The sequence below is a fragment of the Merops nubicus genome, unplaced genomic scaffold, assembly GCF_000691845.1.
Source record: "Merops nubicus isolate BGI_N331 unplaced genomic scaffold, ASM69184v1 scaffold3341, whole genome shotgun sequence".
NCBI lineage: Eukaryota > Metazoa > Chordata > Aves > Coraciiformes > Meropidae > Merops > Merops nubicus.
Genome location: NW_008587423.1, coordinates 1 through 62,241, shown reverse-complemented (window position 1 = coordinate 62,241; position 62,241 = coordinate 1). Strand labels below are relative to the sequence as shown.

Here is a 62,241-nt window from a genome sequence, read left to right as displayed (position 1 = left end):
GGCAGCCGAGGGCCCGGCGGGGCCGGCGCACAGCGTCTGCATGGTGTCGGACTTCTTCTACCCCAACATGGGGGGCGTGGAGAGCCACGTGTACCAGCTGTCGCAGTGCCTCATCGAGCGCGGCCACAAGGTCCTGGTGGTCACCCACGCCTACGGCCAGCGGAAGGGCGTCCGCTACCTCACCAACGGGCTGAAGGTCTACTACCTGCCCCTGAAGGTAATGTATAACCAGTCCACGGCGACGACGATCTTTCACAGCCTGCCCTTGCGCTCTTCCACAGCCTGCCCTTGCTCAGGTACATATTTGTGCGGGAGAGGGTCACCATCGTCCACGCCCACAGCTCCTTCTCGGCCATGGCCCACGACGCCCTCTTCCACGCCAAGACCATGGGGCTGCGGACGGTCTTCACGGACCACTCCCTCTTCGGGTTTGCAGACGTCAGCTCGGTGCTCACCAACAAACTTCTGACGGTGTCACTGTGCGATACCAACCACATCATCTGTGTCTCCTACACAAGCAAGGAAAACACGGTGCTGCGGGCCGCTCTGGACCCTCGGATAGTCTCCGTCATCCCCAACGCCGTCGATCCCACCGACTTCACTCCAGACCCGTCAAGGAGGGATGACAGTACGATAACAATTGTTGTTGTCAGCAGACTTGTTTACAGAAAAGGTAATGGGGCATAAAATGTAAGTTTATTTTGGTTATTTTTTCTCTAGGGTTTGATAAGAAAGGTTTTGATTAGGTGGCGCTTGTGCTGTATCTGTGGTGTGGATTGGATTTTAAACGGGACTTGCATAAGGTGGTAGTTCTTGGCTTTTGTGTTGGTGTGGTCAAGAAGAGGAAATGTACGTTTCAGTTTGCGCATGTTGGGCTCAGAGGTGTTACGAGGTATGTTTCTTTTGTCATATTTAAGGTATTGAAAGTTTAAATTTGTAAAATGCAAGGGTTGGCTTATACTTAGGATATGATTTAGGCCCTAATCTATACATTCCATTAGAAATGTTTTAACTCTTTGATTTATTTAACCAAGCAACAGCAATTTCAGTGATTTATTTTTATTTTAATGTTTGTCTCCTACTAGATCACAAGTTGTCTTTTTTTTCAAAATTTTGTGTTCAGCAGCATAACTATCTTCAAAACACTTATATACTTTTTCTCTTGAATAGCGTTATAGCTGTAGGCTACATCATGAGAAGTTCTAAAATCAAATACAATAATGTCTTGCCCTAAATTTTCTGTTCTTAGGTATAGATTTGCTTAGTGGTATAATTCCTGAGCTCTGTCAGAAGTACCCGGAGTTACATTTCTTGGTTGGAGGAGAAGGACCAAAACGAATCGTACTGGAAGAAGTCCGGGAAAGATACCAGCTGCATGACAGGTTTGTTCTGTGCGCCTCTATGACCCTTTGATGTATTTTAGGGGTTGGGACTACAAAAGCAACACTCCTTTTGTCTGTCCTCCTCCCAAAAAAAAACAACAACAAAAAACAACCCAAAAAAACCAACCCAGAAATTGACTCGAGAAGATGAGAACTTTTGAAGGCAAGGCAAATAGACCAGACACTAACTGAAGACCTACAGAGTTGGGACTATGATCCTGCAAGTTAATTCATAGAAGTAGACCCTGTATGAACCTTCACTTGAGCCAGAGAAGAGCTTACTTAGTCGTAAGTGTAGTCCTCTCTGAAACTCTAATGCTCGGATCCCATATTACCCTATGGGATAATGTGTTAGACATGTAGTTGGTGTCACTGCTACTTATGAAGGTGACTGCCAGTAATTTATTATTTCATTATGGAACTCTTCAGGGTAGTACTTACTCAGTATGTGCTCTTGTGGTACTACAAACGTGTTTCCTGGTGCTACCTTGTTACCAAAATTTTTCTGTGATGGTGTATTCCATTGTGTATTTCTTTGGAGTTGTTGTTCAAAGACAGTTTCATGTGGCAAGGACAAGGTTCTTAATTTTCCATTTCTTTTCCTCTGTTTTTCCTGTTCTGTACTTTAGTCAGTGATTCCTCTGATAAAATTGCTTGTTAGTACCATTCTTAGATTGTCTTTTTCTGTTTTCTGCTGTCTCTTCAAAATAATAGGCCCTGATCACTGTATCCTACTTTTCTTCCACCCTCAGATTGAGGCTGATCAGGCTTCATGCTGAAAATTCAGATAATACATCTAAACAAAGAAAGGATGACAGCTCTTAACTGCATGAAGCCATGTCCTCTTACAGATCTAGAAAGCTTAGTAGCAATGTTTTCAGGGCAGTTGCTATTAAAAAGAGCAACTTTTCACCCTAACCTTATTTCCAGAACTTTATTTTAGTGTGAAAATAAGAAGCAGAGTCAGTTTTTTCATTGCTGGAAAATTTTAGAGAAAACAGAACAAAGGTGTCTGCGTTCCTTCTCTTACATATATTCTGAAAAATGTACCAATGGTTCACACTTATATAGCAACTGTACAATATTACAGTCCCAAATCTAGTCTTTCTCTCTCTTTATTTTATTTTATTTTTTTTTTTAATATGCAGGGTACGTCTCCTAGGAGCTTTGGAACACCAGGATGTTAGAAATGTTCTAGTCCAGGGGCACATTTTTCTCAACACTTCTCTCACTGAGGCCTTTTGTATGGCAATTGTGGAAGCAGCAAGCTGTGGTTTACAGGTGAAAAAAAAGAATTCTCAACTATCTAGAATGCTTGTATCCATTTTAAACAAATTTGTGACTAAATAATATATGCTCATAAGACTTGATTTCCTCTAGGGCTCTGTCTTCACAAAGGTGAGCAAATATTATCCCCGTTTACAGATCCCTGTGAAGCTGAGAGAGAAACTGCTTAAGCTCCCAAAAGAAACTTGTGTAGAGTTGTGACTAACATGTAGATCTGCTAGCATTCAATGCCTTTATAAAATACTGTTTTGTATGTACTCCTTGACAGAGTTTTGGGGTAGTTATGTTTGTGAAGGTTTACTTTGACACTTTGAGGAGAAGCTGCAGAAAAATGTCTCATAGCATGGGTGACTGGTCAGTCAGGCATATTGAATTAGCAGACTAAACCATTGTACTAGAACTGTTTTCTTCCTGCAACAAGAACTTTTTTTCTTATGTTAACTGAGTATGTATTTGCCTTAACATGTAGAGATTCAAGGTAAGAGTTGGAGAGAGAGATAAAACAGTAAAAGCCTGTTCTGGCTAATTTACAAGTCAGATGGGTAACTCCAAAAAATTTAGATCAACAGCTGTATAGAACTTCAATTCTCACATTAAAAGATAGACTTTCATTTTTCAAGACAGACTGATAAGAGTATCTAATACATAAGAAGTATAGAAAATTCAAGGGACATTTTTTTTTTTTTTTTTACTCCACTATCCTCTGAGTAGATAGTAGTTACTGCCTAGTTGTGGTAGTTACTACTCTGTCATCTGTTTTCTCCTCTAGAGTTGAAGTTCTGCAGCTTTCATACTGCTGCCTCCTGTTTAGAGGTGATTGCATAATGTGAGTCTTAGCAGTTTCTGATTTCCCTTTGAAAATAATTCAGATTAAAATTACTGAACTTCTAAAGAAATTCTTGTAAATGTTCAGTAGCCTAGAAAGCATAAACTGAAGGTGGATGTGGTAAAAATGTCCTCTTCAAGTAGAGGTAACTGTTCATGAGAGACTATGGAGGGAAAGCCCAAAATCTGGTTACACAGATCCGGTTATGTACTGTGACAAATTCCTTTAGGAAAGAGGTTTCATAAACCAGTCATTAGACCAAGTCTTCTGTTTTATCCTGTTACCAAAGTCTTTGTCCTGTGGCAACCACTCATTCTATTTTTTTTCTGTTTTTCTTAAGTGCTGCATCAAACCAGTGCAATAGTAGTGTCATCACTCAATTTTATTGTTATGCATCAAATGTGCTATTTCTTTTGCCTCTTTCACAGGTGGTGAGTACAAGAGTTGGTGGGATTCCTGAGGTGCTCCCAGAAAATCTCATTATTTTATGTGAACCCTCAGTGAAATCTTTGTGTGATGGATTAGAAAAAGCTATTGCCCAGCTCAGATCGGGAGTACTGCCATCTCCAGAAACTGTTCATAGTAAAGTAAAGACATTTTATACGTGGAGGAATGTAGCAGAGAGAACTGAGAAAGTATGTATAACCACATCTTAAATCCTCTTAAAGTACATTTCTGAAACAGCTGCTTTGAGACATTACTATGTGCATTCTCCAGATAATCATACGGTGTCATTTTTTGGTGTTTTCTCTCAAACACACATGGTTTAGAAAAGTTCAGAATACTATTTTTTTTCCAAAAGAGTTACATACCTAGATAGGTGTTTTTTTCTGTTTGCATTTTTTTTTCTGTGCCATAAGTACTGATAAATATTCTGAAGAATAGCCTAGTTCTTGAGTTGTATTTCTACTCCTGTTTTTTCCAGTCTTCCCATTAAAGAACTTTCGTGACGTAACTGAAAAACAGGCTATATAAGATGTACAAAGATGAAAAGACAGAGCTCATGACAAAATTTTGTCTGCCACATGCTGACAAGTGGTTTAAAATGATGAGAGGCATTTTAATGCCAGTAGGCTGAACATAGCTGAATTTACATAAGCTATGGATGTAATGAAAATAAACTATCAAAATGGTATTTCAGAATTAGAACTGCACTTCAGCAAAAAAACTCTGCTGTTAGTGAAGATTGTTAACTGCAGTTATGTTCTAAAAGCCAGTGGAGATCTGTTGCTTCTGACTCCAGCCCCTGTGTCTTAGGCAAGAGAGCAGCTGAATCAGGTGCCTCTTGGTTACACTGCAGTAAGAAAGTAGCTCTTGTAGGTCTCCTTGAAGTATCAAATACAACCACTTTATCATTTTCAAGTACCATTAGTACAGATAATTTTGTGATTTTGTAACTGGAAGCAACATTTCTATTGCAAATTTCCTAAAGAAATCAGTCTAGATTTCACTTTCCGTAGTAGGAAACTTTGTTATTAAGTTAATAACACAGAAACCTCTGTGAAGGGAAACGTTAGTGTAATTGGAAGATGTATGCATGGTACAAAAGGCAGTTGTTACTAAGCTCATAGCTAAGTTAGCTGTAGGATGAAGTCTGTAATGTTCTCAAGGAAGAAACTCTGTCCTTTAAGCCTTTACTGAGTGGTGTGTAGTGGGTATTTATGTTTCTGTTCTATGAAACATGGTACTATGTTTTAATTTTTTTTTTTTTTTAGTGGTTGTGGTTAGTATGTGTATTAAGTCACTAGTAGTGTGTATTTGCTTTTCTCATGGAATTTTAAGAATTTCACTAAGGATTACTAATGTTCCTTTAAATAGAAGTCAAGAGCCTATTATAGTTTACTTGATTGTTCAAATACAGAAACTTGGAAGACTGCCAGGTCATCAGAGTTCACTCATCTTTGTGTTGAAAACCTAATAATTGCATGTTCAGACTCTTTTCCTATGACTGGTGTGAATATGAGATTAGAACCCATTTGATTAATTAAAAAGCCCAACCTTCTCTCTATAGTATTACTCGAGAGACAAATTATGCAGCCTTCTGATTTAATTAAATACCCTTGAGGTCTGTCAAAAAAATAGAACACTTCTGTTCCCTTTTCTCCTTAAACAGATGAATGAAATTTCCAGAACAGTACTCATAAATCAGCACTTCAAATCTGCAAAGCTTTTTTTGTGGTAATATTTGTCCCATCTAGTAGTTAGGAATAGATGATTTATTTTGCATGCTGACAACAAAGTACTGGCTGATTTTTGAGGTAGAAGCAACATAATGTTAAGATCTTACTTTTCTGTCTCTTCTCTGTTCAGGTGTATGACAGGGTTGCAGATGAAGTGGTTTTGCCAATGAATGAGCGACTTAACAGACTGATGTCTCACTGTGGCCCAGTGACTGGGTATATTTTTGCTCTTTTTGCAGTTCTAAACTTCCTTTTTTTGGCGTTTCTGAGGTGGATGACTCCAGATTCCATTATTGATATTGCAGTAGACGCCACAGGACCTAAGGGTGCATGGACTAAACATTATTTTTGGGGAAAAAAAGGAAGAGCTAAAGAAGAACTTCCAAGCTCCTAAAATGCTCAAATGGCAAGGAAATAACATGTCAGTCACTAAAAGTTGTAATGGCTGCTGGTAGAGACGTTACTCTTAAAATCCTTCAGTTTCTTTCTGAAGTTCTTGGAGAGAAACTTGGTTAAATGTGCTACCTCAATTTAGAGTGATGTTTTAATTTCGTTTTGGATTCATGCAAATTTATGGACATCTCTTTTGCACTTAAAGCTGGGAGGAGTACATGGGGTTTTATACGTGTCAAAAGCCTTTGAAACAAAAATACAAGATTTTTCTTGACATCTTCAATATTACAGGAAGTGACTGTAAACTTTAGTGGCATTTGGGAAAGGAAAACACAAAAATTACTAGCTTGCAGTAGTCCCTGCTAATTCCAGATACTTACTGTGATTTTTATTTTGAGACTTATTTAAAAATATTTAATTAAAAACCCAACAAAGCACACCTCTTCTAAGATGAAAATGGCATTTGAAATTAGTCATGAAGTCCATTACCATGGAAATTTCAGACTTGGTTCTAGCAGTTGTGTCCCAGTAACCATGTTTTTGCCTGCATAGCACCAACTGTTTTGAAGTGCTTCCCTAGTCAAAATTAGATCATGCTGTTGCCAAGTCAAAACTCCATAATGAATTTTTGATCTTTTCTGAGGTGCTAAATTTGTCCTGTTTGCCTACTCTTGTGTGAAAGTGATGTAAATCTTATGGCTTTTTTTTTTTTAAGTACGTAGGTGAAGAAATTACATTTAGAGGTAATACAGCCTTTAGAAACAGCTCAGGCCTGAGAACTTCTCCAGCAGACTATGCCAAAGTGTGAGGTAACACATGTGTGTATCCACACATAAGAGAGAAACCTGTGAAGGGCTTAACAGGCACCACTGTGCTTGCTCGCTCTCGCTCCCCTCCCACCCTGCCTTATTTTTCTTTCTGGTTTTTTAATTTTCTTTCCCCTCACTTATGACCAAAGTGACATTCCAGTCCGTCTCTGGGAGGGACAGTGCTTAATGTGCGTGTTCTCACCTAGACTACATCAGAGACACTCTCAGGCAGGTTCTGCAAGTGAAATCTTGAGAAAGTATCCCTTCAATGAGAATAACTAATAGGTATGTTTTTTTGTGGAGAGAAGGGAAAAAAAAAAAAACAAAAAAAACAAACCAACCCAAAAAACCAAAACACAAACCCAATAACACATCCCCCAAAAAAGAAGTGTCTCCTTGCATCTGTTAGCAGTATTAAGTAATGTATACCTGGGACAACAGGCAACACAGTGTGTGAGAGGAGACATCTCATTTATGTCAGCCACTTCTAAAACTACTCCCTGCCTAATGCACTGGGTTAATTTCTTTTTTTCAAGCATCACTGAAGCCTAAAAATCTTTTGATTTTATGGCTAAGAGTATTTTGTAGTGTTAGACGTGGTATAAATATTAAAACTGTGCAATATGAGAATACTGTTTCCAAAACCTTGAAGGGCAGTGTTTAAAACACAGCCTCTGTCAATATAATCTTGTTTGTGTAGAGATGTAGTTACCCTGAGGTCTGACATTCTGTAATTTCATTAAACGTATTTACATGAAACACAGAAAGGTAATGTGAAATAAATGCCATAAATAAACTCTATTTTCTTTTACTGGAATTTTTAGCCTTTGATATGTAACATACAATATACATAGCATTGCAATTTATATTTTTCAAACTCTGCATTAAATGTCAAGGTCAGATAAAATAGTGCCACACAGGTTATCTATAAATAGGTAGAATTAAGGTAATACTTCTCAAAGTTAAGGTTGGGATTTTTCCCCAAACATTGGAGTTTATAATAACTTTTTAAAAATACTGATTATCATTCCAGGGAAATGTTATTTTTATATATATGTACACACACACATATATATATTTTTAATAATATTTTGTTGATTCTGGTTTATTTCTTTTTTGTTTCCTGTAACATCTACAAACATGCATTTGGAACAGGATTGTGAGGATCTATTCAAAATATTTTTCTTTTGTGGAACATTGCATACTCATGAATAACATAATAGAACCTTGTTACAGTCTTGTTCGTAAGACAAATTTACAGTGTATCTAAAAGTTTATTTACCTTTTGATAAAAAAGGGATATTTTTCATTAATATGTGGGAACATATAGTTAGAAAATAGAGAAATATACTCCATATTACTGCTTCCCATCACTGGTGGTTGGGCTTCTTATGAGAAAAACAATTATTGAAAAACTTTCTGCACAAGCTGCCACAAATTTAATCTATAACTGGCATAACTATGAATGTGCCATTTCTCAAGTAATACAGTTTTTATTATGCCTAACTCTTCCTGGGACTGATTCACTTACTGGATGATGTCACTGATCATTTACAGTTTTAAAAAGCATCAGTGGGGGAAATGGAAAAGTTTAAATACATTAATGACAGTAAGAAACATGAAGGGTGATAGTAAGTGTGCTCAGAAATTAGTGAAACAACTCTAAAAAAACTAAAATGTTTTACTTGTGCTTGTGGGTAACATTTGATCATTGTGAAACACTAGGGAAATGTTACCAGAGAGAGAGTGATAATGATAGTATCTGAGTAATGTCTTGAGTAGAGAAGAGCCTCCCATGTGAAGGAGGAGGGAACACCCAAAAGCTTCTGTATGGAGGGTGCCTCCCTTTCATAGAAGGGACCATTGATCTTCAATGAAACTCCATCCCACGGGCACAAGGAGGAATTGTGTTTCCAATACATGTTATGCAGACACTGTGAATTAAGCTATAGACAGTGTGTTGATAACTGAAAATTTTATATTAAACCAGAACAGGTATTCAGTAAAGTATGAATGTGAGATTCGTCTTTCAGATTGTGATTTCGTGGATGTGCATAGATCTGTAAGAAGGTAAATGCACTGTAATGTACTTATTTTTGTGGTAAAGCTTTTCTGCATCTTTTTAAAATAAACTTTTTTTCCTTTTGTTATCTATTTCTCTTTGCTCACCCTTATTTCATGTGTGTCTTTCTGATGCTCCAGTAGAAAACAGACTGTATAAATAGATACAAGAAGAATCAATCTCAAAAGGAAATGGTTTTACAAACTTTTAAAAATGAAAACGTATTTAAATATTTTAGGTGTTCAATTTGCTGTCATTAAGCTACTCACCATATTTGCTATACACCTTTTGTGACACTCAGAGGTATGTTGACTTCCCCTGTTTTTCTTAATTACTTGACCATTGGCATAGTCAGCTAAAAAGTGTTTTGGGGGTGTGTGTTGGGTTTTTTTTAAGGGAAGAAAACTAAAGGCAAGATGTGGTTATACATTGGAATTTGCTGTCTTCCTGCCCAGCCAGTAGCAGAAGTTTAGGTAACCCGACCTTAGGTGGTGTGGTGAGAGGCGGGCAGGTGAGATGAACCCCACATCTGCTTGTTTGAGAGCAACCAGTGAGTCACTATAACTCCCTTTCTAAAAGCAGGAGTGTTGTAAGCGTGCTCACGTAAGGATGCAAATGAGGCAAGGCTTGCATGGGAAGTAGTGTCATTTGTTAGATGAAACCAGTAGAAGATAAATAGCTAGGCTCTCCCTACATCTTTGTTCTGGTTCTTCCCTTTGAGGTAAGGGGTTTCTGTCTCTGTGTTTCCCCAGTTGTCTTACTTTGATTGACTCTGTGTGATACTCAAACTCTCAACTATATACATTAGAAATACACTGCTGTAATTCAAAGAGTGTCTAGTGTAAGAATAGGCCAACACCACTTTAGAGAATAGGATTCCTCTAATGTTTGTTTCCTTGCCAATTCTTCGGGTCACATCTGACACAGGTCGATGGTCAACAGGTGGAGGGAAGTCATCCTCCTCCTCTGCTCTGCCCTGGTGAGGCCCCACCTGGAATACTGTGTGCAGTTCTGGGCTCCTCAGTTCAAGAAGGACAAAGAACTTTTGGAGAGAGTCCAGTGCAGGGCTATTAAGATGATCCAGCGCCTGGAACACCTGACATGCGAGGAAAGGCTCAGGGAGCTGGGGATGTTTAGCTTGGAGAAGAGGAGGCTGAGGGGGGATCTTATTAATGCTTATAAATATCTAAAGGGTTGGTGTCAGGAAGATGGGGCCAGGCTCTCCTCAGTGGTGTCTGGTGACAGGACTAGGGGCAATGGCCACAAGCTGCTGAAGAGGAGGTTCAACCTGAAGATAAGACAGAACTTCTTTACAATGAGAGTAACCAAGCACTGGAAGGGGCTGCCCAGGGGGGTGGTGGAGTCGCCACCTCTGGAGACTTTCAAGGCCCGCCTGGACGTGTTCCTGTGTGATGTACTCTAGGTGATCCTGCTCTGGCAGGGGGTTGGACTAGATGATGTTTTGAGGTCCCTTCCAACCCCTAACATTCTGTGAATCTGTGACACTTCTCACTGTTGGCTGAAGTTAAGATGACCTGAAATGAGAATGACTTGTCTTCTAAGGTGGGCTGCATTTTCTTTTGTACTTACTCCTTGTTCATGAGCTTAGGCTATATAAACGTTATCTTTCCAGTTCTTTGCAGGCTCTAACTAAACTACTTCTGTTCATTCACCATCTCATGACAATTTTTTCAAAGGATTAATATATTTTCTGCATATTTTAATTCCACAGTTACTCTAGTTGAAAGCTAGAGTGATTGATGGAGTAGTTTGGGCATCTTACAGAAGTTCTCAATAAGGCATGTTTTTTTCTGCGGGGGACTGACTTGTTCACTCCAGTCTATCAATGAAGTTGTATAATCCATCCCATTCAACTAACAGCGATGCTGCCCAAAACAGTGAAGTAGGAAAGATGAGATTTCTGCTTCTGCATTGTTACTCTTCTGTTGTGCTGTATCTGTTCTCACACCTCCATTGTATTGCTCACCTTCCTTGAGTTTTAGAAATAACAGATGTTTCCGAGTGATCACATCACATCTTGCTACAGCTTACCTGACTGCCACCTTCACCAGTATTATGCTGTCCACCGTGCTGTTCAGCCATCTTCCCACTGAGAGCTTTTTTTGATCCACTGCATTGATTTTCCTAGTGGTCTTGTACACTAAAAGCAGATTAAAAGGTTACATGAGCTTTTCTCAAATGTCTTCATCATGTAACTGAAAATCTTTAGTTCTCTTCTGAAGCCAGAAGGGTGATTTTGCTACTACACAAAGGGAGCTTGTCCTTCTAGAAGTGTCACATTCTTGCGACTGCTTCCAAGTGGTCAAACTTACTCATGATTTTTTAGGCCAGCTGGAGAGCTCCTCACTATTATCAGAATTTCACCTTGCTTTAAAAATGATAGAATTTCAGTGGAAATCACCTAATCTGGAGTTTCTTGTATTTTTTTCTGAGGTTTTGGACATGTACAATTCTACCTATTGTCTGGTAGGCCAATTGTTAAAGAAGATCAATTTACCTCCTTTGCAACCAAAGGTCTGTTTTCTGGTCTTTCTCTTCAAAGGTGCTGTTCCTTCTGAAATAAGCAATTAACACTCTTAGCTATAGTCAAGCCTCATGCTTACTGCTTGTTCCCCACAAATGTCAATTAGGTCACAGACAGATGTAGAATGTGTGATAAACAACTACTCGTTTACGCACTAAGCCCCATAAACTGGGCAAAAGGCAAGATAAACTGCTTGTGTACTGTCAAACTCCTTGCAGACTGTGTGATTAATGCTGAACTGGCAGACAGGAGAGACGGAAACTTCTTGATAAGATGGACGCCTTTCAAGGTTGGCAGAAACCGTTTGATTACAACAGCCTGTTCAAGCAAAACAACGGACGCTGCACATGCTCTCAGAACAAAGGTAAAAAGTTCAACCCTGAGGAAGACTCGGAGCCTTCATCCTGAAGACCTTGGCCCACAACTACCAGGAAGTAATGTGCGAGTGGGTGGCCACTTATGATAATGAGTTTCCAGATATAATGATAATGTTTCCACCTATCCTTGCAAAACCTAATGAATATGCATGATTTTACCCCATATATTCCTCATTGTTCCCTCGGTGCGCAAGCTTGGAGGAGCGATCCCTCTTGCACCCGCTGCCGAGACCCGTGATAAACAGATCTGCTTCAGAACCCGCCCGGAGTTAGGAAGTTTGTTTCCACACATCGCTGCTGAGTTCCAGTTTTGTAGATCCTATGTGAGAAAGATTTCTCATCATTTAGGCTGATCTTTTCTTTGCAGTCTTATTTTTTTTCTATTTGTTCTTTTTCTCTGCATCCTATTTGTATTCAATTTTTTATACCTTTTGCTATTCCTCTGGCTTCAGAAGGAATGTTTCCATTATCTCATATTTTTCTAGGGCTAACTGATCATGCCTTTTTTTGGTATGTCTTTGTTTTCTAATTTCTCCTGCTTGTCACCTAGTTGAGCGAACTTAGCTGTTTTTCTCTGATTCCTTAACTGAATTTTCCTTTTCATGTAACCTATGTCTTCAACTGTCTTGCCATTGTAGCAAACATTAAATTCATTAAAATTATCAAAGTCACTAAAACCAGGCAGCTTTCTTCTTTTAGATTCATAGGTGTTATAGCTTCTACAAACATAGTATATTACTGTGGAAGGAAAAGTAAATGTAATATTCATGTAAGGTGTTAAGATATTGGTAAAAATATAGTATTTTGGTTTAATTCAGAATTTTATAAAAATGTATTTACTTGAAAAATTAAAAAATTGCATGAGGTGTTTTCTTCAGTCTGTCTGCACATATTTTATATAGCATTCTAGTACACGAGGGAGGGCAGAGTGCTGAAGACAGCAAGGTGCTAAGTCAGCCGTTTTCCTACAACACAAAATAAATTGCATCCAAAATATCCAGGGAAATTATTTGCCATAAATTTTCTGTCTGCATATCCACCATCTTCTTGGGAGCTCTAAGAGAAGAAAGTCATCCTGCTCTTTCCTTTGACAGGTAAGAGAATCTGAGGAAGGAGGTGAGTCAAAGGAAGAAATCTCCTTCCTGATGTGCAGATAGGAAAACAGGAATAAATAAAATTTTGAATGAAAAGGGGATGGTGTATTCTACATAGATTCAGTTAGTTACATGCAGAAAAAATACTTTGTTCTCTTTAGAAACCATGTGCCTTCAGAAAGAAAAAAGGGCAGTTAAAGTAAGGTTGCCTCTTCTTCACTTTCAAATATTACACCTTTGAATCGGTGATGGATATTGGAAAGAATATTTCAAAATACTTCATTCTTTCAAACAGTAAGATGCTATTTGCAAGAGATATTAACGGACACCGTTCTTTATCCCTGAGTGATGGAAAATACCAGTATGTTATCAAGTGTTTCTGATTACATACTTTCAATGTATTTTTTTTCTCCTCCTAGACTTTGTCTTCTTAGTCCCGGCATTGGCAATATGTGCTTTTCTTTCAGATTCTTTCATGATAATGCTTTTCTTTTATATGCTCGCCTTTGTTCGGTAGCTGAGTACCAGCAAGGCCTGTTACCAGGATGGGAAAGACAGAAAAGTGTTCTTTGTGCAGTATCTCTGAACAATTTCTGCAACTGTACCTATGCAGCCTTTGGAAATGGAACTGCTACATGAAAGAATAAATCTAATGTGGATGTATAGGCTTTCAGGTGGCATGGAGAGCATATAGCTAAAAATTTATTCTAATTCATGTGGGTTTGGAAAGGATTTTCTCTTTTTTTCCTGTATGGCATGTTCAAACTGTCTTATCCTTGGTATTGTTATTTAGTATCAAATATCTCATACCAAACAAAACCAGAATGTATTTTTGGTAACTGAAGAACAGCAGGTTCCGGAGGGTTTAAAATAGATGACATACAATACCAAGAATAGCCCGGTGCAACTTAGCTGACCTGAGAAACTATTCAAAGAGCAAACCAAAATGGAGGGCAGTTCTATACTCCATGCTTTCACTAACATTTATTTTGCCATTTTTGCTTTGTTTTGCTTCAAACTTTTAATTAAGATTTCTTTGGCTTTGCTGACCCATTTCTATATTGTTAAAGGCAACAGAAAAGAAGCTGCCAGAATAGCAGAAGAGATCTATGGAATAGTCCCAGGTAAAGTAAAAATATGGACACTCTAACATTTAAATGTATATTTGCTACATTTGTGTAACTTGAGGATTTAAGTCATTGAGTTGCCATGAAATGAGGAATCTGTTGCTAAATGCATGGGTGAGTGTTTTAATCTGAAGTGCCTTCCATTTCTGGGGTCTTTGCAGTGTCAGTATGTGTTGGCATGATTTAGGTGTGCAAAATATGAGACTCCCAGAACTACCCAGCTAGAATGAGGACAACATTTGCTCAAGGCACTATGGTAAATACAAAGACTGTTCTCGGCAGCAAAGCATTCTTTAGCAGGGGTTACAGATGGTTTTACTAAATAGCTAGCTTTGCTGCCAGAGAATATTTAAGGAAAAAATGTGACATGTCGATTTTCTGAAAGGACGTACTGGGAGGATATAACTAATGACTTCATGAATCCAAGCCAAGACCCTCTGTTTTGTTAAATCAGATGATAAAAAATGAATACAACTAAAATTATTCTGAAAAATGTATGGCACAGGAATACATTGTATTTAGTGCCACCATGAACAGGCACATGAATGTGAGCAGAACATGGTTGGTGCAAGGTGACCACTCAAGGCAGAAAGATTAAGATCTGGCCAAGACAAATACTGCAGCAAAGCATTTTCTACAAAGCCTTTATATACAGACATGTCTATGTTGTTACTTTATTTGTTACTCTGCAAAATATAATTCAAATAATTTATTACTATCATTTTTTTTTTTTTTCCAAGTGCCTTCATGCAATTGTGGTCAGACATGTAGCAAACAGCTTTTCCTCCATACAGGTTCTTATCGAAGTGCCTTGAAGTTTAGAAGACAGCAACATATTTTTATCTGCAAGTTGCCATTTGCAAAAAGCCATTAAGGATAAACTTACACAACGTAAAAGTCATGTGATGCTGTTGCTGGGGCACTATATTGGATTACAGGAGGAGCTTCACAGCCTTTTCTCTTTGCAGTGAAGTAGCACAGCAGCAGCAGCAGGGCTGCTTAATTTATCTGTAGACCTTCAAAAAGGCACAGTGTTTTCAGACATGTCACTCACAGCTGTGAATGGAAGATGTGCCCCATACGGGAACTATATTTGCCACATGTTTCAGGGAGGTAGGTTGCTGTGGCTAGCATGGAAGTCTGCAGCAGCATGTGTTTTGATGGTGAGGCGTGTGTGTGCATACACATGCATTTACAATGCACGTGACATGCGCTTGCACATGCTACACTATTTGCATAAAAGGTTAAATAAGGCACTGGAGCTCTGTTGGCTGAGTTACTTCTGAATCTTCCTGCTGCGTAAGGGTCCTAGGTTTTGTTACTTGCAATGTCTTCTGACTTTCTGAACAGAGCTTCCCTATTTCAGTCACCAGCATGAAAGGGATGTGGGGGGTTCTGAATGTTTTCAGGAAAATGTTTCTCAGTCCCTACCTGCATCCTGTTTCCATCATCTGGTGCATCCTACTTAGTCCTTAGGAGCCTGGTTGTACCTTGTGCCAGCTGGTCTTTCCATGCCAGCTTCCTGCCTTAGGAGCTCAGGAACAGCTCCTTAAATAAATGGAAACAAAAGTAGCAACTATAGTTAAAAGTGTAACCCCCTGAACTGAAGTGCATCTGGCAACAAAAGGAGACTCCTTTGGCTGAGGCTGAAACCTCTGCTGTGTCCTTGGCCTCAGGTCCCCAGGGATGTGTCTGTGCCTCTCATTGATTTCTCCCTGCCTTGGGTAACACCTGAAATGGAGATAAATCACCCTTCCCATTCTCTCTGGTGTGCGGCACAGCTGAAAAAATGAAACGGGACAAGAGTTTCAAATACAGTGCTCATAGGGTTGCTGTACAACAGAGCATGAATGCTCTGTAAATGCAGCTGGCCTTTGGAGAAATATTCACTACACACTGTGTCGTGGTATGTTTATAAATTTTAATATAGGAGAAGTAAATTTGCTCTCTACTTGAGTTGCAAGGATTTCACCTGGGCTGACTGTGCCTGTATGTAGTTGCTAGGCTCAGGATTTTTTTTGAGTTAAGAAAAAGGGGAAGCTAACCTACATGAAGGCGCCTGAAGAGCTCAACAACTCAAAATGATTAAGGAAGAAAAGTAAAGCCTCAGGCAGGATTTATTTTTCAAATGTCTTTTTTGAAAACCCTCCAGTGAGGAGGAGGCTGAAACCTGTTCCTTGGTAGTCTGAGATGGGAGATATTATTTATGAAATTGTCAGCTCAGGAAATAAAACTGCCAGGGACATGCCAGAATTCATTTGATGGACAAGTCATCCCTGTGTCTCCCTGCTATAAGTCTCTTAACAAAGTGCAAGAGAAGCTGGAATACGATTTGTGACAAAAGCTTCCTAGGAAAGATGGATACTGATACAGTTTTGAATAGGAGAACTGCAGGGCTCTGAAGTCCCTGAATGAGTCCCAGCAGCACTAAACTCGTGGTCTTTGCTGAAACATGTTTTTAGCTGTTTTTAAAAGTTCTGCCAAGAAGCTTTTGTTTAGGTCCCTTAGTGAGCAGCCAGCTTTCTCAGGAGTGCTTGAGCTCTCAGCTGCTTTGCTGAAATCAATTTATCAAACAGTTTCACTGCTGACCCCACATTGATTTCAGTCCTGATCTGCATTTACACGCAGTTGGTTTTCCCTTGTCCTGCCAGGATCTACTTTTGCTGCTTACCTGAGTTGACTTGTATGCATTTGTTGTTTCAGGCAGTTGGGCAGACCGATCCCCTCTTCATGATGCTGCCTTCCAAGGACGCCTCCTGTCTCTGAAAACCTTGATTGCACAGGTAAAAGCCCACAGGTAAAGAAAAGTTTGGGAAGCAGAGTAGTTTCTGTTGAATGGCATCTGTGAGTGGGTGAACTGGTAATAGACTGCAGCAGAGCATAACAAATGCAGTTGTATAAATAATACATTTGTCTTTATGCCTTTGGGCATGTATTAGTTTGCTTAGGAGGCTGAGGACAAGCCCAGGACAGAGACTGTTACAGCTTGCAGCTTGTTGTATGATAAACAATGATCCTTGGGCTCTTTCTTATTGATAAACTGTGCAAATGGGGCTTGGGAATAGGGAGAATATATATGTCAGCTATTTAAAAAATTTGGTAGACGGCTGTAAAAGTACATCTTGCTTTATAAAGCAGCAAACATGGTCTTCCTAAAGAGATAGCTGCTTGCCTTAAACCCTCTACTCCAAATGAAACCAAGAGTTCAGGCAAAAGACAGAGAGGAGGAAAGAATGTACTGGAAAGGACAAGAAGCTGGACATGAAAATGGGCAGCTGCAAAGGGGCAGTTTATGGTTCTTCAGGCTTGGACAACCATCTTCCATACCACCTTTGCTTAAAATCAATGCATTTATCTGTCACGAATGAGGAACTGTCACCTACACCCTGCACCAGTCAAGACAATTGCAGGTAAATTAATTCCCTGAGTGTAAGCTCTGTGACTTGGACATCAATTTTTTTATATTCAAGGAATTTTTTTTTTCCCCGGTGAGGCCACAGCTTGAATGGACAACATCCTCAAGGAGTGGAGCTACTGATGTGAAAACCTGCACTGCAGATATCTGTTGAGGCATGGCTGCAGCTAAAAATGGTTGCTGCTTACAACCAGTATTCCTCTTGGATTTCCCGATCCCTCTTTCCTTCAGCTGCTGATAGGAAATATTTTCTGTGGAAAAGGAACTGATGGAGTTTAGGGGATAATAAGGAAGAGAGCTTATTCATTCAGGGCTTTGCTGGTTTCCTGACCACCTCTATTTCAATTTATTCTGACCTTACACCAGCTTATTAATGGTGCACCCAGTGTTGTGGTTATACACTAGATGCCTTGGTTATACACTGGAGGAGCACCCAATGTTGTGGTTATATACCATTTAGTTAATCCACCCTTTCTCCTTCTCCTGAAGACATTTAATGTTGGGAGTGAAGGATGAGGGTACTTGCTGATGAGAAGAGATCAAGGCAGTAATGTCTATAGAGGATGCATTTGAGCTGATTCACCACAGCTTGATAAATGTAGGGATGAAGCTGTTCATGGAGCAGCATAACCATTGCTTCTAATATAATTATACTACTAGCCTAAAATTAAATATGGAGCTATAATTTAGAGTTTATGTGGGACACTCAGAAGCCTCTGCCATAGGACCATAGCTTTCAAGAAAGCTGGTGAAGCTTCTGCTTCCCAGAGGATGCTTGGACATAAGGAAAGGAGTTTTAAAAGAGCTCAAGAACTCACGAATACCTGTTCCAGCACCGATATAAGAGTTTGATTTTTCAGATATATTGGGAAGAGAAAACAAGATTTAATGTGAGCAGTGTCTGGCAAACAACAGTAGTAAGATCTATAACTTGATTTCCATTTCATGATGGAAGGGATTGTTGTTTTGCCTTTCATTTGCAGTGACTGCATTTAATTTTTTTTAATATATATATATATATGAATAATGATTGAGAATAACTCTCTTCTTATCAGGGCCATCTAGAAGACATTTCTCTTGAAGGAATTTGCTGTTCATTAAGTATGAAACATCTATGCAATTAGAAAACGGAATAATCTCAACATTTTTTCAAGGTTTTATCTATTCCCCTAGCACTGATTCAATGTATGGGAAATTTCTAGTGACACCTTTTACATTAACGATGTTTTCAACTAACTGAAAAACGATTGTTTTTCTGTCATGAAATGTCTGTCTCAGAATGGTTACAGTTGTTGCTTCTAATGCTCATTGCATGGGGACAGATGACTTTTACAGTGTTAAGGTTGCTCACAGACACTGATTACTGCCTATGGCATTTGCTACTGCCTACTAAAAAGTGCATTGCTGCCATCTTGTGAGCTACCGAGTTTATAGCACATCAGGTAGAGAACAATCGTGTTCCAAAACACAAAGCATGAAGCAGAAAATTAGGCTGCTTCCAGACCTGTTCTCACACATGGTTGTAAAATCTTAACTTCTAGGATGTTTAGCTCCATTCTAGGGAAAACACATACGGCAATTGCGTTCTCCTTTGTGAAGAGACCTGGTTTCTGTTTGTGCAGGAATAGATGTAAGAACTGCCATTTAGGGACATACCAGTAATAAAGTGTTCGTAAATCATAGGTCTTTCTTCCAGTGTAAAAAAATTCCTGGGTGATCAATTAAGAGGAACTGATTCATGAGTGGGATTTGTCTCATCTATGGACTTAGCAGGTACTTACTACCTCTGAGTGAAACACACTGGGCACTCCATATAGACGGTGGAAATATTTTTAGGACACAATTCCTCTGACCTACAGAAATATCTGGTTTTGCATGGGATGTATCATATTCTAGGGGACCTTGTTTCTCCCCACTGAAGGAGCCTAGGGCTCCAGCTGAGCACCTGATATCCGTGCCAGAGGTGGACCCATTCAGGGAGGTAGCCCCACCAGCTGTAGCTCCTGGAGCTGGACTTAAAAGGGAAGGTAGTACCACTCCTATAAGTTAAAGAAATGTGTTGCCTTTGCTGTGATTGACCCTGCATTGTAAAAAACTAGAAACAGAAAGCATAGCTTGTCCTTGCTTCCTCCTCAGCCCCATCACTATCTCCTGTCTTTGGGGATAGGCGCCAAAGGACTGAACAGTGTTAACCAACCCTTCCCTGGACATGCACTAAGCAATGTGGCTCTCGCCCACCGTGCTCCGACCGGTCTTTGCAGCCACACACCCCAGCCTGGGGGAGCTGCACAGTTCAGGCAGGGCTTTCCCCTCACACCCCATGCCCTGATTTGCAGGGTTTCAACGTGAACCTGGTGACGACGGACCGTGTGTCAGCTCTTCACGAGGCCTGCCTGGGTGGCCACGTCGCCTGTGCAAAGGTGCTGCTGGAGAACGGTGCTCAGGTGAGTCCTGGAGGTGCTGGCAGGGACATGGGTGCCCAGAACACGGATCCCCCCGGCACCAGCAGGGATGTCAGATTGGCTGCCTGCTTGACCGGGCCAGGCTGCAAATGGACAAAAGCATCTCAGACAGAAACAGGGAAAAACAAAGTAGTGTTTTTTTTTTTTCCGTGGAAGATGATGGATTTGCCTTTCCCTGGTGGTTGCTTGGGTCACCCCGTTATTTTGTTTTGTTTTCCCTGTATATTTGAAGCACAGTCACAACTGATGGAAAAGGTATAAGAGTTTAAGTGAAATAAGATTAGGTGAAAATAACCTTGAAGAAAATTACATCCCCTTTCTCCCCTCCCATATCAAACACTGGGTTGTCTCTGGTTTTCTGTGGGGTGATCTGGGAGTCTCATGTAGGTAAAAATATATGTACTTGAAGCAATGAAACATTTTATCTGCTAATAAAATGACATTTCCCTCAACTGGACCTAAGGTAGAGTACATATTAACAATGGAGATACAGGAATGGATGAAATAAATGATTATATGTCTTTCACCTGGGCTTTCAAGTACAATATATATGGTAAGTAACTGAGCAACACCAAAAAAGTGCAATCTTCTGCAGAAGAAAATGCATTTGTTAGCTTCCTAAACTGTATGCCAAATTGCAATCCCTTAGAAAGATGAAAGGAAAATCCCTTTCTGCTCAGTTTTACTTGTTTTTGGCATATTAATGGTATTGACTTTTCGTAAGTTAAAGAATCATCTCTGAACTACCTGTTGTCTTCCTAAGAAATCATCATGTAATATATAGCTCTGGGTTTTTTTTGTTGTTGTTGTTTTTCCTTATTCCCCCCTCCTCCCACCCCAGCTCTTTGATCAAAAATAAAGTCATCAGGCTATTGTCTAACTTCTGGGAGAAAACGTGACAATTCTGCTGCTTTTCTTTTTTCTTGCTGTGCTCTTTTTTTTTTTTTTTTTTTTTTTTTTTTTTTTTTTTTTTCCCCCCAAACCATTTACTCCACAACAGCGGTCTTACCATTCTTTTCTCTTTTATGAGTTAAACCAAGGCCCAGTGGAGAGGGAAACCAAGGAAGTAATTTTTCTTCTTCACTTATGTCCTGTTGTGAAATTATGCTGATAGGTCCCTAGTGCTCCCAGTAACTCCAGCTACCATTGTTGTATGAGTCTGGGGGGAGGCAGGGAGCCTGTGCTGGGCTGCAGGGCTGAAGCAGGTAATCTGTCTGAGATACAAATACCGCTCAACACATAACTATTTATGTCTTTTTGCTGTTTTAGAAGCTGTGTGGGATGAGGGATAGTTTAGCTCAGCAGTGAGCAGGAGGGGAGGAAGATGAAGGAAGGGGCTGTGATCTGTAGTGGCAATGCTCTTGAAACACAGTCTTAGTTCAGGAAGAGCAAGCTGCATTTTGGGTTCCAAAATCTGAGCAAATAGGTGTCCCTCATGCTGTGGTAGCTGGTATCTCCCCATACCAGGCTGCCTTGCCCACCTCCTGGCCTGATAGCAACTGCACATAGTCTCACACTGAATAATCCAATGGGTTCTTAAAAATCACTGCCTTTTTCCACTTTAAAGGCAAAATACCTTTCTAGTTAAATTGTGTGAGCTAAGGTATTTCTACCTTGGTGCTCTGGCCCCTTTGCAATGCATCTGCTGTGCTTGCACAAGTAACAAAGACCTCTGACTTCACTGATGGCCCAGGACTTCTCCAACCCTTCCTCTCCCATGCTTGCATAATCCATTGCTCTTCTCCAGTGTGCCACAGAATCAAAGACAGGCAGATTTTCAGTGTGAATTGCCCCCAAGGGCTTGCTGTGTAGTTAAACACAGCAGCCTTGGCACTGTGCACAGCAGAAGCAGGGACTGTGCTCTCCCAGTGAAGAGTGACGGGTGGTGGTTTGTGCCAGGCACTTAAATCGGAAGTGGAGAAAGGAAATTCTTTCTCTATTACACATACATACACACATGCATATAAACACAAACTCTTTCAAGCTCCTTTTCTGTTCAGGATTATGACTTAAGTTTCCATTTAAATTTCTTTTGGTAAAAATGTGTTTTCAGGTGAAAGTATTAAACATGAAGTAAATGGCAGAACCATTTTCATCTGAGTGTATTCTGGCTTTGGGTTGGTGAAACTAGGCAGTCATGAAGATTCTCAAATTCTCCACATAAAAAAAAAAAGCAAAATCTTAGTTTTCTGAGCAGCTCTGGGAGGAGCACTCATAGCAGGCAGTGTCACTGCCTTAAGGCACTAGCTACTCAGGAAAGAGGGCAGACCTCAAAGGAGGGTGTTATATATGTTATGCCACAACATATAGCTCTGAAAGTTGTTAAAATCAATTTTGAAATTAAGCAAGACATGCGTCTTTTTCTGGTGCACTTCTGGTATGCACATGAGCTACATTGCAAGGGCGTTCCTCTTAAATCAGATCATCCTGAGTATGTCTTGCTGTTCCAGGTCAATGCAGTCACCATCGATGGCATCACTCCTCTGTTCAATGCTTGCTGTAGTGGCAGTGTGGCCTGTGTCAACATGCTGCTCGAATTTGGAGCCAAGCCACAGCTCAGGAGTCACCTTCCATCACCCATTCATGAAGCAGTCAAGAGAGGTAATGTTCAGGCGGTGAGTGAAGCTAACAATAACTGAGGAATACATCTTTTATTGGTGCTAGAATTTTTTAAAACCCCACCAAGCCCTGCCTGTACTGGTACAGATAAATAATAGGCTTGGCTGAGTCCCAGCCCTTGTGACTCATGGGTTGTATCTGGGTGTATTCTGCTCTGCAGCACTTCAGTGACAGCTCTTCTTTGTTCTGCAGGTCACAGGGAGTGCATGGAGATCCTTCTGGCCCATGAGGTCGACATTGACCAAGAGGACTTGCAGCATGGGACCCCTCTCTATGTGGCTTGCACGTACCAGAGGATAGACTGTGTGAAGAAGCTTTTGGAGCTAGGTACATCTGGAAAAGGGGCTTGGGGAGAGCCGTGATGAGGAGCCTCTGGGCTTTCTCTACACTGCAAACATCATGGGTTATTTCCACAAGAGGTGTTTGGGCAGCTTGAGTCTGTGACACTTGTTTAAGGCTATTAAAAGTTTCATATGTATTCATGAAGAATTTATGATAACCTCAGGGAAAAAAAAAAAAAAAAAAAAGCCCTAATTACCAAGAATTTCCTGAGACTATCTGAATAGGAAAATAAAATACTTTTAGTTTTCTAGAATGATGGCAGGAAGCACAGACAATGCTGGCTAATATTAGTGACCAAAATCAACTCTTGTTTATGATAAACTTCTATGTGAAACATTAACTTAACCTGCTTCTCAGTGGATGATGAAGACAGCAGTAAAGCTACTTGAGAGAATAATTGCTGCAAGTCCAGGCACAGCCTATGAGCTAGCACAAATTTTTGCTGTCAACGTACATTAGCTGGCTTACACCTGCTTGAAGCATGGCCCTGCTGTGCCTGGGGAAAGCATTTCACATGCTGTGCTCCTGGAGCTAATAAAATGGGATACCTAAAGGGTTTGGGTTTCTTTCTCCCAGTAATTAAATCAACATAACCTATGTTTATGTTATTAACAAATTTACAGAGCATATGGTAGGCTTTGAACATCTATCTATTGGTTTGAAGGCCATGCTGCTCACTTCTGCCCACCACAGACAGAATTCAGTGGCGCAGAGGACTTTTACAGTGCAGATGTTTGTCCTTTTGTGTTTTGCACCGCTGCTACTGAGAGGAACGAGGGAGGCCTGTGTGCCATATAGCCCCTTCATTTATTTAGGCTGCTGGTGGAAACCAGCCTGTGTGGTGTGGGTTTGGACAGTTCCTGCTGCCTCCCAGATCTAACAGTGCACTCTTGTACACTCAAGGAGCCAACGTGAACTTGGGGAAGAGATTAGACACCCCCCTCCATGCAGCAGCTAGGAAATCCAGCGTGGAGGTAGTCCTCTTGCTGACAGACTATGGTGCTAACCCAAAATGCAGAAATGCTGAATTCAAATGTGCCCTGGATCTTGCCATACCCAACAGCAAAGTGGAGCAGGCACTGCTGCTTCAGGAAGGTAATGGTTTCCTTTCTTTTCCTCTTTTTTTTTTGAAGTAGAAGAACATTTATTTCTTTTACACAAGTACAGTTTCTTAACTGCTTTCATAAGTAATGCTCTATATAAGGCCTCTTCTCTACTGATTTCAAACCTGCAGCACGTGACACAGAAAGGAGTAAGAGTTCTGTTTTGTTTCTAGATCTGCCACCAAGAGTTTTAGTGGGTAAACTGGCCAGTTATTCTGTGCTTTCTTTTCCTGCCTACTGAAGGAAAATGATATGTATTTACCTATCAGGACTCAAAGGATTAAGAACTGCCAAGAGAGCTTATTCACAGATGATATTTTACTGCCACCATCTTGGGTGGTAGTACCACCATGGCTCAGTGTCCTGCTTCCTGCAGAAAAAATGACATGAGTGCATGTGCCCTGTCACCAGGAGAAAGCAGAGCTATTTGCCATTCAGCTCCACAGCACACAGCTCTACTAATGTGGTTCATGGGGCTGCAATCCCAGCACGAACCAGCAGCCCCTTTTGTACGTTACTTTCAGGCTTCCTACAATTAATTATCTTTCCAGTCTGCTGGAACAAACTTCTGAGCAGAAATGAATCTAGATCCTCTTGTGCCATTTTCACCTGAACCACATACAGCCAGAATTTGGTGCATCCAATAGAAATATCCCTGGGATATGGACATGACGAATTAAGTGTCCCCCCACCTCCTCTAACCCCTGTGTTTCCCAGCTCACTGGTTAGATGGTCTCTGCCCCCCCGGGTCTTTGCTGACGTGGAGGGTAAATGGTGGTCTCTCTTGCTGGCAGCATGCCACTTTCCCAAGCCTGCTTGCTCCCCACCAAGGAGCAAAGCATGATGTGCACAGAAAGCCTCCTTCCAGTTGCAAAATACCTCTTGGATGGTAGATTAATACTGTTAATGTTATACACAGGCTTCGTGCCAGCCCTCTGCACACAGGTGGGTTTTATGGAGGAAATGAAACATTGGCTTAATATCCTTCTTTCCTGCTCCCTCTCTCCATGACTTTTCATGCAGAGCTTTAATTTATCATATCTAAAGCCTTCTGGGAGGACTTTTGCCTGAATGCTTCTCACCTCTTGTGACTTCTGTCCCCATATCTGAAATGTTCAGGGCTCAGCAAGGGCAGACTGCATGAGCAGTTCTCCTGCTCCAGTTGCCCTGTGTGAATAACAGTTTGAGTAGATAGAGAGATATCCAAATATTAGTAATTTTCTCTTCCTGAACTTTCTTTTTGATTTCCACTTTCAGCTTGTTACCTTCTCCTCCCTTACAGTCAGAGGGTCTGTAGGGGTGCTCCAGCTCCTTCTGGCCCTTCACTTTTCAGACATGAAGTTTCCTCACTTATACCTTCAGTCCCACTTTCACATACTTTACTGTATCTAATACCTGCAACTGCCCTTTCCCCCTACTTCTGAATTTTCAAAGGTCTTTCTGTTTGAAATAAGCACCCCAGATTGAAGAGTTTTCTTTCTACTCCTTGACCTTTCTGCTGTGGTTACTTAGATGGCTCCCTTTAATTGCTCATCTTCCTAGCTATTAAGTGATGTGAAATATAAAATGTTTCTATTTTCCTAACTGCTCTGGAAGCTGTTAGCTTCTTTCTTTGCTTTCAGTGGCAGTAGTACAAGTGCCCTTGTCTATATAGCCTGCACTTTCTATTGCTTACTTCTCAGAGGGGGAACTATCAGTCTGTTTAGGCTCCTAAATTTTCCTGTAGTAAAAGCACAGATTATGAAGTTTATCTGGAAGGTATAAGGGCAGGCTTTTAAGCACAGAACTCTACCCGTTGCTTTCGAAACAGTGCTGCAGTTGCTACTGCATAATGGCAAGAAACTGAAGGGGAAGGGCTGAGATGGGGCTCAAAAACAGCACCTCTGAGCAGGCAAAAACGTTCAGCCTGGAGCAGCTCCAGCAAGAGGAAAGCAAAGGGGAGGCAAGGACATGTTCACTAGCAAGTTGCATTTGCATGTGCAAGCATGCAGTTGCAGAAGCAACAGGGCCTCATTTCTAGTGGGTTTGTACCTGGTGTGCCCCTCACTTGACCTGTGGTGGTGTGGGCTGGGGGCAGTTGCCTAGTCACTCTGTGGTGAAGCCACTGGGGCAACACCTCTGTGTGTAGTGACATGGAAGCCACTGCCCAAGCTGGCCCCACAGCCACCCCAAAGAGTCCTCCAACAGCCTTCCTACCAGCACGCTCTCTGGTTTTTACCAAGAGTTTTTCACATGCAGCAACCTTTCTCCCAAGGCAAGGGAGGGGCAAAAAGGCCTTTTTTTTTTTTTTTTTTTTTTTATTTAGCCTCAGTACCTTTTTGCACAAAACTTTCTGTGATTTTCTATCTTCAGACTTAATTAAAATTGAATGACACATTAAGAAATTATTTTGAGGAGCACTGATTGACTGACACAAATATTCAGAGACGTTGTGATCATGTAAAAAGGTTAAGTTGTAGTTACTACTTGTGCAGGTGCCTGCTGAGACACACAAGCAGTTGGAAAAAACATGTTCTTTATACACAAACAACTAACTATATTTGCCATATCCACCCAGGTATGGCTGGTCTACACTGGGTGCTTGTGCAGCTCCCCATATCCCTCTTGCCCTCTTGCCTTTAGCCTCACAACAAGGCTGTGAGTTTCTTATATCCTGAGCAAGGGTTATGCATCCTGGCACTCTCTCTCTGGTGCAGGCACCTTTATGGGATTTTAATTATTTTCTCACAAAAAAATGCAGAAAAGCCTAGCCGTGCATGTAGAAAAAGATTTTTCGTGTTCATAGTTTTCAAATCACTGAACCAACTTTGACAACATAAATTAAATATGAACAATAAAGTATTTAGCTATCCTTGACTTCAGCACATCAAGGGCACTGCTTGAACTGATTTGCAAATCTTGCTGGTGTTTGTTGCTGTCTAACTTATACCAGTGATGGGGTTGGGGGTGCTGGTTCTTGCCTTTTTATTTTCCCAGGTCCTGCCAGCCTCGCCCAGCTGTGCCGGTTGTGTATCAGAAAGCACCTGGGTCGGTCATGCCTATATGCAGTCCACAAGCTACACCTGCCTGAGCCACTTGAGAACTTCCTCCTTTATCGTTAAGCCTGTGACTATCTTTACACTGGAAAAGAAAGAGGAACCCAGAATAATTATATGAAAGAAAAAAATCAAAGACATCATTTACTGTTTCCTGTGGATACCAAACTTTAGCTGCTACATGATGGTGCAAATTGAAAATACCTTTTCACAGACAGTGAATGGTATTACGGATATAGTTCCCTCACACTCTATTGCCACATCCACTCACACCAGCCTGAGAAGTTGTAGTACATGAACAAATGACTTGTGCTTGTAGATACACATGCAGAAATCCCCTGACCCAAAAACCCACACTGATTTCCCCCGCATTTAGTGTTATGTTTATTCATGCATATGTGCAGGTTCTTCTTCTTGTCTATCTGATCTCACTGTCAAAATCCAGGTAGTGGCTGTTATTCTTGCACTAGTGTGGGAATGAAAGCCTTCAGTGCCCAACATCAGCTGTATGTAATATATTGCACATCTTTTGTCAGCTTTGGCTTTGTATCTTGCCATCTCATTCCTATAGTCTTGTGAAGTTGTAGCAACTTCCAGCAGGCTTCAGCTGTCCAGCCATTGTGCATCCCCTTGCCCTGAGCCCAGCTGCCCCCAACATTAAGATATCTTGTCCTCTGAAAAGCAAGTGAAGTTACCATGGCAGACGTGGGGATTTGGGAGTAAGCCCACAAAAATATGTGAAGTCTTAAAAACCCATTCATCTCTTCTAAAAAATATCCCTCCTAGAGCTGTATCATCTGATATCTGTCTGTGCTCATTACATGAATAATTTTTGTTGTCTTAATTCCAGGACAGAGCCACAAATGTTTTCATAGACACAGTAGGTCAGCTTTCAACGTCTGTCCTTTGCAAGGTCTAAAGAAAACCATAGGAATGAGCTGCTGCTCTTTTGGGTTTTGCAGGCTTTGACATTTCTCCAGATAAGTCCTCAGACTCTATGTAGATCAAGAGAGAAACAGGGCCCCTAAGGATGATTGTGCATCACCCAAATGTTCTTGTTAGATATTGATCACAAGGACAAGAAGTTTGCAGGCTTGTCTGCTCTTTCGTCTCCTACTCTAGAGGCTTTTATATTACGTCCCTGGGAGAAGGGATTTTTAGTGTGTTATGACTTTGCCCAACCTCACAGGTCTGAGAGGTCGATGATACATTTTCAGGCTATGAGATGTAGTGGTTTCATTATGAGCTACTTATGCTGGTACCAGTTTTCACTGCCCATACGTCTCAAGTCAGTGAGAATTAGCCTGCTGGAGCCTGAATATGGAACTGGCTCTCAGCAGCCTTTCAGCTCCTGTCCCTGCTCTGTCAGCAGCAGCCTCTACGGTTCAATGCTGATTCCTTAATTTCACCATGACAGTTTCCCTCTCTGGGACATAGGCCTAAAGTTTCCCATACTATCTCACAATTAATTCAGCACAAGTATGATAAATTGTGGTCCCAGCAGTTCATGAGACTGAACCTGCAATGCTACAGTCAAAAATGGATGTAGTTTTCAGCCTGTGTTTGCACAAATTGCATGCTCTCTGACAGCAAGAGCTATTGCCCATAAAGTTGTCAGTGACATGAATGACCTTGTGTAGTACAGTATATTGTGAATCTCAGAGATCTGAGCTCTAAATTCTCAAGAGCCTCTGAAAATCAAACACTATCAAGAAAGAAATGTCTATATTAATGTAATGTCATCAGATCTCTCTCAGTTTTATCTTTACTGCCAGCTCACCTGCTCTGTTTACAAGGTGGCAGTCAGAAAACTACCCGCTATCTAAATGTGGAGACAGAGCCTCAGCTGTGTGGGTTGTCAAACTTGCATTGCAATCACGGAGCTAAAGCAATTTATGGGATCTATTTCAGAATGTGTAATACTGAATTGATTTCCTACTGCGACCATCAATGAAAGCAGTATTTCACTTGCATAGGATTTTAAATTGAAAAAATGTATCTCCATTAAGGAAAAGTAAAGTCTATTCAGCCTCTCAGGTTTACATTAAGAAGGAGCAGAAGCTGACCTATATTTATTGCTGATATTAGCTTCCCATCAAAAAATCACCTCACCTTTGCTTCTTCCTGGAGACATCATTCTTCCTGAAATTCTTTATATCAGAGTCTGGAGGGAACAGAGTCTTAATAAATCACAAGGGAAGCTCAGAAGTCCTCATGTCAAGAAATTTCATTAGAAACTTTCCCTAGACTTTCTTGCTCTTATCTCCAAAGTTTAAGTTACCCATTTAATTCTCATTGACTGTGCTTTGTGTTGTAACAATGCACGGAAATATTACTGAGGAAATAGCTGGAGGACATATTTCATTTTTTCACAAATATACTAGCTCACAAGAATAGTGAAAGACTGGTACTAGGAGACCATTGAACCTTGTTGGTGATTTTTCAGAATGAGTTTGAAAAACAACTGTCAAGTGTTGATGCAGCTGCTCTTTCCCAGGCAGAGGAAGGGCTAACTAACGTCACAAGGTTTCTTTCCTTCAGAACAGGTGGTGTCTTCTCTACCATTCTACAATCATTGACAGAAAACAGTGATGTGGGTAAAGTAGTTTTTTTTCTGGGAACATAGACAATTTTCTCAGCTTCAGCGCCCACATCTCTAGAGGTTATATCACATCCCTGTGACTGTAACCCCTCCCAAACTGCCAGTACTATCTGCTTCAGTCAAAAGTGCTGCATATCTCAACACAATATGCTGACTATTGGAAAAATCTTTCTGAATCATAAACAATTAGTGATCCTGACCTGTGGCACCTTGGACAGTGGGACTAGGAGCTCATCACCTCACGACTCTGAGTTTTCCCAGGGAACTTGAGCCTGGTCAACATTCACATCATAGCACACATCTCACCACTCATGCTAGAAATTAATGTTGTTCTGCCTCTGTGAAAACCTTTGTGATGGGGCTTCATCTCCTCTCCATCCCAGTCTCTGTCCTCCACTTGCTGTCTAGTCTGCAGTGCAGGAGGTGCAAGAGCTGCCTGACACCTTTCTGTCCCAAACCTGCCCTTTGTCTCCTGCAGCACAACTCTCCTATTGGCACTTAACAGCCTTCTAGTGCTTATTGAATTGAAAATAGTGGTGGTGTGTCCTTGCAGTACATTAGGGCAAGTTTGATAATAATGAAAATGAAACACATTCACTGACTCTTAGTTGAAAAATCTGTCTGACCTATACACTAGGCTGACAGTTCATGATGCCTTTGTATTTTTTTTTCAGAAATTAACTTTTTCCACACACCAATTGCTCCTCATTGTGATTTTTTTTTTTTTGTGATGTTCTGTGAGAGATGTATAATATGTTATTGTGAAATACAGATTATTCCACACAAACCTTCTATCTAATTTGATTTCTATTTCTTGAAAATGCCTTGATCCTTAGGTTTTCTATCATTTGTAGAAACTCGCGATGCACATCACAAGCAAACAGAAAGCTGTCAGGTCTGGAACTGAAAGATCTTCAATAAAAGTTATGAGGAATTGTGAAAGAAAACAGAATTTACATATTCAGTTGAGAATATCATCTAGAAGGGAGAAAGACATGAATCAGCATAGCATTTCATGCTAGCATTTTGTTTAACCAGTGAGCCAAAGCAACACAGTCAGCAAATCATTTCAAGTAATATATATAGCTACTATCAATGGATAAAGTTTCATGTATGAGAAAGAATTTGAACTTGTTTTGCAGTGAGTAAAATGTAAATATCTAGAATTTTCATTCACTGCAATCAGAACAGAACTATTGTAAACGCCAAAAGCCAGCACATAGATGAAATAGCAATTTTTGTTTTTACACACCTCGTCTGTGGTATTCTCTTCTACAAGTTTGGGTTATCGGAATCACAAGCACTAACTTGTCTTACTTGCATTCAAGTGCAAAACTGAGATCTAAGTAATACAATTATGATCCAGCTATGTAAAAAATATTAAATGATTTTGGTATTTTTTGTAAGGAGATATTTAATGTTTTTAGCTACAAGATGTATCAAACTCTGTGGTGACTAGGAACAAGGGGAAAACATGAGGCTCCCAAGCCAGTCTTTGTGGGGAAGGTAGAGTTTGGGTTTAAACCCGTGTTTTCTGGAAACAGACTAATGGACTAATACACAGGGCCTTTCTCCTAGGTGCAGAGGTTCAGTGCAAACGATCTGAAGATGGTGAGAGAAAAAATATCCTGTCTTTTAATAGCTTTTCAGGCCTGAAGGCTATGGCTGTTTCATGTGATCTCCTCTATCAGGCAAACCACAGGACCTCACCCAGCACCTGCGCTAGCCAGGACAGTGCTTTGCTATACTACAGTGTGCTTTACAAATCATGGAAGTCAAGCAGCAGGTGGTGGCATGAGGGTTCTCCTTTCCATACATCTGTCCCTTCCCAGACCCAAGAGCTGCTTTCGCTGCCACTGTCAGCAAAGTGGTTCCATGCCAGAGGGTGGTGCCTGGCCAAAGCTTGCTGAGTTAGTGCCTGCGATTCTGGAAGCCCAATCTTTAAGAAAATAAGGTAGAAAATGAAGTTAATAAGGACAGAAATTACTATGTTGACTATGTGCTGGTTCTTTGGCTTTGGGTAGAAGAGCTTTGAATATCTTGCCATATTTTTAGCCATATGTTAACACAGACCTGATAGCAGCCTGTTTTTGTAGTGAAAGGTACATTTTCTACCAGGTCTCCCTGCTGGCTATAGAAGTTAACATGCTGAAACAGTGTAGAAATTAGACATCTAATTAGACAATTAGACAATAATCCCTCCATTAGGAAGGGAGGGAGATCTAGAGATTTCCAGAGAAAACTCTTTCTAACATTTATTTTCTGTCCTAGGAGTGTTTGTGAGAAAAATGTACTTTTTTTCCTCCTAGGCAGAGGAGAATTAAAGACTCCACAAGCCTTATGGCTTAATTATTTAATGATGCCCCATGTTGTGCTCTATCGGCTTCACAAACTTTAGTCCCAACAATTTTTTTTTTTTTTTTTTTTTTTTCCTGGGGTGGTGAGGAGCATGCATTATGCTTTGTATTTGGAAAAGGGGGATGTATGAATTTACTGAATCCTGGAGAAAGTTAATTTAGAACTAGGATGTTAACAACCTATGTTCACTGCACTTTTCTCACACTAGGTGCTAACTACCTACTTTACTCCAGTCAAAATGAACAAATGGTTATAAGTAGTGAAAATGCTCTTATGTTTATTTGAAGAATGGCGTAGCAATCCCCGTGAGGGTGATAGGATTTCTTAACAGTGGAAAAAAAGCATTTTTTTTGTTACATTTTATGCTTTAACAAACAAAAAACCCCCAAATAATTATGGCAATCAGGAGGGAACCATTAAAAAAAGAATATTAATAGTAGTGCAACACTGACTGAGGACAGGGCATGTGATGGGGATACAGAACAGGCAGCAACTAAAAAGTTCAACAGTTTGCTAAGTTTTCAAATATTAAATAAGGGTAGAACTATCCTCAAATACATTTAAGAAAGAAGCCCATTTTTCAGATAGACCTTCATGAATTGCCACCTGCTTAAAGGTCATCCTCAAACTCTGTGTAAACACTGCTGTTCCCTTTTCATGCTGTCTCCATCACAATGTAAGCCAAAATATTCTGAAGGACACTGGCCTGGAGGCACATCCTTTGCTAATTATTTGTTTCTCATTCTCCTTCAGAGAGATGTTTTCTTTTAACAGTTTCAGAAGGTGACTTCCTTCTGCTTGTAGCCTGAGATGTATATAAAGATACTTTGACTTTGTCCCAGGAGCTCTGTGCTTTTTATCACTGTCTATCCATTACAGACCACTCATCCCCAAATATCACAGAATGACTCATAATTAATGAGCGAGATAATTTTGGTACTTGTGCTTTCAGGATCACTACAGATTTACAGGAAGACATATATATAAAACATGGCATCCTGAATAACAAGAGAGAGTGAGGAACAGATTTTTGGGTCGGGGTTTTCCAAGACTTCAGTGAAAAATTTCCTTTAAAATGATGCCCATAAGTAATGCCAGCTTGTTTCCACAAGCTTGTTCCCACAGGTAGTTGGCATAGAGAGGGCAAGAAATTTCACCTTGAGCCTGACACTGCTTTTTTGCTAGAAGTGCTTTCTGGTTCTGCCCCTGAAGCACTCCCCTCCCACACACTGCGGGCAGCCACGGTAGCAAGGCACCACAGCTGTTCTACTGAGTCTCCAGGGGAACAGCAGCTTGTTTGACATTTATTAAAGTCCTTGAGCTGAAATGAATCATTCTGTGCAGAAAATTTCTCTGTCTGCTCGTCTCAGGTTGTAAATGGATGAGGAATACCTAAGCTTTTCAGGCTTGCAGCAGCTTGGGAAGAAATATGTTTTTGCCACAGACCATGAAATCCCTTGTTAGGGATTTTGTATCTTTTTCTTTTTTTCTCTTTTTTTTTTTTTTTTTTTGGTCTGTGTCTCAGCCATAGCAACTAAAATGGCTCATCCTTGGGACATTTTAACAGATAATTCTCTTTGCCAGTATAAATCTTTAGCAAATTGTCATAAGAAGAAACCGTAAGCTCAATGAGTGGATTCCTCCAGATCTTCAGATGCCTGCCCCAATGCTTTCATGATGAGAGGATGAGAAAAAAATAATATTTGGATGAAAACCGCTCACTTTTTCAAGATGGGGAATGAGTTAGAGAACTCTTGATTTGTAGCCTGCAGCTGCAGGCATTTTCCAGGTCTGCTCTGAAAAGGGAAGATGTGTGGAGAACTGTCCCCTCCAAGCAGTCTGGGTAGGTGCACAGGCTGGGAGGATGCAGGAGCATGTGGGTCTGTCATGCACCACCTCCCTTCACCCTTGTCAGAGTGAGAGGTGTGTGCAGAACTTTCCTTCCCCACCACCAGCCAAAGGGCATTTGGTGTCCTGGGAAGGATCTGTCATTTCTGGTCTGCAACACAGGGGATGATCCAGGGACCTAATGCGGAGTGGCCTATGTGCCAAGTTAGGTGCAGCCTTGGGAAAGGTTGGCTGGAGCCTGCTGTACTCCAGGGATGTCCCTACACCTGTAGGAAGGGAAGGGCTAGGTAGTCCTGCCATACAATTTGGTCTTTATGCCTCAGCTTCAGGTAAGCCTTACACTCTGTACATTGGTTTCCAGAGCTGATTTCCTTTCTGCCAAAACATCAGTTATTTAGGCAAATAGCCAAGCTATATGGGTGATAACTAGGATAACTTTGTGTACTTATAATTGTGTTCAGTTCATAATCCTTTATGAAGGGAAGCTCTTATTTCTACAATATCAGCATTGTGAATCAGCATCCGTTAGCTGTTTCAGAGGATTTCCAGCCTCACAAAACACAAAAGCCAAGCTGTGCTTGTGGACTGCAAAGGAAACATCTAGCAAGGCACACTATTGTTGTAGGTGGCTGCTTATTTCAGTCCCAACTTTGCATTTTCAATACAGAAAATATGGATAGCTCCTGATCTGAGCAGCTAATCTGTCCGACACCAGGTGTCTGGATTTCTTAGGACTGGAGATAACATTGGCAACAGTTCAGATCCCATGGGCTTGACTTAGGCTATTCCCCAAGCCTTCTTCTCTACAGCACTGTATGTCATCTTCCAAGAATGGTGCAGAGAGGCAAGTAGGTTGTTCAAGACAGTCTAGTAATTTTACTCACCTTAGTAATTTGCTAATAATCTTTGCCAAAAGAAAATGAGAGCACCTGCTTTGCCAGTGGGCTGCTGGAGGAAACAGAACCAGATGCAAGGTCCAGGGACATTGTCTCTCTCTGCCCTTTTTGCTCAAGCAGTTGACCTGGCAGTGTAGCTTTCTGCAGGCCATGTTCGGAAGCTAAAAAAAGCCCCACTTCAGGACAAGTGTTTAAGGGATCACGGGGTAATTTTTGTGCAAACCTACAAATTACATTTTGCAGTAGAGACAAGGTATTAGTAACTTTTCCCATAGGGAAATCCTGGTAGGCCATGATTATGAGAACAGCTAGAGTGTGTTGTGTGTTCCCATCACAGGAAGACATGGAAAGATATGTCATGTGAGGGAAATTTCTATAGGTAACCTCCAACAAGGCCTGGAAACAAGAGCTCATGAGTATGAGTGGAAGAGCTTATTGTAATACAGTGTGCTACATGAGTACTGAACATCTAACTGCAGTGAAGCTGGGGAAGAGAAACACTAGAGGAGCCCCTTAGACACCTCCATTGCATGAGCCATTCATCACCATCCCATCTGCCTTTCTGATACTCCTCAGCTGTTACTGCTGTTCCCTCCTGGTAGTGATAGGCAATGGGAAGAGAGACCAACTAGAGTGGGAGACAGAAAGTGGCTCAGTTTGGTAAGACCCACCACAGGCCTTTGGGCTTGGGAAGATGACAGATTTGCTGGCAGTCTGCATACTGGGGAATATGCTCTGAATGGGACCTGCCACCATGAGCACTGCTTAGCAGGGCCAATTTGGTTCACCTCTGTGGTGCTGAACTTGCTCGAGATACATTTGATTTTTCTCCGTGCTGGGATTTTTCCATCACTGGGATTGGTGAAAAGATATCATACCTTTTCTGTTAATGGAAATTGGTTTTCTGACAGAATTAATGTTTTTGTAGAAATTATATTGCTTTCTTCAGATATGGATATTTTACACTGGAAAGTTTTGGTACCAAAAAGATTTGCCAGCAAACCAAAGTTTTCCCACGTTTTTTTTCAAAATTAATAATGAGAAGTTAGAAAAGAGGAGGAGAGAGAAATTGAGATCTGCTCTATAACTGGATGATTTCACTTAAATTTGTCATTGGACAATACCTTACAGTTAGCCAAATTCTAGGACACTGTGGTAAAAAAATTACTACAGCTTTCAAGTACTAGGTTGACGTTTTTGCTGTCATTAACACCTACCATCTGCTTATTGGTCTGTACTTGTCATGTGAGATCGTTTTACCACAGTAGTAATCTGGACCTGTTGAAAAACCACAATTACAACACACGAGACAGTACAAAAAAAAATCCCAAGGGAGGCTTGGAATCCAAATGATTTGGGAAAAAAAAAAAAAAAAAACAAAACAAAACAAACCACAACAAACCAGCCTTTCAGTGTTTGGACCTTTTTTCTCATGGACTGTAGTGTACATGTTTTAAAACCAGCTCAGAAGGCAATGTCAGGATTTATTTTGTAACATATGAAGATGCTTATGCAGGTGTTCACTGAAAGACATTGGGTACCACATGGTGAAAAACAGAGTGTTGCTGCTCTTCTCTCTGTGAGGAGGATGCCCCTAATCCCCTCTTTACCATGAAGAAAACACAAGAAACTTGTGTGCCAGCTGTCATGCTAAGTTTGTCCTCCTCCCTGGGAAATTTGGTTCTTCTGTACATCTGCAATGAGTTGAAGCACAGATCCAGGTGCTACTGACACCAAGACGTGTTTGCTACTTCCTTCAGGGTTTGTTGGTTTTGATTTGGGGATTCTCTTTTTTAGTGAAACTGCCAACCTGCATAAGGGAACAACGGTTACCTGCAGAAATCTGGTTGGTCCCCAGCCAGGCTGATGGGATATTTGCAAAGGGAAGTTTCTGTGAGAGTGAGAGGAAAGGAAAATGAGAACACTGCATGCTCAGAACAGCTGTAAGAGAAGGAAAGCCTCTGGAAGAGAGACTTGAATTGAGGACAGGAAATTAGGGACACAGGAACTGGGCAATATTATTAATTTCTCCAAGGGAAAACTTCTTCCCTCTGTGTCTGTTCCAAGATTTCACAGCAGCTTTCCAAAGAAAATCCACGTACCTCTGGAAATGACACCAATGATTTAGTGCTCCTGCAGACAAGCTCTGGCAGATTAAACTGCTGTGATTTAAAATATGGCTATCCCAGATGTTTGCTTTGCTCATCAGCTGAAAATTACTGCCTCAGAGGAGATGTGACATGTGCTACTGTCTCAGGGCTCCAGTTCAGAGGCTTGGTAAGAAAATTGCTTTTATGGCGGTTTGAGTTAACGCAGTGGACTTTGTACTAAGACAGTTGCTGCATCAGTTTGTGGCCAATACTGCCATCCCTTGTAAGTGTGTGGGTAATCCTGCTTTTGCTGTCGCTTCACCCTGCTCTCTGCCTCTCTGGTGCTGGCACAGGATAGGTGTGATCAGACTAGAAACGCCTTTTGTGAGCCTTGTGTCTATTTACTCCATGAGATACAAACCCATGTGGACCAGGACATCAACAGCCCAAGATCCCAAGATAAAGTATGCCTGTGGGCTAACAACCTGCTAGAGGATCTCAGAGGCCCTCTTTCAGAAAGGTTGATGGAGGGCAGGGATGTCCACCCCCATGAGGAAGGTTGCATGAAGTGCTCTTTGCAACTTTACCAGCACCCAGAAAGACCAAACTATAGCTCACCTGTCAAAGCAGAGGTTTGTGTAACACAACATGACCAAAATATGTGCAACCAATAACAGACTATTCAAACAGATACCCTATGAGTCAGCAGGTCTCTTGGTCAAAGGACTAAATGGCAAAAGTCTCCCTGTCTGTGGGTGATAATAGACTAAGGGATTTCTGTCTCCTAGGCTTCTTCTTACTATGGCTGAATTTAAAGCTCTTGGCTAATGGTTGTTCTCTTATAATCTCTATCATTGTGTATTTGGATGCATATTCTGATTGCTTTTAGTGGTGGAATTGATGACATGTTTATTAATATTGCTAAAGACACGATCATATATAAGATGTGGCAACCTAGCCACTAAATTCCAGCAATACTAAAAGGGAAAAATTTTCTTCCATTTCACAATTTACACGTTAATCATAAAAAACAATATTTATGCTACTTTCCCCATTTACACATTTTCCCCACAACATTTTTAATGTGGAAATTTCAATGGCAAAGACATGATTGTGATTTCTAGGTAGACCAAAGTGTCAGCTTGCATCCAGCACATGGGGCCAAACCCAGGAGCCAGGAAGCATGCAGCAGGGAGAGCCCTGGAAGGGGCTGGCCCTGTCCTCATCTGTATTTCATCTGCAGTTGTGCATCAGCATGTGCCCTGGTTGCATTCTAGGATTCCCTTCTGGCAGGGTTTGCGGACAACGTTCAGCTGCTGTTTGTATCTTTTAACATAACTGATTACTCCTAAAGATATGGAAAAATTCCAGATCTCTTGCATGTGTTTAAGATGGGAATAAAAATGAAACCAAGCTGCTTAGGGTCAGCTGATCTAGGATCAGAATCAGCCCAAGATTAGCAATTTTTTATCTCCAAATACACAAGTGCAAATTTGGCTCCAGTAGATGAATTGAAAAAAAAAAATGCAAACAAACTAAAACCTAAAAAAACCCTTAATTTTTATTTACATGCTTTAGTCTTTTGCAAGGAATTTCTGCCTACCTGCACTTGTACACAAATAACAAATATCCAAGGACAGAAAAAGGATTTTGTGTTCATAAATTATACTAATTTGGGAAAGAAAAAAAGTTCACATGGAGATGATCCATGAGAACTTTTTGCGAACAGACCCAGAGAAATGAGGCAAAGGTCCTCCTGAAAAAAAACATTACTATTTGTTCACTGGTAGGTTCATGATGTTTGTTTTAAGCTGAGAAATTACTTAAAAATAAAAGGTCACTGCTGAGACGTGAAACTCGTGGTGTGGCTGTGTTTCAGTGAAAGGGGTTGAGGCGGTGGGGAAGGAAGGAGCTGGCAGAGCGCTGTGATCTCCACGCTGTGCAGGTGACGCGCGTGGGGCCTCCGGTGGGAAGCGCAGCTCCCCAGACATGTGGTTTCAATATCCACAGGGTAGGCAGCGATCGCTGCTGCACAGCAGATGTCCAGCTCGCCGTTTCTCACATACCCTCAGGGCTTGGCAGATACGAGGGGTGATTTTGCACCGCGTGCAGCATCCAGGGAGCTGCGCGGCAAAGTTGACTGCAAACAACTTGTTCGGGAGTGGTGCAGATCTCTGCATGCTCCTATCTCTGAGGGTTTTCTTTGCAAATCCCCTGCAGGCAGAGTTTGCTCAACTAGTTGAACTGGCTCTTTCTGCCTTGTTTTTTTGGCAAACTAAGAATTTCCTTCCTGATAAAAACGGACGGCAGGCACCCCGATTGGGCGCTGTGTTGGAGAGGATGTGACATCAGGCACATCTCTCGCTTCGCTGGATCGCTGGCTGCCTACCAGGGCAGCCAGGGAGCTGTTTCGTTAAATCCCAACCCAGGTACTCGAGTTTCTGCACAAAGTGCTACCGGCACCACGTCCCTGTCTGCTGCAAGGTCTGTTTGACTTGTGCGTGCAGAGTCTGCTTAATAGATCACTCCCACAGCTGGAGGCTCACTGGGGACGATGGAATTTGAACTCTCGAGACCAACTGTGAAGTGAAAAAACAGAAATTGGACAGACGGGGCTGAGATGGATGAGGAGGGAACAAATCAAAATGCCAGCAAATCGCAAGGAGCTGGAAGCCAGGCGTCTGCGACATCTCTGTCCAACCCGATGATGAGGGGTAAGTAATGCCCCTGCCTTGCCATGCACCTTCACCTCTGCCAGCGGTGGCGAAGTGCAGGGACAGGCTACAGTGGTGTGCTGCTCCCAATGTCCTGCTTCCAGGGAAGGTCCACAGTCAGTTCCATGAAACATCCCCATGCCCTTGCACTTCCAAAGGGACTTTAATAAGCTCTTCTTATTTGATACTGAATTTGGGGGTGTTTTTTGGTGTGTCACAGAAAAGAGTGTCTGATTCTTTACCTCAGTTCGTACAAGCAGAAACAACTGCAGCTCTTGAACCACAGCACACTGAAAAAGGAGTTGCGATGTGGCACGTTCGACTTAGATTAGTGCCAACTGGGAGCTCAGCACTGGCTTAGTTCCTCTTTTCTTTTTCTTTCTTTTCATTTCCTCTCCATCCTTTTCTCTTTTCCTGTCTCTTTTCTTCTCCTTCTTTTAATTTTTTCTTTATTTGTTTTATTTTTCTTGCTCTTTTTCCTTTTGCATCCCTCACGTCCACCCCCCACCCCCCGCCTTTTTTCCCCCTTTTCCTTTTCTTTTTTTCTTTCAGATAAGCAGACCCAACTGTTGTTGCCCATGCTGAGGCACCATGCCTAGTGGGTTCTTCTCAATGGCCAGGGCATTGTGGTCAGTTGTGACTAATGCTGTTATTGTCACCAATGGACAGTTATTCAGACAAATGACCTCTCTCTGATCATTGCTCTGTTGTCTGGCCCACAGCCATCAAAAATATGACATGACAAACAAGTAGTTTAACTTCACAGTTAATCTAATAACAGTTTATTTATATTTAACTAACAGTTTAGCTAGACATGTCTGCTTCTCATCATGGGTGTCACATATGTACATCCTGAGCCTTGGGTGGAATGGAAAGGAGAATGTATGACTCGAACCAGTTCCACACTTGAGATGAGCTCCAGCAAAATGGAGGCTGGAAGGAGGAGAGCCCACATGCAGCACTGCTTCACAGAGATCATTTGGTCCTTTGAAAATCAGAGTTCAGTTCATTCCTCTTGTGTCTGCCTGCTCCTTAGCAGAGTCAATAAGCTCTGCTGGTGATTTAGAGCAGCAATGTACTTGGCTTAGGCTACATATATCAAAAACTTTAGAAGAAAGCCTTAGAATATAAAAATGCCATTTGTAATACTGTTATATATAATGCCATAGACATATGTGTATGCAAATATGCATGCAAGAGCTTACTTCTGCTGAAATGATGTTGAAACCCTTTGCAGGCTACACTGTGCGTGACCACCACAGAGGGAAACCAGCCTGGGAGCAGGCACAGAGAGTGCAGCCTCCCTGCAGGTGGTCAGAGGCTGGAAAAAGATACTTCCAGCCATTACCACATAAACAAGTGCTCTTCTAGAAAGGTCCTGTGAAGGCTCTGTTGCCCGCAGAGTGCAGTCAGGGTTTGCAGGTTTCTGTGGTTATTGCTGTGAGACTCCTGCCGTATGCACCTCTCTGGCAGTGTTTATTTGCCTATGTGATGCCAGTGCAGTCAAATATGCAGGAGGTTTAATGTATCTTTTAGGCTGGCTGAGATTTTCAGTGGTGAACAGGGAGCTAGGTGGCCCAATGCCACTGAAATACAGTGAGGTTTGGATGCCTAGATGCTGAAGCTATTGAGGCCTGATTCAGCTTGCCTGTGGACTAAGGTGTGGGTATGTTTCAAATTTGGATCAACGGTCTCATTCCTCTGTGAAAGACCAGTTGTACATACTTTTGGCAGTCAGAAATTCTTGTTCCTGTGGTGGGACATATGGTGAATGCAGCTATGCCACCCATGTACACCAGCCTTGCTGCTTCACGGGCATCTCTGGCGAGCAAAGTATTTTGAGAACTTTCTTGAAAGTCTCTATTTTAAGATTTTGGAGGTCTATGGACAGTTAGCACTGGCATTTGCTTAGGCTTTAATTAAAAGCCTGTACATGGGGTAAATATTGATCATTTATATTACTGACAGTGTGCCTTTTGTGCCGTACAGAAGGGGAGGGTGAGATCCCAACACTCACTGCAGCCTCTTCAGGTGAGAAACACAAATTCCAGCCTGGAGCAACCAGAAAATAGAAACTTTGTGCTTTTGCTTTTTCCTGGGTGCAGGAACTGGAGAAACTTGCCTTCCACCACAGGGAGGTTGCCTCACCAGTGTAGCTTCAGGGTGGAGGTATTTGCTGCAGACAGAGCTAGGGCAGAAGAAATGACAACTTGAGGCAATGCTGTTCATGGCAGCAGATTTGGAAGTATGCCATTGCACCTAGTCATCAGATAGGCCTTCAAATCCCCTCTTCCCAGCGTATCGAAGGCTGGTGTGAAGCTACTGTAGGCTTCCACTTCCATTTAGGATAAAAGCCTCAGTACTCCCAGTACAGAGTTCCCAGCTGGTTATGATGTGTTGGCATGTACCTCGTTTTATTTTCTGATGACTTTTAATTTTGACACTTATGTGGTCAAGCTTTTAAGTTGTTGTTAAGACTTGGGGAAATTACAAGCTAATGGCCATTCCATAGATGACTGTGGTCTAATTTGGCTCTTTTTAGAGTCTTAGGAGAAACCTGTTTCTCAAGCAAGGACTGAATGGATAAATTCTGCACATGGCTGTGATGGCATACCCTTGAACCTCCCTCTTTGTCACCAGAATGCTAATATGATGATACAACAACTCGGTGCTTCGCACAAAATCCCGCCTGTATTTGTGTGGCCAAAAAAAGATCAAGCTGCAGCTCAGAAAACTTGTTCCTCAATCTAGATTTTAGAATGACTGTAAATATGCTCCTCTTGCAACTCATGCAGATTGGGCAATGGCATTAGTCTCTAAATGGGAAAATCAAAAGCTTTTTACAGCTCTTCGAAACGCAACCAATGGTAGCACAGGCAGGATCAGCAAGAACAACATGGTCAGATAAGCATCATTTGACACATGTCACTTAATGCAAAGCTATTTAATCAGTTAATAATGCTGTGCTTTAATAAATGTAGTATAGCTTAGCTATGCTTATAAGAGCAGAACCACAGCTTCTGGAAATGGCTGTCCATCTGCTAAAGCCAAAGGATGTTTGTGAACTTATTGAAAGTGTTTGTTGTGAGACATGGCCCATGGAACACAGAAGGAGCAAAGCTCAAATGATACTAATAACAAAGGATACAATTTTCTTTAAAAACTAATTGGTGTACCTTGCCCAGATTTCCCAAGTTCATTTCTCTGTTTATGTCATGTACTAGGTACCACCCATGAAACTGTATTGAGATTCTAATTTTGGCCTTATAGTTTTCAGGCTTCTCCCAAATATGTTATATAACAGCCTCTCAAAATCTCAGCCATTCATTCAAGTCTGTCCTTGGGGTTTTCTCTGTATTTAGTGGAAAGAAAGTGAGAGATTTCCAGACAGTAGAAAGATGTCTTTCCAAAGAAACTGTGTGAAATGCCCTCTGGAAATGTTTTTCTTCCTTCCCAGGGGGAACCTGGGCCATTGATATAGACCAGACACTGGGTTTTGAGGCAATGAATGCTGAAGGAAGTAAATGTCTCCCAGAGCGCTTATTGTCAGCTGGCTCTGAGCCATATAATCTGTGAAACTGAAGATCTCCTTCTATTAATATTTGTATGACACACACTTGCTGTATCCTCACTTTGTGGTTTCAACAACGCAGAGCATACAGCTATTACTTAAAATGGGCCACTGCACAGGCTGGCACCAAACACTGAAAATTGAAAGACAAAATCAACAGGTAACACAATTTTTCTCCTTGTACTTTGGTACCTTCTCTTGTTTTAGGTACTGTTGACTCTAGCCCAGCTCTGAGCAGGGGTAAATGACTGACCAGCCATACCCTCTTGAAAACATAGTCTTTCTAAGCTAATTGGTAAAGTGTAGTGAGCTTATGGAAACAAAAGCACTGGAAATAATTCAGGGCAAGGAACAAGCTCAGTCAGAGCAAGGTGATGTTCTGCAAATCCCTTCCTTGTTTTCTGAAGAGGAGTGCAGCTGCTCAGTGCCAACATGGGATGAGTTAAAAACACACCTGGAGAGAAGCTGTACTTTTGTCTAACTTCTTCCCAGAAGCTGCTTCAAGGAAAGCTTGGCAGCTCAAGGGATAAAGTAGAAGAGAAGTTTGCTGAGGTCACACAGCTGAAGTAAAGCATGCTGATGAAACAGTGCACAGAGCTGTTAGCCTTTTGCATGTCTTTCTCTTTATACAGACTTTGTTTCAGACTGGTCTCCTTTACACGATGCCTCTATCCATGGGCGTCTGCTTGCCCTGAAGAAACTCATCAAACAGGTACCCTTCTGCTGGGTTGATGTGAGCTCTGCTGAGTTTGTTCTGTGGTTGAATGCAGTCTGTTTTTCTTTGAAACCTCTAGAGTGAGGAAATCACATTGACCAGTGAAATGACACCAATGAAATGAAATCTGCATGTAAGAGATATTTTTTTCTAGGAGTGTTTCCTTGTCTAGCACAAGCTCTGTGCACTAAGATGACTGTGTATAGGAGTATCTGGGGTCATTCTTTAATTCTGGTGCAGGGAATGGGATCCCAGTCACTGGCATCTCAGGGCAGCTGGGGGATTCCTTCTGTAGCTCCTGTGCCTGCAAGCAAGCCCATGTGCCCCTGGTTGGTGGCAGCTCTGGACCCAGGCAAGGGTCCCATTAAGGCATGAATTGATATTCAGCCACCCACACAACTGTTTCTGAAGTGCCTGAGGGCATCTGAGGCCCCTGCTCCCAGTGCAGAAGGGCAAGGCTAAGGAGAAGCAATTTCTGAAGCTTATTGCTCCATTTCATCAAAATTCTTGGATTTAGCCTTTGGAGGAGTTGATGGAAAGTTGAAGGGATATTGGAGACTCTTCTAGCTTAACCTTCTGGAGCGCCAAAATTGCTAGAAACAAAAGATCCTGTAGAATTAAATCAATGGTTTCTAATGCAGGGGCTGGCTTTCCTTCAGAGCGTGCCTCGCTCCAAAGAGCAGTAAAGACATCGGAAGCATTTCAGGATTCAGTCCAAACAGCCACAGGCTCAGTGGGCAGGACGTGAGAAGGCTTGACCAGTGGTGTAAAAAGGTGGCAGTCACAACCCTGTCACGAACTCTAATAGTATTTTTTCTTCTTTTTTTCTTTTTATATTATTTCAGATTTTGCTCTTTATAGTGTAGTAGAAATAAAATCATGCTGTGTTCCTAAAGTGATGTCTATATTGTCCCATTGGACAGTCTCCTCTCTTCAGCTTTCTGTGCCAATTAGCAGTGCGTAGAAGGCACGACCTCTGATATGCTGTGTTAGTATCTACACAGACAAAGCACCACAGCCTCTTTCTCTGCTTATCTGTTGAGATGAGTAACTCCAGGCAGTTGAGGAAACTCTGATTACATAAAGCTTTAGAGCTAGAAAAGGTTTTTTTGTTGTTGTTGTTGTTTTTTTTTTTTTGGTTGTTTTTTTTTTATGTGTGTGTACAGGGGTTTTAGTAGCTGGTTATAATTGTATTTTCCATTATTTCATCAGGGGAGTGATGTTAATCTCCTTACAGCAGACCAGGTGTCTCCTCTCCATGAAGCCTGCCTAGGGGGTCATGCTGCTTGTGCCAGTGTCCTATTAAAACATGGTGCTCAGGTGAGTACATGATGGACAGACCACTGTCTCTGGTGCTAACATCTTGTATTATCATATTTTAATGCTTAGTGATGTACGATTTCATGTCACCACATTAGTGTGACTTAGACTGTGTGTTTACCTGTGCTTAAGGTATATACATTATAAAATGCACTTAACAAAGCAATCGAAAAAGCACACATATAAAAAACAAATTATTATTTTTCTTTGGATGAAGGTGCAATGTTCTTATCATTTACTGAAAGAATAAGGGGAAGTTCGTCTTGCAAAGTGTTTATAATTCTGGAACAGTTAACAGCATGTTTTAATTTCTGCACATCCTAATCTCATCAGTGTCAGAGTCTGAAGTAGAGATGTAGGACTGTTAGATCATCTGATGATAAAACAGGAGGAAAATGCAGACAGCACACAAGAAAAGTGGTGAAATGGATGTGCTGTATGCCGTCAACTTTTCAATCTAATGTCAAAATTATAGTAAATAAGAAAACTAACTCATTATACAGGTATTAACTTTCATTTTAAAATTTGTAAAAAGGGGAGGGCTGCACGCTTTCAATTAAAAAAGACTGTTTCAGGACAGGGCTAGGGACAGGTGTGTTTCAGCTGAGATGAAACAATGGGAAAAATGGGGACACATTTAACTTGGTAACTCCCAAGGGAAGCTGGAGTGTCGTTGGTTAAACATACTTTAGCACTAGAGACTTGTGAACAATTTTTAAAAAGATTTTTTAAATTATCTTTGCAATAAAAAAATTGTGATCTTCAGAAACATTAGGCAGTTTTTACCAAGAATTAAATAAAAAGTACTGAGAACTCTACTTCATGTTGAGAAATTGAATCATTTCATTAATTTTGAAAAACTAAGAAGCCAAAACAAAAGCCTGATTATGCTCTTTGTCCCCCAGGTGAATGGGGTTACTGTCGACTGGCACACTCCGTTGTTCAGTGCTTGTGTCAGTGGCAGTGTGGATTGCTTGAATTTATTGCTGCAGCACGGAGCCAGCCTACACCCGCCCTGTGACTTGGCATCTCCCATCCATGAAGCTGCTAAGAGAGGTAACCCCACAGGCATCTGCAGTCCTTTCCACAGTACTAGCAGCCTGTAGAGGTGGAAGAGGGAGATAAAGAAGATCATTTTCTTGATTTGGGTGATGTGAAATACCTTTTCAGTTGGTCTTGTCACGAGTAGTGCAGTTCCTCCCACAACTGGTACTCACCAAGGTGCAGCCCAGCTCAGTTCTTGGGGCCTCTGAGTTCATGTGATGTCACCTGGAAGGGGATGCATTATCCCCGTCACTTGCCTGCAACATGGACATTTGAGGAGGTCATCTGCCTATCTTTAAAAGCGGTGGAGAGAAACACAGCATGATTCATCTCATGGTTGGTAGACATCTGAAATGAGTCAAATAAAATGTGAGGGGTTAAGCCTGTTTTGCTAACCGTGGTTTTGCAGCTCCTTTTCCAGGTTAGAAACACTGGAGGGGGTGAAAGTATTACCCTACCACCTCTTGACAATGAGTCTTTGCCAAATTACACTGCTGCAATAGAGAATTTGCTGGAAAAAAAATGCCTGATCTCTGTGACTTGTCTCTTCCTTTATCCCTTTTAAGGTCATGTGCAATGTGTCGAATTCCTCTCATCCCATGGGGTAAATATAGATCACAACATCAAGCATCTGGGTACTCCGCTTTATCTGGCTTGTGAGAACCAGCAAGTGAACTGTGCCAAGAAGCTGCTTGAGTCAGGTAAGGATGATGCACTTTCCTTTCCTGCAACATATAACTTTGGATTCTTTGCATCAAAGATTTAGACGAGCTCCTGCTCTGGGACCTGGAGGTGTTTCTCTCTTAACAGCAGCGTGGGTTCACTGGAGGTAACAAGTTAACCAGAAGCTTCTTGAGCTAGGAACTCATCTATTATTTTCTTTTTTATTTGTTTAGCTATTATTTTCTATTTTTTTGTCATTTTGGATTTATGATACCTTCTAAAAATTAGGATGTGTACTATAAAAATATTTTAAATTATTTTTAATTAGTTCTGCAACTCATACTTCTTAGGGTGTTTTAGGAGCCATTAGCCCAGGAGAGCAGATGGGGGTACACCCAACAAGGGGCACGCACATACTCCCATACCAAGGACCTCTAGAACTTTTCCATCCTCACATTTTTTCCCCAATAGATACTTTGGCATTTGGAAATCCTAGTGGCTTAGGCCTACAGTACAGAGCAGGTTGAAACTCTGCATGTATTTTAAAGGGATGGGGCACTGGGATGGGGAGCAAAAGTTGGCTGTAGATGGAACTACATGCACCATTCCTCTGGGGTAATTTTCTTAGTCACTACTTCACTCCTTCTCAAATAGTGTGAGCTGTGCAGGCACAAATGGTAGTACCAAGCCCCAGCATAAGGAAATCTACCTCTGGGTGGGTGCCACAGCATTTACAGATCATTCAGACATGTAGCAGCTAGTGGAAGAAATGGAAATAGGCTACTGTATAGTCATTATTCTTTGTCATTATTCTTTGTCATCTCTTGGTGCTCAGGAGCCAACGTGAACAGTGGCAAGGGCCTGGACTCCCCTCTGCATGCGGCTGCCAGGAATTGCAGTGTGGAGCTGGTGACGCTGCTGATCGATTTCGGAGCAGATATTTGGGTGAAGAACGCTGAAAGCAAGAGGCCGATGGAGCTAGTCCCACCTGGTAGTCCTGTAGGCCGACTGTTCCTGCAGAAAGAAGGTGCCCCTTAGCATTTATTTTATTGGTTCATTCAGGATTCATTACGGGGGGGGAAAAAATGCACAAACTGATGCAAAAGGCCATGCTATTCCATGCTACTAGCACAATAAACTAATTAAGTTTACCTCCATTGGATCACACATGGCCACTGTGTTTTCTAGTGTCAGAATAGAGCAGTGAACTAACAGTGACAACGGTAACAACAATAATCTATCTTTCAGTCTCTGGGTTGTGAATCTACTGCTTCAGGGAGCAAACAATACAATGCAAAAAGGAGTTGAGGGTGAAAAAACATGCAAAACACTCCTTAGAAATTAAAGGCAATTTTTTTCTGATTATCTGAAACACTGAAGTCAGTGGAAGTCTCTCAGTTCCCTTGTGTCTGAGATAGGAGGAGACACAAGAGTTATCCAAGTATGCCAACAAACTCAGGCACCAAATTGTGTCTGATGGGAGTTGAGGCTAGCTGGTCAGTGCTAGGACTGGGGTCTTTGGTCAAGTGTGTCCCAGACACTGGTTTCGGTATAAATGCAAAATTGCAAACAGTACTGAAGAAAATTAAAAGTATATTGAAAGACTGATCTACTAGTTCTTTACCTCTCACTTTTATTGTTGGGCCAAGTTCTTAAGTAGGTGCAAAAGTATCTTAGAAATGAAAGAGACTATATTAGTTTTTTTTGTGGATTAAGGAAAATTGCACAGGAATCATATAATGAATATGCACAACTATATGTATACGCATTTATACACTAGGTTTATTTTAATGGCCAACATTATGTGCTGAGTAATCAGGCAGTATCAAACTGTAAGCATACTCTTTAGGAAATGCTTATTTTGCACCTGTAAATGAAGTAGTTCCAAGTTGTTTTATTTTATTGATTGTGAAAACTTTGATGAATTATGGAGAGAAATTTTACTTACCATTCTTCAGGAAAATTAGAAATAAGATGGTCTCTAGTGTCTACTCACTGGTATACTTGTGTTCTTCTTTAGATGTTCTCATTAAGTCAGTAAAATATACACATTACTAAATAATCTGGGTTTTCTTTATTTTAAACAAGTTGCTGATGGTATCACTCATGACCCCATTATGCCAATTACATACTGATCTGATTATTGTAATGAAGAGGTTTACACTGAGGTAGACCAGGAGTAACAAAGTGAGGAATCAGGCCCTGCTTGAAATAGCAACATGAAAGTAGTAGCATGGAAACAACTATACTTATTGTGTATGTTACGTATGAGCAACTGATATTTGGGTTCCCAGCCTACTTAATCTATGGTGCACATAGCAGTGACCCTTTTTGAGCTTCAATCTCTGCTGCATTGTGAATCCTGACTCCTGTTGTGCCATGTGTGTCCTGTTTATTTGAGACAGAAAAATATTTCAGGCAGATGCTGAGGACCTGGGCCAAGAAATGATACTTGGGCTCAGCTGAACATTCAGGCAGTAAGGAACTTTTCTAAGTGAAATTCAGCAATGCATGGCTCCTCAATGCATGCTGCAGATGCTGAGGGGCAGCAGCCCTGTGCCCACGGCCAGGGCAGGCTGGAAGGAGTGTGTTTTGCCATCAGAGACAAACCAGTGAATGTGCCAACCCAGTTGCCTTAGGACCAGCCCAGAGCAGGTGTAGAACATACGTGATGGCATCGTCTCCCAGGACTTTGCTGGACCACTGCATACCCTGCTTGCAGGGCAGTGGATGTCCTACATGTGAGTGGGAGAATTAGCTAATGATCCAAAAAGACACTGTGTTTTTGAAGAGTATGCTTGCACTTTCTAAATATTTTTCAGTGCAGCGACGCTGCTTGTGTTTTGATAATTTTTTTTTGGTTTTGTGGTTTTCTTCTTAAATGGAAGCTTTTTCAAATGAGATGTTTACAGACAGGGCATTTATGTGTGGGATTAGAATGGCCAAACATACGTGTGGTGTGGTGCTGCGGTAGCCAGTTGAACTTGCCCCATATCAGCTTGACTTGTTTTGTATCCAAGCACAAGGTAACTAACTCATCTGCTGACTTGTAGCAGAAGCCTTTTGCACAACGTTCCAATAGCACAGCAGTTTTCAGCCTTGCAGAGCTGCTGGAAATGTGGTGTCGTGTATGAAGGAGGTCTCAAAAGCTGATTAAAACTGCCACTTCATGGCATTTCTGCTGCAGCCCCCATTCCTCACCATTTCCCTGTGCTTCTTCCCCAGCACTAGCATTGCAGCTCTCTGGTGACTGCTGCCTTACCCACCCAGCAGGCAGGCACAGCATGTGGCACTTAAACTGTCCCCTCCCAGCTCACCTCCCTTTTGCTTTGTACAGTGCCTCTTCTTATCTCCTCCCTACTCCCAGCATCCAGTCCCCAGGTCCATGCTCACTGCTGCCTCCCCCTTATCCTTCTTATCTGCCTTCCCACAGCCCCCAATGACCCTTTGCCCTTGTCACTCCCTCCCCTGCATGCCACACATCACAGCACAGATGATATGCTGGATGGCTCAACGTTGACACACCCACAGTTATAACATCACACAGGATCCACCTCTTCCTGAAAAGGTTAAGTGACCCAAAGAAACACATAATACCATTACTTTTTAATTTTAGAAAAGCCCCAGAGTTGCTTCAAAAGGCTATGTCATCAGCATGGGACAACATCAGACAACACAAACCACTTTACACTCGTGCAGCTTAAAAGGTTTGCTGGGTATCCTAATTGTGGCTGTGTGATGACAAAGTGACTAGGCTTGAATTGAAAGTGAGCTGATGTCCTTAGGTGGGTTGTCCTGGGTTTCCTGGGGCAGAATCACAAGCCTGCCATAGTCTGCAGGATATTAGCAGTGTGGAGTCAGCCAGAGCAACTGATTTGAACTGGCTCACAGGTGTAGCCCATCCCATAAGCATCATGCTCAGTATAAAGGGAGAAGTTTGCCAAGGATGGAGGTCTATTCTGCTTGTGGTCTGTTGGTCTTGTGCCTATTCCTGCTCCTGAGGACTACCTTCCTGTTGGTTGTGGCCACCGTATGTTTGCTGGACTGAGTATAGCATTTTTTGTTTTATACTGGCATTGTTATTAGTTTTGCTGTTTCATTCAATCCATTTTCATTTCAGCCCATGGGTCTCCTCACCTTTTCTCAATCCTCTCTCGTGCCTTAGGAGGGTTTATCAGGGGGTAGAGCCCTGCACACAGGCTAGATATAGACATGGGTGCAAGTCTGGCTTTTCATTGCTGAGTGTATTGGGGTCTATGCACCCCTGGCATGAGGTGGTTTGCAGGAGGTAGAGGGAGTGGTGATGCACAGATGATTTTTCAGCTTTATAGTTTCAGCCCACATGTGTAACCTCTTCCCTGACTTTCTCCAGGGCCACTGTCATTGATGCAGTTGTGTCGCCTGTGCATCAGGAGGTGTTTTGGACACAAACAGCATCAAAAAATAACTGGACTTCTCCTCCCGGATGAGTTGAAACATTTCCTTCTTCATGTTTAAACACTTCAGGTTCAAAATGGTGCCTCCCATGACACAGCAAGGTTTGTTGAGGAAAGGCTCTTCCTCCATCAATAGTATTGCTAATCTTGCAATGTTAATTTATGATAGTTGGTCTCTAGTAAAGCCCTGAGTCCAAGAAGCACAGGACTGACCCTCTCTCAATCCTCACTGGCACTGCCCCAAGCAAATCCATCATTTGTGAGGGAAAGATTCTGTATGGTTGCGTGGTGAAGCTTGGAAATGTGACCTGAGAATCCCCTAGAAAGCATAGAAAATGAGCATGGTGTTTTAAAACATATGTCTTCATTCTCTTACACAATTTCAGATGGCTTATGGTTGACAACCACTTACAAAGGAAATGCATGTCCAAGCACCCTACATACATATTAAGGATAGGCACGCTTTCTCTGAAAGCAGTGTTCATATGTCTGTCATCTGTGAAGGCTGTACCCACATCACCGCATGGATAAGGAAAGGGAACCCAACTGAACTTGCTTGCAAAGCAAAGGAGGCCCTCAGGCAGATGTTTTGTGTTTTCTAAGTGTATCACACTGTGGATAAGTGAGTACTAACCAACAATCATCTGCATTTAGGCCAGTGTCTGAAACATGCATTTCTGCCACGACAGCAAGTAGGTCACTGCTGATGGCAGCTCCCTACAGTGCAGTCATCGTGGGGGAAAAGTTTTTAATCATCCATTAAAATCACTTATTCCTGGTGCTTATGCTTTGAGGCATAAGGGAGCCACATCTCAGACATGCACATTTTCTCCTTGTAGCATGTTATCTTTCAAAGACACAAGCTATCAGTTGCAGACAGTGAGTTCTCTCCCTTCTGCCCTGAAAATTAGGTGATATTTCCTAAGCATTTCTCAGCATGCATCAGAAAAAGAACAGCTTCCATAACTTTTCCCCATCCAAGAAAAGAGATCACTTTGAGAGGGACTTTTTTTGTTTTCCCCTTGGAGAGTAATGACCTCATTTGTAACATTTTCCATGAGAGTGGTCATAATAACACCTCTAATGTGTGGTTGTAAAACAAACAATGAAAATACTGCAATTAATGTCCATTCCAAATTAAAAATATAATGATAATTTCTGTCCCCTGCTCAGTTGCTGAGCTGCTAGCTCACTGTATGTGTCTCTCAAACAAACATGACATATGTGGTTCTTATTCCACTGAGGTGGTAAGAACAAATATTTCCTCTTACTAAACTTTAACGTTGGATGTTTTTCTTTCCCTCCCAGAAACACGTCCTGCTGTCACAAACCAAAGCGTGGTTATGACCACACAGTGCCCTTGTGGGCATTTCCCTGGGAATATCGGCTGCCTGATACTTGCGGGAGCATGGATGCTGAATCTCTGGCTCTTCTGTCAGCCACACTGTCCCCTCTCCAGCTCTGAACCATGGTGCACCTACACCACCTGGGAGCAGCAGCACACCCATTGCCTCCCCTGAGTGGCTGCCACCCCAACAGCCATGTGCTGGAGGGACAGACCATGCACTTCAGTGCTTTTGGAGATCCTTTGCTGTTTCACTCCTTTGTTGGAGATTCCTACAAGAGTGAGCCTAGTATGTGGAGACTGTGATGACATTGTTAATGCCAGTAATGAGACAGACTGACTACTCATAAGTGGAGACACTGGCAGCCTTCAGGTACACCAACTTATTTGATGTCTACTAGTGTGCTGATGTGTGAGGTGTAAGCCTTACTTTCACATATGGGAAGCTAAAAGTTAAAAGGTTGGATCAAATGCTGTCTGGAAGCTGCAGAGGGATTTTTTTGTAAAGGCTCGTAAGTGATCAGCTGAGGGATAATGGATTCACACAGAAGGAGGGTAGATTTAGATTAGATGTTAGCCCTAAACTGTTAGGTCCCTAACTCCCCATGTGATAGAGATAAATCTTCACTTATCAATTCAATATTCAAAAATAACCAAATTCATCATATGTAATTTGAGCCACATAAAATTTCACTGGCTGGCTTAGGATGGCATTCTGTATTCTTTCCCTCTTACTGGGGGAGAAAAATAAACACCTGTCTTCATCAACTGTATAAAAGCAAACAACTTGGATGGGAAAGGTGAATCCTTCTAAAACCAGTATCTCAGTTAAGCTGAATCTGCATTGAACAGGCAGGGAAAAGACACCAAACCTAGTGCTTAACTTTGAAGACTTAAGTGTGAAGAATCCCTGCTTTGGTGGCATATCTGAAAGCCGAAGATCCAGCTCATTATATTTTAGATGATGAAGAATCATTTTTTCATGTACCAGTTTTATTATTTACGTTTAAGCATGTTATGTTGTAACTTCAGCCGACGGGTTTATAGGGATAATGCTAATAGTAGGATAAAATTGCTCTGAAAAGGTGGTGAGAGTTTTGCTTCTAGATAGCTTTTCTTCTTGAAATTTCATAGTGTAACTCTGTTGACTTGAATCTCTCTGATCAAGTGTAATTAGGATGAATTCTGTATGCTGAGCTTGTATCATCTTGGTATGTTTATTTATTTTACTATAAATTGTGATCAACACTGGTGAATTACAGCTTTATGCATCTAACACCCAGTTGCAAGCTGTAAAAGTTGTACAAGGTGCAAACTGAATAAGGTCATTATAGATGAGGTTTGGATATTTTTCTGTATTTGAAACCATTCTAAATGTAATGCAGGACTTGAAATATTTTCAGGAATATATTTTATCAGAATCTTTGTTATTATTTTGTAAGCAGTTTAATGGTAGTCAAGCCACAATTGTATAGGATCTCTGTTCAAAAATAAATTATTTATACTCTATTTTGGATTTTGTGGATTAATTTTGTGGATTGTCTGATACTATGAAATTTTGGACTGAACTCTAATTGTTTGCAATCCTGCCTACAGGTGGGTGGTATATGGAATAATTCCTTCAAATAGACCTATAATAAAGATAAGACTAAAATGAAAATACCGTGTGAATCTTACTTTTCACTGATGCTTTAAGGTAGAGTTGGACTCTTGCAGTCCTTTTTCTTCTCACTTGAGGGTTAGTGAAATGGAGCTGGGGCTTTCACAAAGTAGAAAAATATGTAAATTAAGATGGTCACCATCTTTACTTGGGCTTTTTAACTGATTTGCATCAGATTGTTTCTCCTGTTTCCTCAGTAAGAAGCACAAAATAGTGATCTCGGTGTCCTTGTGTGTGCCTACAGAACAGAAACCCTTTGCTGGAAATGAGTGTGTGGAGACCTCTGCATGGCCAGAAGCCCAAGGGCTGTCTGCCAGCATCCAGTGGGTACGCTGTGGGGGTGGAGAGACATATGAGGGAAGTATTTCCCTCTCTGTTAGATGCATCTCTGGGACTCTGCCCACAGAGACCAGCTGAAAGAGAGAACAGTGACAACAAATTGCTTTACAAGGGATTGTTTCTGCTTGATACAGGGCAGCTCATGAAAACTGTGGAACTAAACAACCAACACCTCAAAAAAGGAAGACAACTGATTTAAGCAAGAACATTATCTTCTGATTTGTTGAAAGATGTTTGACACAATAAATTTTTTTGCAAAGTTATTTTAGCTCTACAGCAGTTGCTAGGTGAGATCAGCCATATCCTAGGACTCAGTTTTTAATTCTGCAGTTGTATGCAAAAGTCCAGAGCTGCCCTGTCCATTTCTCTCCATTACATTTTTTTCTCTTAACTGGAAACCACAGACATCCTAATCTAGTAAATATAATATACAGTTTTGGAGCATATGCAAAGAACGTTCTGGTGCCTCTCCACCAACATGAATTCATTTCAAGATGAGTAAGACGGAAATAAATTTTACCTTACTAGCTTAGCAAAATGGGACAGACCAGATGCAAAACAGAAGATTAGTGGTGCTAGAAGAGAGAAAAGAGAGTGTTTATATTCCTAAATTGAGATATACTCAATTCCCCTCAGACTCGTGTTCTTGCGAGCCACAGGTCCAGGGCTTCACGCTTCTGAAGCAAATTTTTCTTATTTAACACATGTACTGTATCTGTCAAAATGGAGACTGCCTTGTCCTGCAGTTCCATCCTGAACCCTGCTGGCTTTGGGTAAAAATTCCTGGGAGTTATTTCTCTGCATGTTGAGCAACTATTTGTCATTCGTTGCTCAGCTTTCTGCTCCAAGGGATACTCACTTTCATGCACACAGGCAACATTTGATACAAAAGAGCTTTCTAGGATGCCTTGGGGAGTCCACTTTTCTTTAAAATAACAGCAGTGATTGCTGGGAAGAGAAATTTTTCAAATTCTTTATGTCCCCATTCAACACAGTAACCCTTATTCCAGCCGTGTGTGAGTTCTCAGGTAGCACACCTGGACAATACCTGGGTTATGTCACCATGGAACAAAGTCCTGTTTCTTTACTGTGCCAGGTGAAGCCTTTCCTTTCTGAACTACTGCCTTCTGCATTTTTAAAGGGCTTAAAACTCATTAATTGTCACTGATTCAAGAGGCACAGGAGTAGACTCATGACTTTAGTGCCTGTGAAGTAAAATTGAATTTGTAATCTGTCAGCTGTCTCATTTCACAGATTAAACTGTGGAGTCTCTGCTGAGTCCAGGGCTTTTGAAATCCCTAGAGCTTTTCTTTCTGTGGTCTGGAAAATACGGCAGTAGCAGTTAAAGCAGCTCTTTGTCTCGTGAAAGCACACTGACTCTGAATCCTGAAGGCTCATACAGACCAGAGGAAGATTTATGAATATGACAAATATAGGGTTGTCTTGTCATCGAATCTGCACTTTTTATTAACCATCCAACAGGAATTGTGTTGGTTTTGTCTTCGATTAAATAACTGCCCCAAAAAAGGAACTGTTGGTGTTGTGAGCTTCTGCGTGGAGCAGCTGCTCTGCACTCCATAGTCTTCCCCAGAGGTGTGTCACCCTTGTACATGGCTCTCCTTTTGCACCCTTCTGACAAGTATGAGGGTTGAGGCTGACAAACTCTTTGTCCCTTCCAAATATTTATGTATAATTTCTCATATAAGATAGTAGGTGACACCTCCACCTGTCTAAGTCTCTTCAATGAGAAATATAGACATCCCTTTCTGAAAAACTCCATTCACATTCATGGGTTCAGAATAGGTGACAAATGCATTTCTGCTCCTCAGCTAATCACATCTTGGTAAGCACAAGGTATGAGGGTATCCTGACTTCCTTGGAGTTAAGCCTATTAATTCACCCCACAGAAATGGTGAAGCACTCCTCAGGCCCTGGGAATACCAGCTTAGTCTCTTTGTTCACTGGTCATTGGAGTGGGACAGCTTTGCTCAGAGCTACCAGTCATTTTTTTAGTCAGCCACATGCTCTACGCAAAGCCTTTTCCCCATAAAGCAAAAGAAGAACCTTTTCTTCTTCTTCATGCCAAAATTTTATTATTGCTGAGGCTAGGAAGTAAATAAAACCAACCTCAAACAGTTCTATGCAAATCAAGAAAATTGCTCATTTTCTTACAGGAACAGAGCAAAACACATGAAAACTATTATCTACCAGTTGGGCTACTGGGACATGGTCTTTAGAGTTGATGGAAGCAAATTCAACCCCCCTCCTAGAAGGAAACAGATTCAATATCTATCTTTGCTATCTCTGGTGCTTTGGAGATAGATCCTCATTGCTGGTGGATCTAAGCCACTCCTTCACCCAATTTATACAGCAGGGCTGCCTGACTTGAATTCACTAGTAGTTTCTCACTCAGTACATAAGAACATAAGACCAGATATTTGGATTAGGGCATCTCAGGCAGGGACTGGCAACCCTTGAGGGGCTGAAATTGGATCCTGGGCCATGGGCAGTGTGGAGGGAGCCCCAGGGGTCTGCCATGGGGCAGTAAGTTCTAGTGGTGACCTCAGGACCTGAACGTCTGGGTAGCCATGCAAATTCCCAGCGTCCATGGCATCCTACAAAGAGGAGATCTATAGATTCACCACATATTTTGTGTATTGAAAATTCCCCCCACTGGTTCTGCAAGAGTTTCCAGCTAATTTTATCTGAGAAAATGATCAATTTTTTCTTATTCTCTCCTTGATACTCCCTTAATAGTCCTTAATCTCATCCTTCCTTCATAACCCCTCTTTTTTCCAGGCCAAAGACTGAGCGGCCTCTTTAGCCACTCCTTAGACAGAAGGTAGGTGACCAAAATTTTGTGATTCTATTTGTAAATAAAGCATAACCCCACAAAAAAAAAAAAACAAACAAAAAAAAACCAAAAAAATCACAAACCAAACCAACCAACCAACCAACCCACCCAACCAACAAAAAGCTATGACCAGAGCTTCCTGGCTGCTCTCCTTGCATGCCCTCAAGTGTTTCTCAGATACTTCTTTATTCCTGGCTCATATAACCAGACAGCTTAATCCAAAAGAAATACCTAGTGAAAACACCCTCAGCTCAGTTCCTGAAGGGATTTTGCACATGCTCTCTCCTTTCAGTTATCTCATTCTATAAAAATGATCTTAATTGTTTTGCACATTTATCCTGGATTAAAGGGGGACTGCTACGTGCAAAGCTCTAGCAAAGGGCATGAAACAGAGAGCTCTTCTTCTCCTGAGATATGGAAAAAAGATTGTGCTTGATTCCTGTGCACAGTCCAGATTTGTGTCTGATCTCCTGTGTGCCCAGGCAGCTGAGCAGGGAGACGGTCAGGCAAGACATTTCTTTCCTGCTGTGCATAATGATTGAAAGCCCCTAAACCTCCAACTCAGGCTGCAAAACCAAACAGGACTGAAAGCCAGAACATTGAGAGACACGTAAGATAGGAGTAATTGAATACATTTCTGGCTCAGGAGGCTGACACAGGGGTTTGCTGCCTTTTCCCTGCCACAGCAGCTTCCAGCACTGACTGCCTGCTGCCCCAGGCACAAGAGTGTTCCTGGGGCAGAAGGGTGAGGGGCAGGAAAGCGGCCTCCACGGGGGCTGAGAGCCCTGCTGCCTTTGCCCACTCCTCCAGACAGTGCTAGGATTAGCCAGCAGATGGTATTGCTGGCACACAGCTCTGCAGATAAGATTTGTGAGAGGAATAATCAGGGAATAAATTGAGCTAGGAGAGTTGTGGTGGTGGGAACCAAAGCCACCTCAGGCTCACATGGACTAGGGAATCACCCGTCATTGCCACTTCCGTCCAAAAGCCATGCAACTTTCTTTTTTTACTGCCCCACTACCACCCAGCCTTCCTGCATCCATTGTCCGAAAGTGGGATTCAGCAGGATGCATACAACACACAGAGTTTCTCTTAACTGATGGATTAACTGTCCTTTATATTTACCTTCCTTTTACAGTGAAGACTAATAATTTTTAACATTCATAGATGCTATGAAGAAAGCATTGGAGACCTCTGGAAAAGAATGAACACAAACACTCTTGCTTGGCCACTGGCTGTTGGTGCCCTGGTAATTAGAGGCATTCTGCAGCACCCCAGTCTTAGGAAGGTTGACTCGTTGACTTAGTTTTTTACATAGCACTTTGCTTAAGATATTTTCCTCCCAATATCCATTAACACTTGACAGAAAAAATATCAGTTCCAGAAAATGGAACATGCATAACTACTGAAATTACATATAATTAACCAATTAGACACTGAAATCTGCCTTGGTGTTCAGAATGAGTACTTGCTGGAGTATAATACCCTGCAAAACCCCTTCTCTCTTCTAAAGAAATAATTACTATTGCCAGTTTCCTAATTTCACAGGCTGGCTGGTACCACTTTATTAGACAGTAGCTCTAGGTAAGAATTCTTCCTGTAATTTATTTTGGGTGAAAGTGCTCCTTGGAGCTTCTTGGAGCCTTCTCCTAAAAAACATGCAGCACAGGACTTTACAAAGCCATTTGCTGTCACAGCCAGGACTTGTCAGATCTGTGCTCCATGTTCTACATTGACTCTGAATTCAGGGAAATGTCTTGTTTCTGTGTCCTCTTTATAGTGTTTTGTTCATACTGCTTCCCATGATCTCCAGCCCAGGTGATGTATGTGTTTCATATGATGATTTAATTCATCTTCATGTCTTAGAAATAAATACCTTCACATACTGACTACACATAGGCTAGGCCTTTAAAATGTAATATATGCTGTGAATTATTATGGCAGGTCTTCATACATCCTTCTAGGTAAGGTAATTTAGTAAGACATACAAGTGACTAAAGGTGTGCATTCACCTTGTGCAAACAGAGGCAGTTACTTTGATAGTGCTCCAGTTTCTCTGAATCTTCTACGGGACCTGCCTAGAATATTGCAAATATCAGTGAGAAAAAAAAAATGTAGGTACCAGAAATGACATCACAAACTTGGCGTGTTTGTGCTACTTCTGCACAGCAAATTGCAGCTGGCTGGTGTATATAGGGTGCCCAGCTCCTTTACCAGTTTCTTTGGGCTTCACAAAAGCCATAAAGGAAAGGAGATAGGAGCTCTGCTTTTCTCCCTGCCGCCTGCATGCCCCTGGGCTCACTATTAGAAATCACCCTTGCAGCCCAAGTGGATGAGAGAGCGAGTGCTGTAACCAGCTGCTTGGAAACCACACCCCACAGAGATCTAAGTGCTGGAAAGTTTCTGGTTCATTTAGTATGGGTCCCATCTTAAGTGATGCATATTTTAACACTGAGTTCTAGCTATGGTCATCTTGAGGCTGCCGTTCCCTCAGCAGCACTGTATGTTCTGAGCTGTTTGGGAAGATGAAGCGTGTGGGCTGGAACGAACAACCTCATTTCGTACCACACATCAGCCTTTGAAGCTACTCCAGCTGACAGTAAAAGCACAGTGGTTTAACTACCGTTATGGCCACCTCAGACTTATATTAAACTGCAGATATTCTTAATATAACCAGGGGAAAAAAGACGATTTCTTGGTGGAATTTTGTATAAATTACTTCTGTTCTCTTTTCTGATTACTTTAAACAATTTTCTCTCTAAGATCCCATTCCTCCTTTCACTAATGCACTTGTTGACTCATATCTATGGAAGCACCTTGCCTCCTGGCTCCATTTGCTGGCTCATTACATGTATTTATTGCTGCATTTCTCTGAAGCAATTTCATTAAATTCTGCTTTATGGTTATCACAGAAATTTATTGTTAGTATACAGTGCACTTTCATGCTTATAGCAAGTGCAAGTTCATTCTGTCTCTTAAATTTTATTAATCTCTTTCAATCACTTAAAAATGAAAAAAACAGTGAAGTTACTGCAGAATTTTACCTCTTTCCATTAAGAGCAAAATAAAACTAATTTCCTGCAGCTTTCTGCTTTATAGCTCAAAGCTTTGGTGTGGATTACTTTTTTTGAGAGCTATTATGATTGCCCACAGGCAGAACAAGTTCAGTAAAATATCAGCTGCTGAATCTCCAAAGAAACGTTCATCGGGGAAAAACTTGCAGCTCTTTCTTTGTAGCATTTTGTAGATACTTGAGGCATTTCTGTTCCCTTGGTCTCATGAAAGGTGACCGTTAGCACTGGTACTTTTAAAGTGCCACAAGTATGGGGCACTAATGAGAAAGTTGTTAAGGGATTTGGAAAGCACTTTTGACAGTCTAAAAGGCAAATTAAAAAAAAAAAAAAGTTGATAATTATACATCCACTCAAAGGCACTTTTGTATCTAAATCCAGGCCAAAGAAAACCCCCCAAATAGGCACCAGCAATTTTTAGTAACTATCATTCATGCTCCAAATGACACAGTCACACAACTTTCCTTGACATCCAGATCCTCAAAGCTATTTAGATACCATAGTACATAAATTTTACTTGTGCCAGAGTATGAATAAGAGAACCTATGAACTCATGGGTGTTCAGTCCTTTAGTCTAGTGAGATGTCCACTACCTTGTGCTATCCAGTTGCATTTTCAAACACATCTAAGGAATTAGTTGCAAAGAAGTCCCCAGATTCCTGTTACTGCACAGTGCAAGGTGTACAAGCATACCTCCATCTCCCCAGTAGTTCTTGGATGCCTTACAGCTGGCTTCCATGACTAGAAGGGACCCCCTTCCTCTGACATGTGACCTGAGGATTTCGGATCATTTGCACTTGCATGGCAGCATTTCATCCATGTGCAGATGCAATACATAATGAAATTAGAATTAAGTATTCCCCTCTGGTGAGTGTTTCATAAATACTAAGAAGAAGACTTTGGCTTCGCTGAGGCTGAACAGCATCTGGATGCCACAGCACAACCCAACTTCTTCTCTACCCATTTCCCACATCAGGGATGAGACTGGAGAGTGCTTTTGCTTCTTTCAGACCACTGTGACTGAGTGTGTTTCCGTAAGGAGGAAGGGGGGTACAAAGTGGAGGCAGTGTTTATCTGAACCTCACCCACCAAAGATGGGGAATGATGCTCTGTGCACATTCAAAACAGCAGTATGGTCAGATGGTCAGATTGTAGATGTAATTCTCAGTACAGCTGAGAATCATTGGATGTTGCTCACAGTCCTTACCTATCTCAAGAATCCAAAATTTTTGTAAGCTTATTTATCTGACAGATGGGTGAGCAAGAAAAGAGTGCCAAGCTGTTGTGAAAGGAATCAAACGATTTGGCTGGTTTGTTTCATAAAGTGTTGGATGTGATGCTTCTTCCAAAGAAAATAAGTGAAAAACTGCTCTTCACCTTCAGAGACTTCTTTCTCCTTGAGGGACTGTAGCAAGAACTCAGGTTAACCCACCCAGCCAGGCAGGTCCTGGCAATCTATAACCCTCAGGGCTGGCCTTCTTCAGGAGAGGACCAAGCTCTACAAGACGTAGTTGGATGGAAGCTTTGGATGTTAGTGGTGGGAAGTTTACTGGACTTAATCTGAATATTATTGGGAAAGCAACATCAATGTTTCATGATCCCCATTCTTTTCAAAGAGCACCTCCTCTGCGTCCAGGAGCACTGTATACCAACAAAG

General features: G+C 41.5%; 3 protein-coding genes across 5 annotated transcripts; all 3 read left to right on the top strand.

Annotated features, from left to right (window-relative positions):
- Positions 1-4: 4 nt before the first annotated feature.
- On the top strand, positions 5-6,093 carry PIGA (phosphatidylinositol glycan anchor biosynthesis, class A; the record flags this gene model as incomplete). The annotated part of the gene is given in 6 exon segments (XM_008948904.1): positions 5-268; positions 271-673; positions 1,250-1,382; positions 2,531-2,663; positions 3,924-4,130; positions 5,806-6,093. Coding segments are annotated over 6 exon segments (1,428 nt in total), but the record flags the coding sequence as incomplete, so codon positions are not given.
- Positions 6,094-13,901: 7,808 nt separating this feature from the next.
- ASB11 (ankyrin repeat and SOCS box containing 11, E3 ubiquitin protein ligase) lies at positions 13,902-27,124 on the top strand. 3 transcript variants are annotated; one of them, XM_008948902.1, is made up of 7 exons: positions 13,902-14,079; positions 16,786-16,865; positions 19,885-19,941; positions 22,410-22,560; positions 22,771-22,905; positions 23,824-24,015; positions 27,000-27,124. In XM_008948902.1, the coding sequence occupies exons 1-7, from the start codon at positions 13,902-13,904 to the stop codon at positions 27,122-27,124; spliced, it is 918 nt and encodes a 305-aa protein (XP_008947150.1). The 3 variants fall into 3 exon arrangements, with proteins under 3 accessions (XP_008947150.1, XP_008947149.1, XP_008947151.1); XM_008948901.1 differs by having other exon boundaries at positions 19,834-19,941; XM_008948903.1 differs by lacking the exon at positions 13,902-14,079 and adding an exon at positions 15,126-15,195 and having other exon boundaries at positions 19,834-19,941.
- A 12,100-nt stretch (positions 27,125-39,224) lies between these two features.
- ASB9 (ankyrin repeat and SOCS box containing 9) lies at positions 39,225-51,425 on the top strand. The gene is made up of 8 exons (XM_008948900.1): positions 39,225-39,281; positions 39,427-39,566; positions 43,770-43,849; positions 45,065-45,172; positions 46,078-46,228; positions 46,783-46,917; positions 47,715-47,906; positions 51,252-51,425. Exons 2-8 carry the CDS (start codon positions 39,473-39,475, stop codon positions 51,374-51,376), a joined length of 885 nt encoding a protein of 294 aa, XP_008947148.1. The 5' UTR covers positions 39,225-39,281; positions 39,427-39,472; the 3' UTR covers positions 51,377-51,425.
- The last annotated feature ends 10,816 nt before the right edge of the window (positions 51,426-62,241 follow it).

What these genes read in the sequence shown, in the direction of transcription:
- ASB11 (XM_008948901.1), top strand. Translation starts at nt 13,902, where the DNA reads ATGGAGGGCAGTTCTATACTCCATGCTTTCACTAACATTTATTTTGCC. An exon ending in GATCTATGGAATAGTCCCAG is followed by an intron (nt 14,080 to 16,785) that starts GTAAAGTAAAAA and finishes TTGTTGTTTCAG; the next exon opens with GCAGTTGGGCAGACCGATCC. An exon ending in TCATGAAGCAGTCAAGAGAG is followed by an intron (nt 22,561 to 22,770) that starts GTAATGTTCAGG and finishes TTTGTTCTGCAG; the next exon opens with GTCACAGGGAGTGCATGGAG.
- ASB9 (XM_008948900.1), top strand. Translation starts at nt 39,473, where the DNA reads ATGGATGAGGAGGGAACAAATCAAAATGCCAGCAAATCGCAAGGAGCT. An exon ending in TATTAAAACATGGTGCTCAG is followed by an intron (nt 45,173 to 46,077) that starts GTGAGTACATGA and finishes TTTGTCCCCCAG; the next exon opens with GTGAATGGGGTTACTGTCGA. An exon ending in ACTGTTCCTGCAGAAAGAAG is followed by an intron (nt 47,907 to 51,251) that starts GTGCCCCTTAGC and finishes GACTTTCTCCAG; the next exon opens with GGCCACTGTCATTGATGCAG.